The 70,486-nt window shown below is 49.1% G+C and overlaps 2 protein-coding genes across 2 annotated transcripts; both read left to right on the top strand.

The window, feature by feature from the left end:
* Positions 1-4,716: 4,716 nt before the first annotated feature.
* Positions 4,717-28,978, top strand: LOC114698122 (arginyl aminopeptidase). Its single transcript, XM_028876642.2, is given in 12 exon segments — positions 4,717-5,218; positions 8,913-9,053; positions 12,226-12,374; positions 16,762-16,878; positions 17,457-17,692; positions 23,227-23,264; positions 23,266-23,341; positions 24,152-24,264; positions 24,438-24,546; positions 25,936-26,160; positions 27,367-27,509; positions 28,512-28,978. Coding segments are annotated over 12 exon segments (1,959 nt in total). The 5' UTR covers positions 4,717-4,765; the 3' UTR covers positions 28,671-28,978.
* Positions 28,979-33,902: 4,924 nt separating this feature from the next.
* Positions 33,903-38,877, top strand: Elf3 (E74 like ETS transcription factor 3). Its single transcript, XM_028876491.2, has 9 exons — positions 33,903-34,035; positions 34,533-34,703; positions 35,123-35,344; positions 35,508-35,603; positions 35,801-35,920; positions 36,060-36,149; positions 36,298-36,414; positions 37,335-37,530; positions 38,088-38,877. Exons 2-9 carry the CDS (start codon positions 34,541-34,543, stop codon positions 38,200-38,202), a joined length of 1,119 nt encoding a protein of 372 aa, XP_028732324.1. The 5' UTR covers positions 33,903-34,035; positions 34,533-34,540; the 3' UTR covers positions 38,203-38,877.
* The last annotated feature ends 31,609 nt before the right edge of the window (positions 38,878-70,486 follow it).

Below are 70,486 nucleotides of genomic sequence, written 5' to 3' on the forward strand. Positions count from 1 at the left end.
ATACCTGCCCCTGGTTGGCTCTTTTTTTTTTTTTTTTTTTTTTTTTGTTTTTCGAGACAGTGTTTCTCTGTGTAGCTTTGCGCCTTTCCTGAAACTCACTCTGTAGTCCAGGCTGGCCTTGAACTCACAGAGATCCACCTGGCTCTGCCTCCCGAGTCCTGGGATTAAAGATGTGTGCCACCACTGCCCGGCTCCCTGGTTGGCTCTTACACCCTCTCAACGTGACTTTCTGTTTGTTTTGTTTTTTGAGAAAGTGTTTTTTAGCCGTGCGGTGGTGGCGCATGCCCTTAATCCCAGCACTCGGAGGCAGAGGCAGGCGGATCTCTGTGAGTTTGAGGTCAGCCTGGTCTACAGAACGAGATCCAGGAGAGGCACCAAAACTACACAGAGAAACCCTGTCTCGAAAAACAAAAAAAGAAAAAAAAAAAAAAAAAGAAAATCTCAGTCATTTGATTTTACCACTAAAGGCTTGGGAGCTAGATGCTGGAAAGAAAGCTTGCTAGCTGAGAAAGGCAGAGAAAGCACCCAGCTGACCTTCCTCCGCTTCTGTCACCATTGTCCCTGAATCCTCTCCTGTCCCAAACCAGTTGTCTTCTTCAAACTCAGTGTCCCTCCCTTCTACTTCCTCTGTGTCTCTCTATCCATCCTCCAGATTCCCTCTTACTCTCTGTGGTTGTTTTCTTATAATTTTTTTTTTTTTTTTTTTTTTTTTTTTAATTTTCATTAGTTGCACTTCCTGATCACTGTCCACTGTCAACTACAGGTCTGCTTGCAGTATTAAAGGTGCGCACCAGCTTTTTTAAAATTTATGTCATTCTTAATGGTTGTGGTGTGCCAGGGCTGAGCCACACCACAACTAGAAACAGGTTTCCTGGTAAATAATGCAATCTCGGGGTTCACAATGTGGTCAAATATCCTGCAAATATCTCTGTGTAGCCTTAGCTGTCCCGAGACTCACTCTATAGACCAGGCTGATTTCAAACTCAGGGATCTACCTGTCTCTGCATCCTGAGTGCTGGGGTTAAAGACATGCCCCACCATGCCTAACTTAACATAATCTTTTTCTTTTTTATTAATGGGACTTGAATTTAGGACTTGACACATAACTAAATAAGCACTTTACCACTTAGCTGTATTCCCAGCTGTCTCATTCACTGGTCTACTTCTGTGAAGAGACACCAACACACCAGGAGGCAATTCTTTGAAGAAAAAACATTTAACTGGAGACTTGCTTGTGGTTTCAGGGCTTCCGTTATCATCATGGTGGGGCCATGGTGGCACAGATGGCAGTCATGGAGAAGTAGCTGAGAGTTCTACATCCTGATCCACAGGCAGCAGGAAGAGAGACACTGAGCCTGGCTGGCTGGCGGGACAGAGAAAGACTCTACAATACACCTCCTAATCCTTCTAATCCTTTCAAAGAGTTCCACTCCCTGATGACTAAGCATCCGAATATATGAGCCATTTTTTAGCTTTCTTACTTTCTTGACCATAGGATGCTCTAAAACAGTGGTTCTGAACCTTACTAATGCTATGGCCCTTTAATACAGTTCCTCATGTTGTGGTGACCCCAACCATAAAATTATTCACTGTTATGAATCATAATGTAAATCATCTGTGTTTTTCCGATGTTCTTAGATGACCCCTATGAAAAGGTCATTCAGCCCCTAGAGGAGTCCTGACCCACACGTTGAGAAACACTGCTCTAGGATCATTTTGTATATTCCCTGACCCAAACCCTGAAGTCTGTCTCTACTTTGAAAAGCACTAGTGCCTTTTATTGGAGACTAAATAGAGAATCCAAAGTCTAGGTGACAGGTTGTTCTGTACAGTCTGGAGAATCATGATGGCCATGCTGTGTTTCGGGTGAGTGAGCTAATTAGGCATGTTGACAGCAAAATAAAAGAACCAACAGCAAGTAACGGATAGACAGCAGATCACCGTCAGGTCAGGCTTTTACAAATCCAGCGGGTGAGCAGAGTAGTGGTCAGAAAGCAATGATAACATCAAATGAAGACTTACATCCGGCCAGAAGTGGCTGGGGACGTCAGGAATCAGCTGGAAGTCCTGATCTGGCTGCTTTTCCTGGGTAGGTTTCCCTACCCTATCACAGGAATTCTTATCAGATGAGATAAAACAATATGTAAAGGACTAAATGTTTAGTACTCTTGGCCGTTGATGTTTTTCCTTCTCCCCTTTATGTAGTTGGGGATGGGGTGGGGTGGGAGACGGGAAGTCTGGAGGACATTTTAACACATTTGGATTTGAAGTGGAGGGGCCAAGTTTCTTGAGCCAACTTCTCAGTAAGCTTAACCAGCGAGTAACACTTTACCACTATAATACTACACAGGTGCTCTGTTGTTGTGGGGTGTCACTGCTACTCAGACCTTTCACTGCCTTAAGTTAGGAAAAAAGATCCAAGCATGTAAGACCCAGTCACAGCAGTCAAGAGGCAGGTGGACTCTGAGATCGAGGCCTGCTGGTCTACATGGAGAGGTCTAGGTCAGCAGGGCTGCATTAATGAGGCCTTGTCTCAAAGGAGAAGGCAGGGGGCTTGGGAGTATCGTTCAGTGGTAAATCATTTGCCCAGCGTGTGTGTGGGAGCTCTAGGCTCCATCGCAAGTACTGGGGGAAGTTTTATCTTTAGGTAGATAATGGAGATAGACAACTTCCTAACCATTGTTTTCGTTTTCCTGGAGAGACATAAACAAACATCTGTTCAGTATGGCTAGTACACTGTGGCCTGGCCAAAGAAACTTACCCATAGCTCCACAAGACAGAGTATCCTCTCCCTAATATGGAATGTTTCTTTCTTTCTTTTTTCTTTTTTTTGGTTTTTCAAGACAGGGTTTCTCTGTGTAGTTTTGGTGCCTGTCCTGGAACTCGCTCTGTAGACCAAGCTGGCCTCGAACCTGAGTGCTGGGATTACAGGCGTGCGCCACCACCGCCAGGCCAAACACCCACCCCACCCCCACCCCACCACCCCACCCCTCCCCGAGCTGAGGACCAAACCCAGGACCTTGTGCTTGCTCTACTGCTGAGCTAAATCCCCAACCCCCTTCTTTTTGGTTTTTCAAGACAGGGTTTTTCTGTGTAACTTCTCTAACTGTCTTGGAACTCAATTTGTAGAGCAGACTGACCTGGAACTCACAGAGATCCACCTGGCTCTGCCTCCCGAGTGCTGGGATTAAAGGTGTGGGCCACCACTGGACTCCTGTTTTTATAACATTGTGAACCTTGTCACTTTCTGAGCTACTTAAATTGTATGACCTTTTCTCTTCCTCTGTGACAGAAGGTTTCCATCTCTAGGAAATGGCTGTGCATCATTTCTTCATATGTGGCTACTACAGGGCACGGGCACAGAAGAGAAAATATGGAGATGCGGCTAGGTCAATAAACTGAGACACACAAGGAGAATACAAGTGACGTGTAATGAGCCCTACGCTTTCAGTGCAGGGATGAGGGTATAGCTCGATGGCAGCCTAGGATACATAAGATTTGATCTAACATGGATAAACAAATGTTATCAAAGAGTGGTGTAATCTCAGAACTCCTCAGCCTGAGTCAGGATTGTCAGTTTGAAACCACCCTGGGTTGCATAGTAACATAATTTTTTTAAAAAAGTTGCATATTATTTCAATAGCTAGTGAGGACTAACTAGCCCCGCCTTAATGAACTCATTTAAAAATATAAACTTTTATGAGCTCAGTGGTTAAGAGCACTGGCTGCTCTTCCAGAGGACCTGGGTTCAATTCCCAGCACCCACATGGCAGCTCACAACTGTCTGTAACTCTAGTTCCAGGGGCTCTGATGCCAATGCACATAAAATAAGGCCGCTAAGAGCACTTGGCGAGGACCTGGTTTGGTTCCCAGCACCCAAATGGTAGTTTACAAGGCCTATAACTCCAGTTCCAGGGGACCCAACTCTCTCTTCTGGCCTCTGCGGGTACTAGGCACACACATACACACTGGCAAAACACCGATACACATACAAACTTAAAAAAAGAGGGACTGGAGAGATGACTCAGAAGTTCAGAGCACTGACTGCTCTTCCAGGGGTCCTGAGTTCCATTCCCAGCAACCACATGGTGGCTCACAACCATCTGTAATGAGATCTGGCGCCCTCTTCTGGTAGGAAGGCATACATGCAAGCAGAACACTATACGTAATAAATCTTTAAAAAAAGAAAGAAGTACAATGTAAAGTAGGTATAGATAGATATAATAGATATAGATATATCTGTCTATCTGTAAAATAGAACAGTTTTTGTGTGTGTGTGCTGGCACAAAACTGTAAAGATCATCATGCCTCGGGTCACAGATGACTGTTTACGAGCCGACAGGGAAATAGCACTGCAACTCCTGTTTTACAGGCAATTTGTCCAAGATGTCACACATCGTCCTAATAACTGGCCCAGTGGAGAGAGTGAGTGAGATTTCAAACACAGACCCTTCCAATCCAGGTTCCGTCCCCCGCATCCTACTGATTGCTCAGAGGATGGGGGGGATCCGCAAGGGGGTCCTGGGCAAAGGACGACCCACCACGCCACCGTCCTCGGCCAGGCGGCTTAGGAACTCATGTGAAAGAGGGCTTGTGCGCTGCAAAAAGGGAGGGGACAGTCGGTGTGGCTCAGATTTGCTAGGGGCGGTGGCCGCCCGCAGTCCGGGGGGGCGGGGCCCACGGTGGCGCGTCGCCTCGAGGCGGAGCCTGCGGGGGCCCGCGGAGCCGCTTGTCTTCCCGGCGGGTGAGCAACCGCTCCGGAGCCATGGAGAGCTGCGGACCCGGCAGCCGCGGCGGCGGCGGCGCGGTGCGGCGGCCCCTGCACTCGGCACAGGCGGTGGACGTGGCCTCGGCCTCCAGCTTCCGCGCCTTCGAGATCCTGCACCTGCACCTGGACCTGCGGGCCGAGTTCGGGCCTCCGGGCCCGGGCCCGGGCAGCCGCGGCTTGAGCGGCACGGTGGTGCTGGAGCTGCGCTGCTTGCTGCCCGAGGGCGCCTCGGAGCTACGGCTCGACTCACACAGCTGCCTGGAGGTGACGGCGGCGACGCTGCGGCGGGGGCAGCCCGGAGACCAACAGCCGATCGCGGAGCCCGTGCCATTCCACACGCAGCCCTTCTCGCACTATGGCCAGGCCCTGTGCGTGGCCTTCCCGCAGCCCTGCCGCGCCGCCGAGCGCTTCCAGCTGGAGCTCACCTACCGCGTCGGGGAGGGACCCGGGGTGAGTGCGCGCGGTGCGCCGGGGCCACAGGCCTTTCCCAACCCTCCTGGCCAGCCTGTGGCCCTCTTGAGTCTCCCAGAGTCCCAGAGCAGGAAACCTGGCCCTGTTCTGCAGCTTCCGCAGGAGATCCTCAGGCGCCGACTCTCCTCCCCCGGTGGCCGGCTCTGGATCATGGCCCCCGGGTCCCCACCCTGGGCTCCGACCTCTCCAGCCGGTGCTGTGTTCCTCCTGCCGCGCCTTCTGCCTTCCTGGCCTCTGTCTGTGGATTTGCCTCTGTCACACACGTGTTAAACCAACTCATCCGCTATCCTGTGTGTCTTTCCCGGATGAGAAACTTCACACACAAACTTTATGTTTGTTTGTTTTTATATATATATAATTATCCTTGATGGAGTCTGGGCGATGTTGGTTAGTTAGCTAGATGCTGACACCGTCCTTTATTGTCCTGCCGTTCTGGTTGCACAAGTTCAAACTGCCCTGAAGCCTAGAGAATTATTTTTGCTTCCTCCTTTGAAATCCTGTGTTGGACTTCAAAGAATCTGAGCAAGAATGAGAGTGTGTAATTAGAGTAGTCTAGGCTTTATTATAATTTAATCTTCTCTGTTGATCGGTTCTTAAGTCTTTTTTGTTTTTGTTGTTGTTTTTTTTTTTTTTTTTTTTTTTTTTTTTTGTTTTTTGTTTTTTGTTTTTTTCAAGACAGGGTTTCTCTGTGTAGCTTTGACCTTTTCCTGGATCTCGCTCTGTAGACCAGGCTGGCCTCGAACTCACAAAGATCCTCCTGCCTCTGCCTCCCAAGTGCTGGGATTAAAGGCGTGTGCCATCACCACCCAGCGTGGTTCTTAAGTCTTAAAGTTTTCGAGTAAGACAGATATTGGAAGGTAAGGTTAAGAGAATGCAGCGTACATTTGTAGGAGTGACAGCCTCTGACTGGGTTACAAAGTTCACCAAAGCTTTCTGCAGACTATTGGAACTTGCTTATCCAACCAGCAGTTTCCCCTTTCCTCTTAGAACTGACTCAAGGAGAAGTTCCACTTCCTCCTTCTAAGGCTGGAGGAATAAAAGAGCCTCATGCTAGAACTTGTTAGGGAAACCGAAAGTCAAAATCACTTGGTGCAACCTAGCCCCAAAGGCAAAGGAAAGTTTCCTTCGGTGCCTGAAGGGCACATCTTCAGTTCCTCTGCTATATCTTGATTCCTAATTTTCACGGGAGCTAGAAATTACACATGATGGGAAAGTTAAACCCTCCCTAAATCTGCCCATTCTAAAGGTGGCATCCAAGGTTAAACAGACATCACAGCCGAGGCTGCTCTCTACAAAGGATTGTCCTTCAGACTGTGAGGGTCTTCACCTAAGGCGTTAGCAGGCATTCCTGTCCTTTGCAGCCATTCTGATGAGAGTTGTCACCAAGCACTGCAGCATCTTCTCCCAGAATTCACCTGGTCTGTAGTGTGTACACTGTCAGGTTTCTTCATTACATCATTGTTTTCTTCTCATCATTTAAGAACAAACAAAGCAATACACATATATATATACACACACACATTCATGTATGTGTATGTGGTGTTAAGATATCTATATCTACACACACACACACATACATTATCCCTCCACCACCTTTGCTTATAATATGTATAATAAAGATGTGCTAGGCACTTGTGTAAATTCTCAGCAAAACTGGGTGAATTTTCTTCATGTAAGTGCCTGATACCAGCCAGGCATGATGGCACAGGCCAGGAGGCCCAGTACTCAGGAAGCTGAGGCAGGAGGACGGCAAGTTCAAAATAACAATCAAATGCAGATTAAGAGCGTAACTGAACAGATAGTACCCAGCTCTTAGACATGCCCTCCACAGTTTCCGTTCCTGTCAGCTCAGTTCAGTCAGTACTGATAGACAATAGCTGTCAGTACTAACCAGGCAGGCTCCCCGGGCTTTACATCTCAGTTTCTTGTTTTTTGTTACTTCTTTTTCTCAGTTACTTCTTTTTCTGCTTCCTGATCTCGGCCAAAGCAGCACATTGTAGCTAGCTGTGCGTCTTTGTTCTTGTTGTTGTTGGGGGGCAGGGGTAGGGTTTGACCTGTTTTGAGACAGTGTTTCTGTATATTCTGTGTAGCCTTGGCTATCCTGGAACTCGCTCTGTAGACCAGACTGGCCTCAAACTCAGATCCACCTGTCTCTGCCTCCCCAGTGCTGGGATTACAGGCGTGGCCACTGTGCTGGGCTAGCTGTGCATCTTTGGGTTTGTCTTAGTACTGTGACGGTTTCTCAGACTTTCCCTTGTTTTTCTATGACGTTAACGATTTGGAAGGGTGCTGTTCAGATAAGTCATAGAATGCCCTTCTACTGGAATTTTTCAGACGTTTTTTCTGGGACTAGGCAGGAATTGTGCACTGTAGAGGGGAAATTCAGAGGCAAAGTGCCACTTTGATCACATTGTATTGGGTCTGTATTAATGTGCCACCGGACTGACTGTGTTGGCCTCTGTTACCTACATCAGCTTTTTCTACCATGTCTCCTCCTGCCTTCCACACTGCACCGTATTTACAGGAAGACTGGTCAAATTTATTGCACTTGGACAAAAGCAAGCAGAGAAAAACCCAACATCCAATGTGGCTTTCCTCTGCATCTTTAAAAGGTCTCAGATCCTTGTTTTCGAAGCCCTTCCTTCTGCCTGCTCAGGCCTCCCTCCTGCTCAGGCCTCCCTCCTACCAGCCCATTCAGAGCCTACATCCAGGCCTGCCTTTCCCCACTCACCTGCTGGAGAGAGGCTTCTCCCCTTCCAACATCTGACTCTTGCTTGTCCTTAAAGACCTAAGCAGACAATTATACTTCACCTGTGATACCTTCCTGGAATAGTGTAATCCATTCTTCAATCTTAAATGGACACACACACACACACACACACACACACAGAGTTTTACCTATGTTGTATATGATTTCCTTTTACTAAGGGCGAAAGTAAGGTTTGTCTCTTTTCATGGTAAAGCCTTAGCTTTCTTAACTAAGAGATAGCCACAGCAATCATAACCTTGGGTACTCAAAAAGGAGATCTGGAGTAACCAAGAAAACTATAGTTGTGCCTTGGAAACTGTGTCTCCTGATGGTCAGAATGCCAGTTTGTGATTGAATATGCTTACGCTGTCAGTGGGTTGTTCTGCTGGACCAGACACTAAGGTACCAACCAGGATGCCTCACCACACCTGTACTAAGGCCCCTTCTGGGCTTTTCTAAAGGACCACTGGAAGAGATACCTTAAAGGGGAAAGCCAGTCTACCCAGATATGGGAGAGAACAGGAGTCACCTTACTCCACGGATGAACCGACTGCCTCCTAAGTATTCATAAGAAGAATACTGGGCTTGCATGTGCGACATGAAGACTGTAAAAAACAAAAACAAACGGACAACTCTTAGCTGGCTCTGCCCTTCTGTCAGCAGCTCGAAATCCTGGTTAGATTGGAAACAGTGAGGAGGACGGGATTCCTGAGATGCCATGGGTATGGCAGGGAATGCTGTGTCTGCCCTGTGATGTGGGCATGAGACCAAGGCAGATTAAACACACAATAGGAGAGGACATTCTGGCCCGGGACAGACTGGTTGGCAGGAAGGTCTTAAGGATTACCTGAAAATGTCCCGAGTCGGCCCACTCTTTCTCTGTTCGTGAGCTGTCTGTTCTGAAGCGCCCCTCTGTTCTCTTAGGTTTGCTGGCTGGCTCCTGAGCAGACCGCGGGAAAGAAGAAACCCTTTGTCTACACCCAGGGCCAGGCGGTGTTAAACCGCGCCTTTTTCCCTTGCTTCGACACGCCTGCAGTGAAGTGCGCGTACTCGGCTCTGGTTGAGGTAAGGTGGCTTAGTGCGCTTGCCCTGGGGTCATGAATGAGGGGGGCTCAGCAGTCAAGAGCACCTTCTGCTCCTCCAGAGGACTCAGTTTGGTTCTTAGCACCCACATCTGGTGGCTTACAGCTGTCCATGACTGTTTCCAGGGGACCCAGCACCTCTGCCTCCACTGGCACCTTCATTTATATGCATGTATCCACACACACACACACACACACACACACACACACACACACACGTACCCACATACACACATACACACATACACACACACACACACACACACACACTACCCACATACACACACACACATATACACACATACACACACACACATACCCACATACACACACACACACACACACACACGCACGTACCCACATACACACATACACACACACACACACACACATACACACATACACACACGCACACACATACACACGTACCCACATACACACACCACATACACACACACACCCACCACACACACACCCACATACACACATACACACACACACACACACACACACGTACCCACACACACACACACACACACACACACACACACACACACATCTACATATAATTAAAACATAATAAAATAGGGGCTAGAAAAATGGCTCAGTGGTTAGGAGCACTGGGTCCCCTCCAAAGGACCCAGGTTCAATTCCCATGTAAGTAAAATACCCATACACATTAAAAAAAAAAAATCTTAAAAAAAAAACCCCAAACAACATAATAAAATAAATGCTTTGTTTTGCTTTTTAATGTTAAAAAAAAAAAAAAAAAAAGCCAGGCATGGAAGTGCATGCCTGTAATCCTAGCCTTGTGAGGCAAAGGCATAAGAATCATGAGTTCTGTGTATCCTGCATATTGGGCGTTAACAGCTTAGATGCAAGATTGTAAAACGTTGGTAGTGAACTTCTGCCCTCCGGGGTTCTCCCGTTGTGCTGTAAGCCTGTATTTAGGACCTCTTCCCTCCTTCAATAAACGGCATTCAGCATTTAAAAAAAAAAAACAACAAATGTATAGTAAGCTTACAGATAGAGCTCACATCTGTTTAAAAAGGACACCCCTCAAGAGTGCTAGACAGAAAGTGTATATGTATTCATATTTCTAAAGAGCAAGTCCATTGTTTAGATCTGTAATCACTCAAAGATTCATTCCTGTTGTGGGAATTCCATAATACACACAAAAGTTTTTGTAAGTAAGTACTCTGTAGGCGATACATAGTACAAATATCATTTGGGTCTAACTAGCTGCAGAAGTGGGAAGGGGGTGGTGAGTATCCTAAGGGATTTCTGGTCTTAAGTAGTGTGCAGACCTGCAAATTACGATACTAAAGGACGCATGACACTTAATCTATGATTCTTTGAACAATGAATTTTTTCTTTCTATTTTTGTTGATTTCTTTGTATTTATTCATTATGGGAAGGGTATGATATACGTGGCAATCAAGAACTTGCAGGAGTTGATTCTTTTCTTTCCACCGTGTGATTCCCAGAGACTGAAAGGTTTTCAACCTCGCTAGGAACTGTTTTTACAGACTGAGTCATATGGCTGGCCCAGCAATATGTTGTTGTTTGTTTTTTTTTTTTAAATAAAAGTAGCTTTTAAAAAAAATAGAATAAGCCGGGCGGTGGTGGCACATGCCTTTAATCCCAGCACTTGGGAGGCAGAGGCAGGCGGATCACTGTGAGTTCGAGGCCAGCCTGAGCTACAGAGTGAGTTCCAGGACAGGCACCAAAACTACACAGAGAAACCCTGTCTCAAAAAAATGACAACAACAACAACAATAGAATAAATTTTTTTTTTAAGGAAAAGAAGACTTATAAAGTGGTTCTGTTAAAAAGAAATACTTAAGAACTCAATAAAAAGAATCCTAGTGCTCAATTGTCTGGAAGTAAAAGGTTAATGTTGGGATTGAACAATACTAAATTACTCTGGTCTGTTTCTGATATGGCTGAATTCTCTTAGTAGTGGTGTTCAGTTTGTTTTTTAAGGCACTGGAATTTGAGGGAGTGGAGTTTCTTGAGTAGCCCTGGCTGTGTCCTGGAACTCACTCTGTAGACCAGGCTGGCCTCAAACTCAGAGATGCACCTCCCTCTGCCTCCCATGTGCTGGGATTTAAAGGTGTGTGCCACCACCTGGCTAAGGCACTGGAAATTAAAAGAAGCAACATTTATTTTCTAAGATAGTCTTTTGTATTATCTTTTTGTTACTGTGACAGATAACAAATAAACAGCTTATAAATAAACAAACAAAAAAAGAATCATGAGTTCATGCCAGGTGGTGGTGGCGCATTCCTTTGATCCCAGCATTCAGGGGGCAGAGGCAGGTGAATCTCTGAGTTCAAGGCCATCCCGGTATATAGAGTGAGTTCCAGGACAGCCAGGACTAAACAAAGAAACCTGTCTCAAAAAAAAAAAAAAAAAAAAAAAATCATGAGTTCAATGCCAGCCTAGGCTACCCAGTCAGACCCTGTCTCAGAGAAATATAGAGACAGAGAATATAATTTCAGGCCCATCAGGTCCTGTTTTGGTTGATAAATTATTACATTGATCCAGTGTATCTGAAATCCAGAATATGAAAAATTCTTCCCTTGTAAAGCCTTCCATCTGCAGATTTTGTTGTTTGAGACAGCATCTCACCACGTAGCCCTGGCTGGCCTAGAGCTCACTGTGTAGACCAGGCTGGCTCAGACTCTCAGAGAACCCCTGGCTCCTGAGTGCTGGTATTAAAGACAGGTGCTGCCATGCCTGCCCCATGGACAGAAATTCTACACAGTTCAAGCTCCCCCAGTGTAAGGTTTTTGAAGCCTTCCTGTTCTCCGGGATGAACTCAGAGTTGTTACCATCACTGTGCAGGTTTCTGATCCTACTATTCTTCAAGTCCGTCTAAAGGACTTTTTGCCAGGCATGATAGTACATATATCTAATTCAAGCACTCAGACGAACGCAGACGGTAGGGATAGCAGGGGGTGTGGGGGGGGGTGGGTGGGGGGTGTCAGCTACACAGAACCGTCAGGAGTTCCAGGTCAGCCTGGTATGCACAGCAAGTTCCAGGCTAGCCAGGGCTGCGTAGCACAATTTGGCCTCATAAAGAACAAGGCAATAGACAACGAACAGAGGAGACTTTCCAGGTGAGGCTTCCTACGCTTCTCTGTTGCCAGGTCCCAGATGGCTTCACAGCTGTGATGAGCGCGAGCACTTGGGAGAAGAGAGGTCCAAATAAGTTCTTCTTCCAGATGGACCAGCCCATCCCCTCCTATCTGATAGCTTTGGCCATTGGAGATCTGGCTTCCGCTGAGGTTGGACCCAGGTAAGAAACACAGCCAGCGGGAAGTTAGGGTTTGACCCTAGAGGCAGGGGTGACTCTGGCCCAGTGGTCCTGCTGAAGTGGCTCTTGGGACAGTGTGAATCCTGTGTCTGCTGTCTTCGGGTCCTGAGGAGGCTGGAGGATGGTCTTGTTTTTCTCTCCTTCCTCTCCGCCCCTCCGTTTCCCCTCCCTCCATGTGTAAGCCTGTTATCTGCAAGGAGTAGCGGCAGCTGCTGGAGCTGGAGCAGAGGCTCATGGGTGAGCGCAGCTGCTCGGCTGAGTGATGCTGGTGCCCCTGCGGTAGTTCCAGAAGACTGATCTCGACTGGCAGCTTTTAGTATTGAGTCCCTTCTAGCCACGGTATTATATCCCTGTGCCGAAGCCCATTTTTCTCCAGCTTTGATTTCCTTGCCTTTCTGTTTTGTTTTGTTTTTCGACACAGAGTTTCTCTGTGTAGCCCTGGCTGTCCTGGAACTGGCTCCGTAGACCAGGCTAGACTCCAACTCACAGAGATCCGCCTGCCTCTGCCTCCTGAGTGCTGGGATTAAAAGCATGTGCCGCCGCCGCCACCCAGCTTTTATACTGTTTCTTGAGATTAAAAGCTTTGGCCATGAGCTGGGCATAGTAGCACACACACCTGTAATCCTAGCTACTAGTGATGCTGAGACAGAAAGTCTCAAGTTCAAAGCCAGCCTGGGCCATATAGAATAATGCAGCCTGTCTAAAACAAAGAGAATAAGTTTTCTCAATTTTCATATCATCTATCATCTACCACTGCAGCTTAGTCCTGCTGTGAAAGGGGTCAAAGGTTGGATTGCAAAGCACAGGCCCCTTTCTCGGCTCTCCTGTTCCTTAGCTCTGAAGGCAGTGGTGTCTTCTATAAGATTCATTACAAGCCTCGAGGTTTTTTTTTGTTTTGTTTTGTTTTTTGTTTTTTTTTTAAGATTTATTTATTTATTACACATATAGTGTTCTATCTACATGCCAGAAGAGGGAGCCAGATCTCATTACAGGTGGTTGTGAGCCACCATGTGGTTGCTGGGGATTGAACTCAGGACTTCTGGAAGAACAGCCAGTGCTCTTAACCTCTGAGCCACCTCTCCAGTCCAATCCTCAAGTTTTTTTAATAGCAAGGCTCTGCACGGCTAGTGGTATCATGAATTACATTAGTTCCTAGGTGTCAGGTAGGATAATAAGCAGGATTCCGTTGGTACCTGCTGACAGCACACACATTCAGAAAAGTGCTATTCCTCATAGTTGTTGTTTTGATGTGCTGAGGGTCAAACCCAGGACCTTGAGCATGCTAGATAGACCAGCACTCTAACCCCGAGCTAACCCCAGCACTACAATGCCAATCTTGAAAGAGAAGGCGTTACCCTCTTCCTAATAGACAGGGAGGTCATCTTTGCAACCAGGGGAAATAGATAAGAAAAGCTATGTGGCCGGGCGGTGGTGACGCACGCCTTTAATCCCAGCACTCGGGAGGCAGAGCCAGGCGGATATCTGTGAGTTCGAGGCCAGCCTGGGCTACCAAGTGAGTTCCAGGAAAGGCGCAAAGCTACAGAGAAACCCTGTCTTGAAAAACCAAAAAAAGAAAAAAAGAAAGAAAAAAGAAAAGCTATGTGGTTTGAGGATGTGTTTGCCCTAACAAATGTTCTGTTTACCAAAGTATGAAGTAGGCAGAGGCAATAGGATCTCTGTGAGTTTGAGGCCATCCAGTGCTACACAATGAGACTTTGTCTTAAAAACAAACCAGGTATATGAACAAATCATAATGGGAATATGACAGGTTCTAATCATATAACTGACTCAAAAGCATGTCAAACAAGGTAATACGATCCATTTAACTGGTGATGATGATGGTTTGGGAATGTAGCTCAGCTAATAAAATGCTTGCCTTGCATGCATGAAGCCCTGGGTTTGATCCCCAACCCTGCATAAGCCAGGTATGGTGGCACAGTCCTGTAATCCCAGCACTTTCAAAATGGAGGCAGGAGAATCCAAAGTTCAAGGTCCTCCTCAGCCACATAGTGATTTGGAGAACAGCCTGGGCTCCATGAAACCCTGTCTCAGAAAACAAAACAAAAAGAAGTAAGCTAATGTTGGTGACATCTCCTTCCCCTGTCCGGTGGACAGCCACTGTTCACATCCCAGGGATCTCGTGCTCTATATAGATAATATATAATATATATATTATAATATATATATATATATATTATATAGGGTCTTTTGTCACAGGATCCCTCCTATCCCAGGTGGGCCCAGGCACCACAAGAGGATACTGGGTAGAAAGTGGAGGGTGGATCCCAGTGGCCCCTTTGTGGATGCTCCCTCCTAATCTTTACCCAGACTCAGTGAGGTTGATAATATTTGTATCCATGTGTGGATAGTCAAACTGAGGCTATGACTACAGACTTACACAAGGTTGAGGTGCAGGCCTTGGCTTCAGGGGTCCTGAATCCTGGTGTCAGCCCATCCTTGGAGCTGTAACTGGCTCTCTCAGCCCTGGCTCTCTCAGCCCTGACTTTTTGCTCGACTGTGTCTTCTTGATGGTGATGGTGCTTCTCCCTCCTCACCTGTTTTCCTGTCTTTACACTTTGGTTGGTTGATTGAGACAGGATCTTCCTGTGTACCCCAGCCTGTTCTCCAGCTCTCAATCCTTCTGCCTCAGCCTCCCCAATGCTGGGATTAAAGGGCCAGCAAGATAGCTCATTGGGTAATGGTGCTTGGCACCAAGCCTGATAATCTGAGCTCAATCCTTGGGACCTCCACGGTAGAACTTGAGGACTCCCCCACGCACATTGTGCGGAGCACATGTGTGCATGGCACATACATATCATACATTCACATAAATAAACATAATAAAAATGTAAATGCTAGTATTATAAATGTATACCACCTTTCTCACTGTTTCTCATTTTTTATGAAAAATTCAAATTATAAAAACTTGAAGGGACCATATGTTGAACATTGTAAACACACCTGCTTTGTCATACTAATTTTATTTATACATGGGCTTGTTTTTGTTTATCCTGGGTCATTTTTAATTTTTAAAATTACATAATTACATTTACTTTTGTTGTTTTGGTTTTGGTTTTGGTTTGTTTGTTTTTTGAGACTGGGTTTCTCCATGTAGTTTTTTTGGTGCCTGTCCTGGATCTCGCTCTGTAGACCAGGCTGGCCTCGAACTCACAGAGATCCACCTGGCTCTGCAGATCCTGAGTGCTGGGATTAAAGACATGCACTACCACTGCCCTGCTACATCTACATTTATTTGTGTATGTTTATGTGTGCATGTGTGAGCCATCTCTCTGGCCCTGTTCTAAACCTTTTAAAGGTGAGGACATCATAGTGCCCTCTGAGGAAAAAAGCCCATTCTAGCTATGAAGTAAAATCACAAAACCATTTGGCACCTAAAAGAACTGGCAACTTTCCCATTAATATTGATAGGCTTCTCTCAGAAGATTGTTTTTTTTTTTTTAAAGATCTATTTACTTAATGTGCACTGGTGTTTTGTGTGTATATACTCTGTGTGAGGGTGTCGGATACCCTCGAACTGGAGTTACAGACAGTGGTGAGCTGCCATGTGGGTGCTGAGAATTGAACCTGGGTCCTCTGGAAGAGCAGCCAGTGCTCTTAACCACTGAGTCATCTCTCCAGCCCCTCAGAAGACAAATTTTAATTCCAGAGATTCTGTTATCAGGTTTGTGTGTGAGAGAGAGAAGGTGGGGGGGGGTGTCTCATTGTGTAGCCCTGTCTGGCTTCCCTGGAACTCTCCATGTAGACCAGGCTGGCCTGGAACTCACAGAGGTGTACCTCCCTCTGCCTCCCAAGTGCTGGGACTGAAAGGGTGTACCACCCCCCCCCCAACTATTATCAGAATTCTTTCATCTATCCTATAAATAAGAAGAAGGAAAGTAATTGCATCATGTTATAAAGGCCTCTTATATTCCACCCTTTTTAGCTGCTATTGTTTTGTTTTGTTCGGAATAGGTTCTCACTCTATAGCCCTAGCTGTCTTGGAACTCTCAGCAATCCTCCTGCTTCAGCTTCTTCAGTGCTGAAATTATGGACCCGATTCATATATATTCTGTTATTTCGTCTTCACTTTTGCAGCATTGCATTCGGTGTGGAAACCATGGACTTCATGTCCTGTTGCCTAGAGGGGCTGACTGGCACCTCCCCAAGGCGATCTTAGAGTCTCATACCCAGGCATGATGAGCAGCCTTTTGGGGCTAAGCAAAGGGCGATCTTACCTCTCCTGTCTGCATGGCCGGCCACGTGGCCACATTGCATTGGCTCAGATATGGGAGCCAGGACGGTGTCCTACAGGTGGTTCATGTGGCTGCCACGGCGTTCTCTAAGCATTCTTCTGCCTGTCTGTGCTTAGGAGCCGGGTGTGGGCAGAGCCCTGCCTCCTTGAAGATGCCAAGAAGGAGTACAGTGGGGTGATAGAAGAATTTCTGGCGACAGGAGAGAAGCTTTTCGGACCCTATGTTTGGGGAAGGTGTGGTATCGGTGAACAGATGGGTTTTGTGAAATTGAGTAGCTGTTCCCCACATTTCTGGGGCTGCTTCCCTTCCTTCCGTCTCCCAGAGCAAGGCTTTCCAATCCCAGAAACGCAGGGCGGGAGGAAGCCAAGAGGGAGGGATGAGCCAGGCTCCAAGTGGCTGCTTTGTTAGAAAGGACCTGGGAGGGATGGTCTTTGAAGTGGGAGAGAGGTGGGAGAGTGGAGAAGGCCAGGGCCTCTGTGACCATGCCCTTCCCCTGTGCGGGAGGTTACTTTACATCTTCAAGCCCGCAGCTTAAGGATACAGGCCGGGCTTTGTGACCCCTCCAGTGAAGTGAGTGTGAGGGAGCTGAGCGCATGCTCACACTTTTAAAGGCAGCATGCTCATGGAGGCGGACACGGAGGCAGGGAAGCCTCCCGGGAAGGACCCCGAGGCCCAGGCTTCGTTTTCAGCGCTGGGCCTGAAGTTGATTCTGTCGCTTTATCGGCCGCAGCCCTGGATCTCTGGATCGCAGCCGGGGAGGTGAGGTCTGCTCTGGAGTCAGGGCCTCCTGTGACCTCCAGTTTCTTGGCAGGTATGACTTGCTCTTCATGCCACCGTCCTTTCCGTTTGGAGGAATGGAGAATCCTTGTCTGACCTTTGTCACCCCCTGCCTGCTGGCAGGGGACCGCTCCTTGGCGGACGTCATCATCCATGAGATCTCTCACAGTTGGTTTGGGAACCTGGTCACCAATGCCAACTGGGGGGAGTTCTGGCTCAACGAAGGCTTCACCATGTATGCCCAGAGGAGGATCTCCACCATCCTGTTTGGTAAGGCGCCATCCTTCCAAGTACTTGGCCCCATTCTTTTTTTCTTTTAATTTTATGTGCGCTGGTGTTTTGCCTGCATGTATGTCTGTGTGAGGGTGTCAGATCCCCTGGAAGTGTAGTTACAGACAGTGGTGAGCTGCCACGTGGGTGCTGGGAATTGAACCCAGGTCTTCTGGAAGAACAACCAGTGCTCTTAACTGCTGAGCCATCTCTCCAGCCCCATCCGGGCCCCCTTCTTAGTGCCATCTGCTCGTGTGGTTTCACGGTATAGGTGGGCATTGAAGAAGGGAGGAGGGACTTAGGCACAAATCTCAGGGGATAGACCATCAAGGGTTAAACCTACTTGGAAACCTTTTTATTTTTATTTATCTATTTTATGAGTGCTCTATCTGCATGTACACCTTTACACCAGAAGAGGGCATCAGATCCCTCTATAGATGGTTGTGAGCCACCCTGTGGTTGCTGGGAATTGAACTCAGGACCTCTGGAAGGGCAGCCAGTGCTCTTAACCGCTGAGCCATCTCTCCAGCCTGGAAACTGTTTTTAAATTAGAAATTCCTGTTCCACTTTGTGTGCCACTGCAAGCATTGTGGTTTAAACTGACTGACTGGACTAATGGGTGAGTTGGCAATGAAAATATTCTCTACACTGGCGTCACACTGGATGCCAAAGTGTCCCCAGGGGACACAGCTCCTAGGTGAGAGTACCCAGCGTCATTTACCCCAGATGGCTGGTTGATTGATGAGTGAAACATAAAGCCGTGATCATCACTGGTTGCCATGCTACGTGTGCACCCGGGCTCCCTCTCTTTGTCTTAGTGACAGGGTCTCACATATTCCAGGCTGACCTCAAACTCCCTCTGCAGTCATAGACAAGCCTCGAACCCAAGGCTTCCTGGGCCTCTGCTGAGTCATGTGCCCAGCCATACATGTGCTGAAAGAAAAGAGACCAAAGCTTTTCTGCTGTCTCATTAGTGAATTGGTAAGAGGCTGCTGTCTATCATATGCTCCAAGCAGTAGAACATTTATTATTATGTTTAAACAAGATCTGTGTGGCGTGTGTGGACAAGCACAGGAAGGAAAAGAAATTCCATCTGTAATTTCAGTGTTCAGGACGATCAAAATAGATTCTATTTCGTTTTCTCTATTTTCTTTTTTATTCACGTATGTTTTAAGAATTGTATGTAGGGATGTGTGTCTGCCCGTGGGTCCCTGCACTCAAGAACAAGTGCCCTTGGGGATCAGAGGCATCTGGAGTTAGTCGGCTGTGAGCTGCCTGACGTGGGTGCTGGGAACCAAACCTGAGTCCTCTAGAAGACCAGAAAGTACTGCTGAGCCGTCTCTCCGCCCCTTTTCATTTTTGTTTTGTTTTTATTGGTTGTTGTTGTTGTTATTTGAGACAGACCTCACAGGGGGCTGGTCTTGAGTTCACATAGACCACCTATCTGCCTGCCTTTGCCTCCTGAGTTCTGGGATGAAAGGCATCTGTGAACCATGATGCCCAGTACTCTGGGGCTTTTTTTTTTTTTTTTTTTTTTTTTTTAATTTTTTATGTTAGTATCTCTTATAACATAGGCCGGCCTTAAACTCAGTGTTACCTAAATCTAGGATAGTTTGATTTTAGTTATTTAATTATTGTTCGTATGGTGTGTATGTGGGGGCGCATACATGCCATGGTGTGTGTGTGTGTGTGTGTGTGTGTGTGTGTGTGTGTGTGTAGGTTAGAGGACAATTTTGAGGAGTCGCTTTCTCTCCTTCCACCTTTTTGTGGGTCACAGGGATTGAACTTAGGCCATCAGGCTCATGTACTTTATGCACTAGCCATCTTTCTGGCCCCTTGGTTTAAAAAAAGTAATTCCTCTCGATCTGTCTTGCTCTGCCTCTCTCTGCGTTTGTGTGTATGTGTGATCACGCCCCAGGGTAAGTCAGGTGACAACTTGTGGGAGTGGTGTGGCCAGCCAGGACACGGGAAAACTTCCAGCTACAGAGTGGGTTCTCTCTTTCCACCATGGAGGGCCCTGCGCTCAAATTCAGGTTGTCAAGTATAGTGTTAAGCCTCCCCTACCTGCTCAGCCATCTTGCTGACCCTAATTCCAGAATACGTCAATCATCCCCAGACAACTTTGATATCCATGAGCTGTCAATTCTCATTCGCCCCTCCCTCAAGCCCCTAGCAACTACTAGTCCACTTTCTTTTTTTCTCTTCTATTTGTTTGTTTGTTTGTTTGTTTTCACATAATATGAGGAAATTTAATGCACTTCCGCATCATAGTCCATCACTGAAGGAGGTCAGGACAGGAACAGGGCAGGAACCTGGCGGCTGCTGCAGAGGTCATGGAGGGCTGCTGCTTACTGGCTTGCTCAGCCTGTAAGGTGTGAACCATGATGCCCAGCACTTTGGGGCTTTTTTGAGACAGGTCTTGGGCTGAGGACATGGTTCATTAGTTCGGTTGGGGAAGTGCTTGCCTGGCATGCACAAAGCCCTGTGTTCAGCCCCCAGAACTGTGGTGATGGGGGTTGGGATCAGGCAAGATCTTGCTATGTGAGGCTCTTCTGGTCTGGAACTCACTATGTAGAACAGGTCAGATCACAACATTCCTCCTGCCTCTACCCCCTAAATGCTGGCATAAGAGATGTGTGCCATTGTGCCCAGATCACTTCCTATATATAAATATGAAAGATCAAACATCTATGGGTTTTGTTGGTTTGTTATTATTTTGGGACAGTGTCTCACTCTGCATCCTTTGCTGGCCTGGGAACTCACTATATAGACCAGCGATTTACCTGCCTCTGCCTCCTGAGGGCTGGAATTAAAGACATATGCTGTATCATTCCTGAGTCACATCTATGGTTTTAAACCATAATAATATATTTTTTAGGAAGATTTTTTTTTAAGATTTATTATTTATTATGTATGCAGTGTTCTGCCTGCATGTGTCCCTGCAGGCCAGAAGAGGGCACCAGGTCTCATTACAGGTGGTTGTGAGCCACCATGTGGTTGCTGGGAATTGAACTCAGGACCTCTGGAAGAGCAGCCAGGACTCTTAACCATCGAGCCATCTCTCCAGCTCCCATAATAATGTTTTTAAAAAATTTAATTTGCACCAGGTGTAGTGGAGCACGCCTTTAATCTCAGCACTTGGGAGGCAGAGGCAGGCAGATCTCTGAGTCTGAGGCCAGCCCAGTCTACAAAGCAAGTTCTAGGACAGCCCGAGCTGTTATACGGAGAAACCCTGTCTTGGAAGAAAAAAAAAAAATTCTTTTTATTCACAAAAAACAAATAAAAACATTAAAGAAAAAAAAGAATTTAATACATTCATTAAATTTAATTGAGTTTGGGCTAATAATAAATTTGGAGTGATTGCCTAACATGCACAAGGCCTTGGGTTTGATCCTCAGCACTCAGTGTGTGTGTGGGGGGGGGGAACCACGCAGGGGCAGGTAATAGAGTTCAGTAGCTCAGTGGCTGAGCCCTTGCCTAATATGTACAAGTCTCTGAGTTTTGTCCCAGGTAGAAAACTAGGCACTATGGTGCATGCCTGCAATCTCCACACTCAAAAGGTAGGGCAGAAGACTAAGGTTAGTGAGTGAGGCCAGCCTGGGCTACACAAGACCCTGTTTCAAAAAGAAGAGAATAAAGAAGTATTTTGCTGTTGTTGTTGTTTTATTTTTTGTTTTTTGAGACAGGGTTTCTCCGTGTAGTTTCGGTGCCTGTCCTGGATCTCACTCTGTAGTCCAGGCTGGCCTTGAACTCACAGAGATCCACCTAACTCTGCCTCCTGAGTGCTGGGACTAAAGGCATAAAGACTTTTAGTGTGTTTTATCTTTTACTTGCCAAAAAGTTTGAACAGAGTTGTATTCTTATTCAAAGTATACAGAGAAAGATTTTGTTTGTGAATGTCTTTGTCAGCCACTAAGAATCCTGTGGCAAACCAGACATGGTGACTCACATTTTTGCACCCTCAGCACTGGGAATTAAAGCAGGAAGGTCACAAGTTTGAGGCCAGCCTGGGTTGTCTAGCAAGACCCTGTCTTTAAAGTGGGGGGAGGGGGTTGGAGAGATACCTCAGTGGTTAAGAGCACTGACTGTTCTTCCAGAGGTCCTGAGTTCAATTCTCAGGACCCACATGGCGGCTCACAACTGTCTGATGCCCTCTTCTGGTGTGCAGAGGTACATGCAAATGAAGTATCCATATATACTTAAAGGGGAGAGAGAGAGAGAGAGAGAGAGAGAGAGAGAGAGAGAGAGAAGAGAGAACAATCTGGACAGGGTGTCAGACCTCTGACTTCAAGGCCAGCATGGGCTACACTGTGAGTTTGGCTCACCAGAGCTAAAGTACTAGAATCCAATGGTACAACGTTGATTTTCCCATTATGCAGAAGAAACAACTGAGGCTCAGGGAGGCTCAGAGTCAGAACATGTGGTAAGTGGCAGAGTTGAAGTGTGTGTGCACTGGTGTGCACGTGCCCAGTGTTTGTGGGAAAGCCAAAGGACATCTTTCTGGAGTTAGTTCTCTCTGTCGTGAATCTTGGTGACCGATTGCAGGTAATAGGGTTTGGTGACAGGCTCCCTTACCCCTTGAACCACGCCCCTGGCTCCCGAGTTACTGTCCTTTTTTGTTTGTTTGTTTCTGGTTTTTTTTTTTTTCTTCTTCTTTTTTTTTTTTTTTTTTTTTTTTTTTTTTTTTTTTTTTTTTTTTTTTGAGCAGGGCTTTCTTCTTGTGCTTAGCTTCTTGTGTGCCTTGCTGTCTGGAACTCACTCTGTAGACCAGGCTGGCCTCGAACTCACAGAGATCCACCTGGCTCTACCTTTCAAGTGCTGGGATTAAAGGTGTGTGCCACCACCACCCTGCTTCTTTTCTTTTTTTGGACAGGGTCTCACTATGTAACCCTGGATGGCCTGGAACTTACTACTATGTAGACCAGGCTGGCCTCAAACTCACAGAGAGCTACCTGCCTCTGTCTCCCTGGAGCTGAATGAGAAAAGGCCTGTGCCACCATACCCAGCCTAGACGCTTAAGGTTTTTGAAGGTGACAGTTTCTTTTTTGCGACAGGATCATCAGAGGAAAAATATTTTTAAGTTTCACAGAAACCAAATTGTTACCTGAAAATAAAAATACATTCCTGCCGGGCGGGGCACGCCTTTAATCCCAACACTTGGAAGGTAGAGCCAGGTGGATCTCTGTGAGTTCAAGACCAGCCTGGTCTACAGAGCGAGCTCCAGAACAGGCACCAAAACTACTCAGAGAAACCCTCTCTCGGAAAAACCAAAAACAAACAAACAAACAAACAAAAAAATTCCTGTATGCAAAGAAAAGCTCCCCTAGTTTTTGTGGGAAAGACCCACAGATCAGGTTAACTAAACCTCTGTAGCTCAGAAAGCCCAAGAGCTAGAGGCCGAGTCCCCTTGTTCCGTGACACCCTGGGAGGTAATGCCTTTGAGCCTCAGACCCCGAGGAGACAGACAGCACAGCGCCTCCGTCAGGAGAACGTGGGCCCGGTGAACATGGGGTCTGTGGTTTGTCTTTGGCCAGGAGCTGCTTACACCTGCTTGGAGGCTGCAACAGGACGAGTCTCTCCTTCGGCAGCACATGGACGTCTCCGGAGAGGAAAACCCGCTCAACAAGCTGCGGGTGAAGATTGAACCAGGTCCAGAAGGCTCCTCTGTCTCCCCCCTCCAGTAAATTACGCTCGGAGCCCCAAGTTAGTCCGAGCCACATGCTGGAATGCTTTCTTGGAGAAGTGGGCCACTGGGGTGCTCTGGCCATCCCCGATCCGCAGGCTGGCTGGGCCCAACATTTCGGCCACTGAGTCCTGCATGACGAGCCCGTTGCTCTCCCGTTCCTTTTTATGGTTGTCTCCTAAGTGAGGCTTCTGAAGAGCGTTAGCCTCATTTTACAGATGACAGGCCCAGAAGCAGGCAAGTCCAGTGACTTGCCCAGGTCATGCACCTGTCAGCTCAGAACTTCCTGCTTTCTAACATTTTTTCTTCAGTTTCATGTATGACTAACCTAAAATCCTTTTGTGCATCTGAAGCTTGTGTTCTTTGGTGCCGCCTGACTGTAAAACAAACTTCTTGTACCCCGGTAATTAGCTCTAGTCTAGGACAGTTGTTAAAACTACGCCCGAGAGGTTGGCTGTGTAGATGGTGACCAACGGGACTTGAAAAGCCTGGGCCTGTTCAGCCCTAAGAGTTAGTTGAAGGCCCTGTCCAAGGAAATGCGCCAGCCCCTTTGAACCACGGGTCTCCCTGGCCTTTTCTTAGATCCATAGTTACTGGCCCTCTGCTTTTACCTTTGAAGTGCTGTGGGAGACCCCCGGCGACCGGGAAACCTTGGCTGTACCTGGGAGAGGTGTAGTCTGAGCAATTCCAACAGTTAGCCTGTAATCGGAGGCCGGAGGTGCTTATACAAGAGGTGCTTACGAACACTCAGCCCTGTCTGCTCTCTCCTCTGCCAGGTGTTGACCCCGATGACACCTACAATGAGACCCCCTACGAGAAAGGGTACTGCTTTGTCTCGTACCTGGCCCACCTGGTGGGCGATCAGGATCGGTTTGACAAGTTTCTCAAGGTACAGTCCACTCTCCACGAGGGGAGAGAGACCAGGAGCAGATAAAGCGCTGGGCCAGAGTGCAGGGGTGGAGGCAGGGGGCACCAGAGGTAAGGGTCAGGGAGGGCCTGAGAGATGGGGGGGGTCTGCTCCCCAGGGTGGCCACAGAGGCTAAACCACCTCCCTCCTCACAGGCCTATGTAGATGAGTTTAAATTCCAAAGTATCATGGCTGAAGATTTTCTGGAATTCTACCTCGAGTATTTCCCTGAGCTGAAGGAGAAGGGAGTAGATTCCATTCCAGGTAAGCAGGGGAACTGGACTGCTGGCTTCCAAGACGCAGCAGAGAATGAGCAAGGTGAGGTGGGAAGAAACCATCAAGTCATGGGTTCCTGTTCAAGCAGCATTTGGAGAGCCAGCCCGGGACCCCCGGCTCCGGTCCACAGAATGACTCGCGGTGGGGCTGGCGTAGAGTTCCAGGGTCGTGCACAGGCCCTGGGCTCAACCCCCAGAAAGAGGGGGTTGGCAATGTAGCTCAATTGGTAGGGCACTTGCTTGTCATGTGTGAGGACTTGGGTTTGACCCCCAGCATTGAAACACAAAAGCAAATGTTTTTAAGCTGAACTTCAGCACTTCAGGGCCTGAGGCAGCCGACGGCCATAACTTTAAGGCCAGTTTGGGTTACATGGTGAGTTAAGTCAAAACACAGAAAGTCAAAAAATTTTGGGCATGGGTGTGACCCCATCATTTGGGAGGTAGGGACAAGAGGACCAGGATTGAGAAGCCACCCTTGGCTACAGTGAGTCCACAGCCAGTATGGGCTACGTGAGACCTTGTCTCAGGAAGAAAGAGAAACAGAGACAGGCTGACTTCTTGGTTCTTGCCAGAGGGTTGTTGTGACCTCTGCTGCCCAAATCAGAAGCAGGAGAGCACCAGGGGCCGTCACCTCTGCCCTGAGCTCACGGTGAGGGCTCCTTAGGCCCTGTGAGCAAAGGGGAATCCTGGCAGCCTCTGATATCAGCCAGGAAGGCACTGACTGCTTCCTCCATGAACAGAGAGGATGGCCTCGCTGTGACCCAGACAGGCCGTGAGACACACCCCTTGTCGGGATGTGAACTCTGAATCACTCTGGTTGGTTTGGTAAAGTCGGTTTCTGTCTCGGTAGCACTGGGTTGTTGGTTGGAGGCCCAAATTTCAAGGTCATGAGACTCTGACGAACAATAGTTAATAATTACTGAGTGCTTACTATGCGCCAGGCCGTGCACTAAGCTTTTAATGTGTATTTGCTCATTTAATCTACGACTGTCAACTAAGGTAGGGCCGAGCAAGCACCCCCCATTTTACAAACAACTGAGGCGCCAGATAGTTATAGCAGCGCTGGGATGGGAAGCCAGGCAGCTCAGGCTTGGGGCCCTGGTGCGAATGCACTGCGCCACTGTGATGGGGAGGAAAGCGTGACCTGGACTACAATTAGGAGCTCGTCTATCACCTGGTGACAGAACGTTACTTTTCAAGCAGGCATGGTCTAGTCTTACTGTGGCAGCCTCCAGATGCTGTCCATCCGGCTGGGGCAAGGGACACCAAGTATGGGGTGATTTAGGATGGGGGATGGGCTTGCAAGCCCAGGGAACTGCTTGGGCGTGTTGACTGGTGGGAGAGTTGTGACAGTGTCTTCTGTTTTTTTACCCACGAGGGTTTGAGTTTGATCGATGGCTGAACACCCCTGGCTGGCCCCCCTACCTCCCTGACCTCTCCCCTGGGGACTCACTCATGAAGCCAGCTGAAGAGCTGGCTGAGCTGTGGGTGACCCCAGAGCTGGACATGCAAGCCATTGGAGCTGTATCCATCTCTACCTGGAAGACCTACCAGCTTGTCTACTTCCTAGACAAGATCCTGCAAAAGTCCCCTCTCCCACCCGGTAAGGACAGTGGCTTACCCCCTTACCACGCTGAAGCCAGGCTTCTTGGGGGCAGAGCTTCATGTCAGAGGCCAGAGCGAGAGTCAGAAGGGATAGTGTCTCGAAGTGGCTCCAGTGTAGAAGGGAGGCTGATACCTCACAAGAATACCTCATCGAACAGCACAGGTTACGCATACCAGTGCCACCGGGAACAGATTAACAAAGCCTGGCATTCATCAGGCTCCAGGTCCTGCAGGACACTGCATAAACTGTTTCTACTGGACCATTTAATCTCAGGATTACTCTGTGATTGGGATGCTGCGATCTTAAACCCAGGTGATAGAGATGACATCAGAAAGGCACCAATAACCTGCACAACAGTAAATGATTGGCCTAGGATTGGAGCCTAGTCATCCAAACTCTTTTTCACTTAAAAATTAAAGATGTATTTTTACTTAAGAGTATATGTGTCTATCTGTCCCATGTCTTGTGGGTACCTGCAGAGGCCAGAAAAGGTGTTAGATCCCCTCGAGCTGTGGTTACAGGTGGTTGTGAGCCATCTGGTGTGAAGGTTGGTAACTTGTTAATAGCAAGCACTCTTAACCTCTGAGCCCTCTCTCCAGCCCCTCATCTCACCCACTGGATGCTTTGTTGTTGTTTGGTCAGAAATAATAGTCATCAAATCCCCGGGATTATCGCCTTTAGTACATAGGGGTTTTCATCCTCAGAAAAATTAACTGGCCGGGCGTTGGTGGCGCACACCTTTAATCCCAGCACTCGGGAGGCAGAGCCAGGTGGATCTCTGTGAGTTCGAGGCCAGCCTGGGCTACCAAGTGAGTTCCAGGAAAAGGCGCAAAGCTACACAGAGAAACCCTGTCTCGAAAAAAAAAAAAAAAAAAATTTACTGAACATACTCAGATTTCAAAGTTGGATCCAAATTTATTAGCACAATGGTAGGAGAGAACGTGAGGGAAAGAGCAGGAAGTTCAGAGTGAAATTAAGGGGTGTCTTAGAGGAGAGCCTTAGAAATCGAGGTGCATGTGGTACTAGAGTATCCCCGAGCCAGATACAGTGGCAGGATGGATGGTAAAGGTCGCTGGTAAGGGAGCCTCACTGTCCCCGCCAGTGCTTCTAGAGAGCAGGAGGACAGACACTCAGTGGCGCTGACAATGAGCCTTCTGGGCTCCTCAGTTGGCCGTTAAGAACCCATTGCTTTCTCTCTTCTAGGGAATGTGAAGACGCTTGGAGAGACATACCCAAAGATCTCCAATGCCCGGAATGCTGAGTTACGGCTCCGATGGGGCCAGATCATCCTTAAGAATGACCACCAAGAAGAGTTCTGGAAAGTGAAGGAGTTCTTGCAGAGCCAGGTGGGTAATTACATCTCTGGTCCCCTCGTGGACAGTCCGTGGACCTCCGTCATCATACCTGAGGTCTTCCTGCAGGCCTGCGAGAGGCCTGTGGGTCTGCCTTCAGAGGAAGTGGGGCCTGGCCTCTGAAGGACCTCCTGATCACGCCGGTGTTGGTGTGATTCCCCGAGGCTGTGTCCTGGGGGAAGAGAAGTTTCCAGGCTTGAGGAGCCTTTTTGGAGATGAGCTGGTGAAGCCGAAGGGGATGAAGGCAGTTAGAGCTAACCCGAAACTGGGAAAAGGGAACTGGGTAATGTGAGGGCTGGTCATGCAAAAGGACAAATTAGGTGAGTGAGGCGCTAGGTCCCTGCTCTCTGGAGGAGTTCTGGGACTTGGTGACAGTTCAGACACCAGTGGATCCCCGTGAGAGCGCCCTTTAGGGCACAAGGCTCTTGAGATAAACTGAACATCCTCCGACTCCAGAGCAGTGAGGGACCGATTGGATCCAAAGCAATGCCCAGGTGACTTCCTCTGTCGTGCAGTCTGTGTGAAGGGCGAACCAGAAGTCTGTGGGAGGTTCTCTGAGCCCTCTGACCGCTTGCCAAGCCTCTGGGGCTCGGGAGCTTGCCACGCAGCTGCCCTACAGTTATGTGAATTTGACTCGCGGGGATCTGGCTTCATTGTAGATGGGCCTTACATGACCCTGGTTTTTGGCCGTCATTACCTCGATGACTAACTGCCTCCAGCTTTCCAAAAGTTTTCAGTCCCATTGTGTCCACCCAGCTCATTTGTTTGGTACTTGTAAATGGTCCCTTGTTGCCATGATTTGGGGTTCATACTGATCATTCTCCATCCCCTAGAAGATGCCAGAATCCGTCCTTCCAAAATCTGACAGAGAGGCACTTCATTCCCGCTCTGACCCCCACATCCCCATTGTCCTCAGACCAGGCCTGCTGTCGGGGGAGGAGGGCTGGGCAGACCACTAAGCAAGCTGCTGAGGAGAGGTGTCTGTGCTTCTTACAGGGGAAGCAGAAGTACACGCTCCCACTGTACCACGCCATGATGGGCGGCAGCGAGACGGCCCGGACCCTCGCCAAGGACACCTTTGAGGCCACCGCTTCCCAGCTCCACAGCAACGTGGTCAACTACATCAAGCAGATCCTGGCGCCCAAGGGCAGTTAGAGGCTCACGTGGGTGGTCTCTGCCTCGCGGGCCTCACAGGCTTTCTGAAGAGTTGTTCCTAACCAAACTTGAGTTCTCAAGTCAGTGTCCTGCAGTTTCTGTTCTCTTGGATCACCTGGCTGTTCTCTGGGCTTAGGTGTCTGTGACACTTGGGTCTCCGCCCCGTGGGGAACTTCTTTCTGGTCCCGGGAGTCCTGAGGCTAGAAGGCTCTCCATGCTCCCTGTAGCCCGGGCTGCAGAGAGTAAAATTTCATTCTTTGTCTTTTCAAATAAATGTTTTTAAGCAAGAAGTAGATAAGTGGCAGTTATAGACTGGATCATTTGTTTTTATTTCTGTTGTATGGTGTGTGTGTGTGTGTGTGTATATGTGTGTGTGTGTGTGTGTGTGTGTGTTTGAGATAATCACTATGTAGCCCTTTCTGGCCTGGATTTCACTGTATACACCGGGCTCAAACTTGCAGAGATCCTCCTGCCTACAGAGTACTGGGATTATAGGCAGGAGGCAAAGTCACTGTTAAACTTCTGCTGGGGTCCCCTCTGTGTCGTGTGTGCTCGGTTGCCCACACGCACAAGGGTGTCCTCCATCAAGTCCCTGGGGCGTTGCAGGCCTCCTCTACCCGAGCTTCAGTCACTATTTTACTGGTTGCGATGGGTGGGGTCTGCTGATTTCCTGGCTTGAACATGGAGACTGATGCAGTTAGCGTCAGAGCTCGAGAGTAGCGTGATGGCTGACGAGAGGGTCTGAGCGAATGCTAAGATGAATTGAAGTTGTCTTCCCTAAGTACAGGGACCCGTGACCCAGTCTCCATCCACAGCTCCGCCTTTGGCTTTGCCCTCCCTACACAAAGGTGGAGAAAATAGCTGAGGCTCCATCTTTCGCAAAGCCCGGTGGCGGTAAATGGGACCATGTGCTGGGCGGTGGTGGTGCACGCCCTTAATCCCAGCCCTTGGGAGGCAGAAGCAGGAGGATCTATGTGAGTTCGAGGCCAGCCTGGGCTACACAGAGAGACCCTGTCTCAAAAACAAAAACAACCAAAAAAACCAGGACAGTGTTCCTGACTCACAGTGTGACCAGCCTCCCCAACAGAGGCAACTGTGAGCTCCAGGACAGGGATTTGAGGACCCAGGAGATCGAATGAGGGGGTACTGGCAATCCCTAGTAAGCTGCTGCTGATCTCTCTCAGGACTGTCCCGTTGCCTCCCCGACGCCCCACCTTCACATCTGTGCTGTTGATCCTGAGACCTACCAGTATCTTTTTTGTTTGTTTTGTCTGTTTTCGAGACAGGGTTTCTCTATGTAGCCCTGACTGTCCTGAAACTCACTTGTAGACCAGGCTGGCCTCGAACTCACTGAGATCCGCCTGCCTGTGCCTCCCAAGTGCTGGGGCTAAGTATGTGGGCCACCACTGCCCAGCGTCCACTCACATTTCACAGCATGGGCATCAGGAGCTGTGTGTCCTGTCTCACTCGCCGTCTGGGCTCTGTGGAGTCCTCTTGGGTCTGCTTGTGCTCTTACGGGACTGGGAGACAATGTTCTTGTTACCCTCCCATCCTGGAGATGAAGCTAGGCTACTGGGGATCTCTGGGGAAAGGCGTCAGGCTCTCCTGCCCTGTTCAGCATATAGGCAGGCTATTGTGAAACCCCTTGCCTCCCCTGCCCTGCGGCTGCTCTCACTCTAGTCTTGGAACCTTCCGAAGCACTGACCTCAAATTCAATTCTTTCTCACTTCTCCGTTTGGCTGGTGAAGGAACGAACACCCAGAGGGATGGGCCAGCTCTAAGATTTCCCTAGCTCTGTTTCTCTGGGAAGAAGCTCCGTGAAGGCAAGGGTGCTGCTAGCTGATGGCCTCATTCTCGGCATCTTCCTCCTCATTTTGCTCTGGAGACCCAACCAGGTGTTCTTAGGGGAAAGGAGCCCATGAGCAGCCCCAAGGCTAAGAGCTGGTTCTCCCACATTCCAGGGCGAGTGACTGGGTAGAGGGTGTGTCTGCCTCAGGCTGCTTGGGGGAGGTCCCCTGAAGGGCCAGTGAAAATCCTACCCGGAGCCCCTGGCTTTCCAGCGGCCCTGACCTAGTGGAAAGGAGCCTGTAGTTTTGAAGATGGGGAGTGGATCCTGTGGGGCTGAGGGTGGGTTGTGGTCCTCCAACAGTGGATACCTAGAAGCAAAAGGAATCACCTTTTGTTTTCGTCTGAAGACCATCTGGGGTTGTGTGTCCATAAATGAGGTAGAGAGGGGACAAGACACAGATCCTATATCGTGTGTGTGTGTGTGTGTGTGTGTGTGTGTGTGTGTGTGCGCGTGCGTGGTGCGTGCGTGCGTGCGTGTGTGTGTGTGTGTGTGTGTGTGTGTGTGTGTTTCCAGACAGGGTCTTCTGTGTAGCATTGGCTCTCCTGGAACTCACTCTGTAGACCAGGCTGGCCTCGAACTCAGAGATCTGCCTGCCTCTGCCTCCCATGTGCTGGGATTAAAGGTGTGAGCTGCTGCTGCTGCCGCAACCACCGCCACCACCGCCACCACCGCCACCACCGCCACCACCGCCACCACCACCATCCAGCCAGATCCTGTACCTTAGATGCAGAAAAAAATGTGATGATTTAATGTGGAGAACTTGCTGAATTCATCCAGTGTCCTAGGCTGGCTCCTCGGGCGACAAAAGCCAAGTGACAGCTGGGGCTGGAAGAGGTCTAAGGGACTACAGAGTGGCACCCCCTCGTTCTCTGCTAGTTTGTGTTTGCTTTGGAGACAGAGTCTACTGTAGCCTAAGATAGCCTCACACTCTATGTGTAGCTGAGGCTGACCCTCAGCCCAGGAACTTCAGAGGCCACCATGCATGTCTTCATGTGGTGCTGGAGATTAAACCCAGGGCTTTGTGCACCATGCTAGCCAAGCACTGTACCAGCCATGCAGGTGGAGGTCAGAATAACTTTGTGGAATTGTTTCTTCCCTGTCTTCCCGTGGATTCTAGAGACTGAATTTAGGCGGCCAGGTTTGTGCTGCAAATACTTTCATCCAGTGAACCATCTTGCCAGCTCTTTGTTTTGGAGACAGTGTTTCTTTAGTCTTACTAAGTTGCCCAGGCTACCCTCAAACTCAGTGTGCCTGCCTCAGCATCCTGAGTAGCTAGGATTCTAGCTAGGCACATGCGTCTGACTGGGGCGCCTCCTTCTTACTGACGTGCAGAAACCACTGCCTTTGACCACCCGAATGCGGATGCCGAAGTATGAACCTCCTACCGCCTCCTTGCCGACCTGGTGCGCCTACTTAGGGATTGTTAGAGGGATCTGCAAAGCTGGTCCCTTGTATTTGGGTGAAGGAAACCAAGAGCCATCGATAACACGGGACTCACTGAGTGGGATGTTTGTGGCCAGAGGCGCCGCATGTAGGGAAAAGGCCCTAGCAACATCTCGTCATTTTCCTAATTTTGTAGCCTGAACAAGCCACTTATGAAGACAACTACACATCATTTTTTCCTTTTCCTTTTATTTTCTCTTTCTTTTCTTTTTCTTTTTCTTTTTTAATGTAGACCAGGCTTGACCTCGAACTCACGAGATTCACCTACCCTGGGAGGGCTGGGATTAAAGGCATGCACCACCATCACACATGTCCAACACTGCTTTTCAGCATTTTAAAAATTATATTTACAGCCAGGTGTAGTGGCACATGCCTTTTAGTCCCAGCACTGAGGAGGCAGAGGCAGGTGGATCTCTGTGAGTTGGGAGCTAGCCTGGTCTACATAGTTCCAGGATAGCCAGGACTATGTAGCGAGACCCTGTCTCCAAATGTATATATATATATATAGTGTGTGTGTGTGTGTGTCAATGTGTGTGTGTACACTTGCACATGTGCCCATGAAGGTCAGAGGGCCACACTGCAGGAATCAGTTCTCTCCCTTTATCATGGATGGGACACAGGTCATCAGGCTTGGCAGCAAGTACCCTTACCCACTGAGCCGTCCGTCTCTCCAGCCCTACATTGCTTGTTGAATGTCTTTATATGAGGGTTGTTGTATTTAAAATGTTCTGTGCCGGTTAGGGCGGCTTACACCTTTCATTCCAGCCTATCTCTTGAGTTTGAGGCCAGCCTCCTATATATACATAGTGAGACACTGTCTCAAAAAGCAAACTGTTCTGGATACAGAGCCCATTTGTAGAGTGCTTGCCTAGGATGCTCCGGACTCAACTTCCAACACCTCTTTTCTGTTTGTTTTTGAGACAGGGTTTCTCTATGTCGCCCTGGCTGTTCTGGAACTTGCTCTGTAGCCCAGGCTGACCTCAAACTCTGACAGCCTCTGCCTCCGGAATGCTGAGATTAGAGGCTTGTACCACCGCTTTCCGGGTTTTTGTTTTTTAAGTACCTGGTAAACAGTCGATTAGCATACAAGTTTCCTTTTTTTTTTTGTCTGTAATGACCCATGTTGGGCTTTTGACCACTAGAGGGCAGCAGGCAGATACTGATGGACTGGGTCGAGAAAAGGGTAATCACGAGAGACTAGACGAAGGAGGTCAAACCTTTCCCATGTGATCTCCAGCACCTCCCGCCGACCCTAGGCAGCTAGAGCGCCACAGGCAATAGGTTAGACCTTTGAAGTAGCCCTCGATCTTTCCCGCTGAGGAACAACCATTGGTGCTTGGGTGGGCTCCCGATAGGCCAAGTGCCACCAAACGCCCTGTGGCTGGCTAGACTGGCAGATTCAAACCACCCCTGGACCGTGACTATGGCCCAGTGTAACGCCTAGAGGCTTCCAGCTCCCCAGTTTCTGGATGTTGTGGAGAAAAATCCCTTACCCTCTGTAACTTCTATAGGCCTTTTTGTCCCCAGACCTAGACAGACGCAGTCTGACCCAGACACCGGTTCAGATTCCTCACCTTGCTCTCCTCTCCCTAATCCAGCCCTGGCCTGGCCCCCCCAGGAAGAATTTCCCGGGCCAGAGAGCCGCCTAAAGCACATGTGCCCACCCCAGCAATGTTCCCGCCACCTGCCCAGTCCAGTACCCAGGGCCCAACCCCAGAGGGTGCGGATTGACACTCTGACAATCATTAAACAAGCCAGGCCTGATTTCCCAGCACCGCCTGCTAGGATCTGGGCCAAGTGGCATGGAATATGCAAATCACCTGGGACCGGGAGCCTGGTCTGAAGGAAATCCCCTGCATCCAATGAGCCACCAGCTCAGGTTACAACTGGGGACGCACACTAAGACCTGGCGGGGAGGAGCTCGCGCACTGCTCTATTTAGGTGCGGGTGGGGGAGCGCTCTAGCCACACTCATCACTGATACCTGGCTGGAGCCTTCAGCTACCTAGATTTCTTCCCTTCCTGCGGCCCAGAAGCCTGCTTATCCGCCTGCCACATCGAACCCTGACACTCGGTAGGGTCACCTTCCCTAGCTCCGGCCCCGGGAACCGCCAGTGGATTTACAATTCTGAACTTACTTTAGCTTGGAGCTCCCTAGCCGGGAGTGTTAGGGCTGCGGGGAGGTGTTCCGGGACTGGTCGGAGACCAGATCAGTGTCTTGGAGGGACAGGGTGGCTTGTTTGGTTCAAGGGCCCAGGTGATTTGTGGAGGGAGCCCGAGCAGAGTTTGTCTCGTGGGTTCCACCCTGCTTGAGATTATTTTTTATTTTTTTGGAGCGGAATTTCCCAGTTTGGCGCCGGCTGGCCCTGGCGCTTCTAGGCTCAAGAGATCATCCGGCCTCAGCTTCCCAAATAGCTGGTTCTTCAGGGGGGCTTTTTGAAGGGAGACTATGTCTACAGCAACACCGACCTCCTTCCTGCCTCTTGGCTGTGGCTGCTCAGGCTTGGCCAGAACAGAGTATTGGAAATGCTCCTTGACCTGCACCCTCACCAACCTGTGTCCTCTTCCCAGGGGGCCTCATGGCTGCCACCTGCGAGATCAGCAACGTCTTTAGTAACTACTTCAACGCCATGTACAGTTCAGAAGACCCCACCCTGGCTCCCGCTCCTCCATCGACTACCTTTGGCACTGATGACTTAGTGTTCACCCTCAACAACCCCCAGATGTCGCTGGACGGTCCAGGTGAGTGCCGTGCCGTGGGTGTCTGAGAGACAGAACGCTTGTCTGAGAGGTTCTTTGATAAATGGAGAGGGAGGGAGGTCTCCAAGGGAACCCCCCAGGACTAGGGGCCGCGGAGAATTTATTCATTTACTTATTTGAGCGCTGCTGGGCAAAGAGATCCAACCAAGCAAAAGCCTATGCATGCCAGACTGTGCTCCCAGCCCCTGAGAAGCCTGTAGAGGCTGAGGTGGTGGGGAACAGGGTAAGGGACTGTGATAGACCGAGGAACACTCTGAAACCAGGGGTATCATGATTGTTGACTATTACCCCCCTACACACACACACACACCCCAGGGGTGGGGTAGGACCTCAGACAGGATCCCAAAGGGACATCAGAACCGGGTCCCGTGTTGACCCTCTGGCTGTACTCCGCCTTTCAGAGAAGGCGAGCTGGTCGGGGGAGCAGCCCCAGTTCTGGTCGAAGACGCAGGTTTTGGACTGGATCAGCTACCAGGTGGAGAAGAACAAATACGACGCCAGTTCCATCGACTTCTCGCGATGCGACATGGACGGGGCTACCCTCTGCAACTGTGCCCTTGAGGAGCTACGGCTGGTCTTCGGGCCTCTGGGAGACCAGCTCCACGCCCAGCTTCGGGACCTCAGTAAGTCCAGGCCAGGGGAGCCACGGGAACCCCGAGAGTGACCAGGGAGGATGGGCCTTGGGAAGGACTTGGAGCTCTTGGCTAGAGGGCACAGCCAGGGAGCCCCGCCGCCGCCACCGCCGCTGGCCGGAGGTGCTGAGTGACCCCTCCCTGCCTCCGCCAGCCTCCAGCTCTTCTGATGAACTCAGCTGGATCATCGAGCTGCTGGAGAAAGATGGCATGGCCTTCCAGGAGGGCGTAGGAGACTCGGGCCCCTTTGGTGAGAACCCATTTTTTTTCTTTTCCCCCTTTCTCCAGCTTCTCTTTCCTGTCCGCGACCTTTCCAAAGTGCGAGATAGACACTCTCCCAACTAGAAAGAAAAACACTCCGTAGCCAGTTCTCCGGGCCCCTGGGTGGTCTCACCTGTCCCTTGCTGGTCCCCTGGGCCTCTCTAAGCTCCAACTTCTTTTTCCCAGATCAAGGAAGCCCTTTTGCCCAGGAGCTGTTGGAGGATGGCCGCCAGGCCAGCCCCTACTATGGCGGTAGCTATGGCCCTGGAGCGCCCTCCCCTGGCAGCTCTGATGTCTCTACTGCAGGTAAGAGTCCTGTTCTTGCCTTAGTCTCCCTTCTCCAAACCCCCAGAGTGCATCAGGTACCCCAGAACCAGCACCCGAATCTGCAGACTGTACCGGGTTAGGCTGGCCCCAGTACTCAAGCTGACTTCTCCACCCCCAGGGACCGCTACACCTCAGAGCTCTCACTCCTGTGACTCCGGTGGAAGCGACTTGGACCTGGATCTCACTGACAGCAAGGTCTTCCCTAGAGGTGAGTTGAGGGCGGTCTTGGGGGTCCTGTCCCACGGCGCCCAAGCCCTCCCTTCCGTCCTCCTCTGCTGTGCTGTGGTTTCCACAGCAAAACTTCCCAGGGACGCCCTGCCCTCACCTTCTGCTGACCTTCCGATCCCTTCCCATAGACGGCTTTCCTGACTGTAAGAAGGGGGAACCCAAGCATGGGAAGAGGAAACGGGGGCGTCCCCGAAAGCTGAGCAAGGAGTACTGGGACTGCCTAGAGGGCAAGAAGAGCAAGCATGGTGAGTTCTCAGGGCTGGCGGGCCTGTGGGCGGAGGCCACCATTCCTTCTGCCCCTTCAGGCCTCTCGGGGCCTCTGGAGCTTCCTTGGTCCCTTTCTTACCTCTGTGAACCGTTGGGGGGGCCTCCATGGCACTAGCAATCACCCTATTAGGAGGCCTGCTTGGACTCAGAGAAGAGGGGAAACTGAGGTTGGGGGCGGTGCTCAAAGAGAGAGCCCGGGCTTCCTGCACACACACCTTCTCTAACTTTTTGTCCTTGGCCCCTGTCTTGCCTGATGGAACTTACTGGTGGTGGGGAGGCAGCTGGTGGGTGCTCAGAGTCCAGTGGGCTGGGCTGGGCTGGCTGCCACTCCAGGCACAGCCTGCTGAAGGGGCCTCGCCTCAGGCTTTGTGTGTTCCAGCTGCACTGAACCACCTGGAGGTCACCCCAAAGGTCTTGCTTGCCTCCTCTTTCATACATCCAGGCCTGCACGTATGCACTCTTGGCCTGCTTTCATTCTTGTCCTGAGGGGATCCGGTTGGTTTTTTGTTTTTTTTTGGTTTTTTTCCCCCAGGAAGCTGTTCCTTGGTCCTTGGGGCTCTAGTCAACTCTCTGTCCCCATGCGTGCCAAGTCCTCACCAATGTTGGTCCCGTTGATCCATGAGCCCCTCAGAAAGTAGTGTCTCTCTGTCCATCTCAACCAGATGTTTGAATCTTATCTGGGAGAGCATCGTGTGCTCTGTGCAGTCTGCCTAGTGCACTGCATTTTGGGGCAGAGAAGGAAGTAGTCACTATAGCAATCACTATGCAGACATTGCCCAGTGCTTCTCAAAGGGCTGTCATAGCTTTGGCTCTTAGCATGGTTGAGATGGGTGAGGCCAGAGGGCCTGGAGGAGGGGGGCACCCCAGACTAATAACTGAGGAACTCTTTCCCTTGTAGCCCCCAGGGGCACTCATCTGTGGGAGTTCATTCGGGACATTCTCATCCACCCTGAGCTCAACGAAGGCCTCATGAAGTGGGAGAACCGGCACGAGGGTGTGTTCAAGTTCCTCCGCTCAGAGGCCGTGGCCCAGCTGTGGGGCCAGAAGAAAAAGAACAGCAACATGACCTATGAGAAGCTGAGCCGGGCCATGAGGTGAGCTGGGGCCTGGCATCTGGTGGGGAGAGACGCCAGGACCTCTAGTTGGACCCCACTGTTGTGGGGTTACACGTAGGTTACACGTGACAGGTGTGAGGCCCACAGGGCAAGGTTGGCCTTGTTGGCTTTTTTGGTCAGTTGAAGCATGAAGAAAGCGTTAGTCGGACATCGGAGCCCCTTCACTTCAGCTAACATTCCCGTGTTCTCTGCAGATTTATTCTAAGAAAGACACACTTAGAGTGTGATAGAAAGAGCAGTGTATTTGCACCTCGGCTCCCTTGCCCTGCCTGCCAGAGGGTGGGCTGGTTCAGCATCACCAACGTCCCCCCCCATCCCTGTGTTCATGGGCCTTCATGAAAAGCCCCAGGACATAGCTGGAAGGCACAGAGACGTTAATGCAGAAGCAGGTGCTGGGCCGTAATTACAGAGCGGTGTGGCCACAGCAGGTGGGACGAAGGAAGGAAGGCTCAGGGCGGCAAGCCCGGGGAGACCTCACGGTGGTACATGGCGGCAGTCCCCTGCCTGCCCTCTCTGACCACTTGCCTCCCCCTCAGGTACTACTACAAACGGGAGATCTTGGAACGGGTGGATGGCCGGCGCCTCGTCTACAAGTTCGGCAAGAACTCCAGTGGCTGGAAAGAGGAAGAGGTGACAGAGAGTCGGAATTAAGGGGGGTCAGGACTGGACCCAGGACCTGACTCGGACACGAACTCAGAACTGAAACTTGCCTGGAGGGACAGGCAGGCCGGAAGGCCCCTCAATGTGGATGTGCTCCCCGTGTTGCTGTGGAGAGGAGGAGCCCGCCGGGGGTATTGGATCCTGAAGTGCAGCCTGTGGTCTCTCCTCGCCCTCCTTTTGGAATGACAAGCCCCAGGGTTTGAAGCGACTTTGTTCGCTGACTCTACAGCTGTGAAGGCCACCTCCCTCCAGTCCCGGCGCTGACTGCAGAAGAGAACCACCTGCGGATGCCCGGACTCGGCCCAGGAGGCTGGGGAGACTGTGGGAGGGAGAACGGAAGGGACGGGGCTGTGTTCTCCAGCACTTCTTCCTGGACCGACTTCCACCTCTCAGCACTCGGGCTCCACAGGCGGGGGTTGGAGTGTCCCTAATTTATGTGCTATAAATATTTCAGGTGTACATAGAGAGCTATTTTTTCTAAAGCATTCCCCTCCCTGCTCTTCTCCCACGGAATGCTGGTGGCCAGATCGATTGTTCTAGGGCTCCTATAACTGGACCAGCGAGAAGTGGGGTGACGCCAGACCCCTCAAGATGGGGTTCCTGGATCCCTTTTCCTGTGAATGGAGGCTTAGGCCTCCAATAAAGTGCCTTCTAGGCTTTTTCTAACCTTGGTCTGAACTGTGTATTGAAATTTGGGGCTGTGGATTGGCTACGGCATGGAGATGGGAGGGAGAAGAAGTCAACATGCAGAAAGATGGACTTGGAGGCTGGGCATGGACTTCTGTAGCTGGAGGGTTGGTTGGAGGCTGAGAGCAAAGAAAATGGGTGAGACTTCTCACTGCTGAGACAGCACCCAAGGCTTCGCACTAGCAAGGACGTGGGTTTAGAAACCCTGCTGTCACCACCACGTGCTCGGTGACCTTGGCCAAATCTGCCTTCTTCAGGGCTGCTTCCTCTTGTACAACCAGAGTTTGGATCTGATGTCCTCCAAGAAGTCTAGAATTGCAAGTCCAGCCTTGTGAGCAGATGCCTTTGCGTTCTAGCCAAATTGGCGGCCTGTTAAAGATCTGTAATCTGAATCCTAGCTTTTGTGACTGACATGAAATCACAGATAGGATCTTGTAACGTGGAAAAGCAAAACAAAATGGAGACGCGTGCTTGATGAGAAAGAATGGGGGCTGATCATTGCTGACAGCCAAGCCCTTAGCCAGACTCTGGGCTAAGGCCACCGCCCCCCCTACTTAGTCTCATTTCATTCTCTCTCAGAAAGAGATTATCCCAGAGTAGCCGAAGAGAGTTCGATTCCATAGGTGTTTCTAGGCTCCACCCTTTATCTTGGGCTTGGGAGCATCTCTAATTTGGTTTTTGGTTGTTTTGTTCTTTAGAGACAAGGAGACAGGATTTCATGATACAGACCAGACTGGCCTCCAGCTGAGAGATCTGTCTGCAGTCTGGCCCCCTAACCCCAACCCTCCACCCCAGTGCCAGGATGAAAGGCATGCACTGTACCACCTAGATCTAAAACAGGCCTTTATTCCCAGTACGGAGGAGGCAGAGGCAGGTGGATCTCTGAATTCGAGGCCAGTCTGGTCTACAGAGGGAGTCCCAGGACAGCTGGGACTACAGAGATGCCCTGTCTCAAAAAAAAGAAAAAAAAAAGAAAAGAAAAAACGATGTGAGGCCCTATTTGTTCAGAGCCTCTGCCATCCATGCTGCTCATCTCTGGTGCTTGCGCCTGAACTGTCCTCAGAGTCCTGGCATGCTGTTGTCTGTCTGTCCAGGGCATTAATAACCCTCCTACTAAACTACCGCCACACAGACAACGTGAAACGCTGCAGGATGGGCATGGCAGTTCACTTGACTGTAAGGCCAGACCTTGGGGAACAACGCAGGAGAATTGCTGTGAGGTTGTTTTTGTTTGGTTGGTTTGGTTTTTTGTTTTTGTTTTTGTTTTTTTTGTTTTGTTTTGTTTTTATTTTGTTTTGTTTTTTGAGACAGAGTTTCTCTGTCTAACAGTCCTGGCTGTCCTGGAACTTCTTAAAACAGGCTGGCCTCGAACTCATAGAGATCCAACTGCCTGAGTGCTGGGGTCAAAGGTGTGCGCCACCACTGCCCTGCCACTGGATGTCAGCCTGGTGACCCCAAAGTTCCAGGCCAGCCAGGGTTATGCAGAGAGATTCTTAATACTCATGTGCCCCACCCCCAACACACGCCCACACATAAAAACCCACCAAGCCATATTCGCTAAGAGAGCTAATTAATGCCTAGTTGCCTTGGAAATACCAGACTATTCTACTCCCCGAGGAGGGCAGATAAAGAAGGAATCTTGAAAAGAGGAGCATCTGCTGGCTTGTGTTATGTCTGGGAATGGGGCTTGCTCTAGGGAAGCAGTGGGGGAGGTGGGATGAAGACTCTAGTGGAGTGGTGAAAGCCTCTAGAACCTTCTGGAGCCATTTTGGGACACGTCCTTCCATTTTGGCAAGAGCAGAGAGGTAGGCTTCACGCTGTGGCCGCCACCGAGCTGGGGAAGCTTGGGCTCCACTTGGCCAAACAATGACCTCATTTGTATGTGCGGCAGGCACACTGCTGGTCTCCTATCTGTGGAGTCCTTCCTCCCTTAAAGAGACAACACAATCTCTTGTTGACGAAGCTCTCCTAATGAAAAGCAGAGGGGCTGGGGGCCGGAGGGGAGGCTGTCCTTGCCATGCTTCCCTAGGGCATCAGTCTTCTCAGCTCCAAAGAGGAGACCTCACCTGTTAGGTCTGTGTGGGCCAAGAGGGTGGAGAAGCTTGCCAACCTCTACCCCTGCTGAGGCAGCTGCTCCGAAGGCCAGACCTGTCCTTTGTCCTGCTCTCCTCAGTTTGGAAGGTGCTGCCCTCATCTCAGTATCACGAGGGGTCCACCCCACAGCCCCCCAAGAAGACCAGGTGTCCCATTTCACTGATGGGAGCAAAGGCTGGCTCACTGTCACTGGTCAGGTGAGAGTGTCGGGACCAGAAACCCGGCATTCCGGCCTGGGCCCGGGGCAGAGTCCTCAGGGACAGACAGCCTTTTATGATATAGTTTCACTCTATAACCAACCCTGTCCAGAATTCCATGTTGTAGCCAGGCCTGCCTTGAGTAAGCATTGATCCTCCTGCCTCAGCTTCCCAAGTGGTGGGGTTCTTCCAGGGTTTTGTTTTCCTTTGAGATAGGCTCTCACTCTGTAGACCCACAGACTAACAACCCAGAGTTCATTACGAAGCTCAGGCTGGCCGCAAACTGTTTGATCCTCTTGCTCCAGCCTCTGAAGGTTGCCATGCCCAGCCTCTGGGAAGTACCTCTTACCCGAATCTCTTCCCTCAGGATTTCTCTCTTCCCTCTACCCAACAGGACATGTGGTGTCCTGCAAACCCCGAGGCTGGCATTTCTCAGCTCTCTGTGGAAGCCAGAACACTTATCCCAAGTCTCACCAGTCCAGGGGCCATCCTGTCCTCTGCCACCTGCCCTGGGCCTCTAGGTGTGTCTTGGGTGGGGCTGTTTATATTCTGCCCTGAGCTGGTCACCTCTTATCAACTTTCTGTGGGATCATGTGTGTTACTGGGTGGGTCACGGAGAGGTCAACACTCCAGGGCTTGGGTGTGCCCAGTGGGCCCAGGCCTGGGGCGGGGGGGCTGGGCAGGCTGCCATACCTACTCTGAATGGTTCCCAGAATCCCACAGCCCCACCCTCCCATTCCGGCTTTGCAGCTACTCCTGGAGGGAGGTGAAGTGAGAGGATTTGGGGTGTTGTTGTTGTTGTGACATTAATTAATGATAGGATGGCGATTTCACTGAGTCTTCACCATTGGGAAAAGACGAATTTGTTGACTGGTGTGCTGGGCCTTTTGGAGTTAGTCAACACCTTGTGCATCTCAGTTCTCTCAAAGTAGGAACTTTTCTAATCGGTTTTTGTTTTTGTTTTTATCCCGTCTGTCTTCGGTCCCAGCTCCGCCAAAGAAGCTTACAATGTCAGCTCCTAGCGCAGAGAGGTGCTTCCTAAGTAACCGCCAAGCTGCCTTTCGAGGGCCTCTGCCCTGGTAGTTCCCTGTATACAGGTGCACAAACACACGGGATTCATGCCACAAAGACAACACACTCACCGCGCACACACACATACACACATACACACACACACATCACATAACTCCTTACACAAGCACACACTCACCACACACACACATCACATAATTCCATCCACCACTTACACCAGCATACAGTCACTGTGCACACACACACACACACACACACACATCACATAATCCCATCTACCACTTACACCAGCACACACTCACCGCAACACACATCACATAATTACGTATACCACTTACACACAGTCGCACACTCAAAACAATCCTTCATCACACGCACTTTTGTACACTGCAGGCACTACATAGTCACACTCACCAAGACCATATATTGAGGAACACACACACACACATACACACACACTCACACCTCACTTACACAGCCACATGCACTCACAATCAGACTCAGACCCCTGCTGGGAGATCAGCCTCCCAGACTGTCTACTTCAGCGGTTTGTCTACACAGCTCCTCCCTTCCCTGGATCCAGGGCTCCCTTCTTTGGAGCATTTTCTGCTCTCCCTCTAAGTGGATTACCCTTTCCTCCATTGACAATGGAATTTTTTTGTTTTTGTTTTTGTTTTAGTTTTTGTTTGTTTGTTTTTTTGTTTTTCGAGACACGGTTTCTCTGTGTAGCTTTGAGCCTTTCCTGGAACTCGTTGTGTAGACCAGGCTGGCCTCGAACTCACAGAGATCCTCTTGCCTCTGCTTCCCAAGTGCTGGGATCAAAACTGTGCGCCACCACTGCCTGGCCCCAAAATGAAATTTTTGAATTTCCAGAGCCCAGAGCAAAGTGAAAACGTAGGCCTTCTTTTAGAAACTCTCTAAAGGTGGGCAAAGTGCCTCCAGCCTGTATTCCCAACTCATGGGAGGGCAAGGCAGATGGACTGCTGTTGAGTTCCAGGCTCAAAACATACAACACGTTATTTTTAAAAATTCTAAAAGGCAACATTGAGAGCGTGACCTCAGACATGCTACCATCCTGCACAGGTCTCCCTGCCCCACGGCCTGTTGACTGCTGTACCACCCATCATGCCTTCTGCTGCAGGTAAGTTTTCAACAGTCAGCGAACATTGAGCAAGTTGTGAACTGTTTTTAATTGGGGGAGGGGGAGATCAGAACTACAGGAACCAAATGAATCCACGCCTTCCCTTTCAAAGCTCAGAAGATCCAGCAAGCTGAGCCTCTACAGCCGCTGGCCTCAGTCTGACCAAGTAGAGTGAATCATGGTGGGCCAGGCAGAAGCTGGAGGACCAGAGGATAGAAAGATCACTTGAGTGATCTTCAGGCCTAGGTGGGGCAATAGAGCAGAGAGGCCTTCACACACACACACATACACATCACACACACACACACACACACACAATCATGCTGGTCCCCCAAGTTGTCAGCATCCCTTGTACACAGTACTTCCATTGCCTGGGAGCATGTCTGCTTTCCACTTAGTCCTGCATTCTGGGATTGTTTTTGATGCCCCTCTACCTGACAAAGTGATGGGCTTGTTGAGGCAGTCAGTAAATACACGGAAGATGGTGCTGAGGGCCAGAGGGAGTTCGGTTCAGCTCTTTCTATTCTGCGTGTTTGAGATGGAGACCAAGAACACAGAAGGGTCAATCAAGGCTACTATAGAAGGACCCAAGGTCCCATGGGAAGGATATGAAGGGAGCTCCCCAAGGCGGCCGCTCCTGGGGAATGCTGCTTCACCCTACAGCCTCGCTGCTGCTGCTGCTGCTGCTGCTGCTGCTGCTGCTGCTACGTGCAGAGCTAGGCTGGGGCAGCAGCAGCAGCAGCAGGTAGGGCAGCTCAGAGCTGCCCGTTACTGGAACCAGCGCATGAACTATGGAGCTGATCCAAGAAGCCACGCCCAGTGTCCCGCGTGACTCAGTCTCACCTGCCCATCTCCACACCTGCCGGCCTCTGTGACCCACTCTACAGGGCTGACGGGAAAGTCTGAACATGCAAGGCATGCTGGGATTTAGAGTCCTTGCATCTCAAGCCAGGTTCCAAGAGCCCCTGCAAGGAAGGGCCAATGGGGAGTGGCGGTGGAGTGGAAAACTACCATTACCATGGAGACTGCAGACCACCATCTAATGTCTCCCCTTTACTAGGGGAAACATGGCAGTGGATAAAGACTCCAGAAAATCAACCTCCTCTCACAGGGTGCCTCCCCACAGCAACGCCTCACAATCTCATGTAGCTGAGGCCGGCCTTGAACTCAGTATATTGCCCTGAATGACCTGAACACCTCCTGATACTTCTGCCTCCACTTTCCAAGTTCTAGGATTACAGGTGTGAGTTACCACACCCAGTCATATTACTTTTCATATATCAAATTGGCAAAGAATAAAAAGAATGTTGAAGTGGGTGTGGTGGATCACATCTGTAATTACAGCACTCAGGAGGTAGCAATAAATTCAAGGCCAGCCTGGTCTACATGGCAAGCCATCCAGAGCTACCTAGTGAGACCCAGTCTCAAAAAATAAAAAACAAACAAATGAAAAAAAGATAAAATGCTGCCGGGTATGGTGACACATACTTGTAATCCCAGCACTCTGCAGGTGGAAGCTCAGGGTCGTCTTTAGATAACTAGCAAGTTTCAGGCCAGCGTGGGCTTAGAAACTTAGAAAAAAAAATTAGGTATGAAAGCACACACCAGTAATAATACTACACTTGGAATAGAGGCAAGAGAATCACTTCAAATTGTAAACTGGCTGCCAGGTCTACATAGAGTTCTAGACCGGCCAGGGTTATACTGCTAGACCTTGGGGATGGGAAGGGACAGGGAGGGGAGAGGAAGAAGAGGAGGAGGAGAGAAGGGGGAAGAGAAGGAGGGAGAGAAAGAATAGATATCTATAGGTTTTGTAAGACCTCCTGAGGTTATTATTTATATTTCTCAGCACTTTGTGGGTTTTGTTGTTTGATTGGTTGGGTTTTTTTGGGGGGGAGGAAGAAGAAGAAGAAGAAGAAGAAGAAGAAGAAGAAGAAGAAGAAGAGAACAGGTTTTCTCTGTGTAGCAGTCCTGTTTGTCCTGAAACTCATTCTAGAGACCAGACTGGCCTCCACTTCACAAAGATCCTCCTGCCTCTGCCTCTCAAGTGCTGACATTAAAGGCGCCGCCACCGCCACTGCCGCCGCCGCCCGGTAACATTTGGTATTTTATTTTATGCACATGTGTTATATGCACGTATACTTGTTCCTATGGGGTGTGTGTGTGTGTGTGTGTGTGTGTGTGTGTGTGTGTGTGTGTTCAGGTGCATGCCCGTGTCTGTGTCTATATGTAGATACAGACTTTGGATGTCTTCCTCTATGGAGCTTCACTTTACTTATTTATTTTTGCTTTTTGAGACAAAGTCTCTTTATTTACTATTGGCTGTCTTAGAATTCACTGCGTAGACCAGACTGGCCTCAAACTCATAGAGATCCTCTTGCCTCTGCTTCCGGTGTGATATGATTAGAAGCTGGCACTACCACACCGTGCAACCCACCTCATCTTTTGAAACAGTGTTTCTCACTGAAGTAGGAGCTTGGTGATTTGCCTAGACTAGGCAAAGTGGCAATTTCTCATGTCATGGGCTCAGTTTTCTGCCTCTCCCCCAGCACTGGAGTCCTAGAAGGCAGGCCTTTTCGATCAACCAGGGAGCTATTGACATTCCTAACTAGAAGAGTCTGTCTATAAAGGAAGGGGGTGTGTGGTGTCCTGGGCATGTAGTACGAACAGCAACCTCCCAGGCCTCTACGGTCAGAGGTCCTCTACGTAGCAACCCCCAGCCCAGATACATCAAACAGAATGTCTCCAGCCATTGTCAAATAGCTTCCTGTGGGCAAGAGACTGCTCCCAGAACCACTGGTCTCAACAGGATCCCCGAAGAATACGGGGACTTGCTGGCCCTCTCAGAGGCCGAAGATTCTGTTTTTCATTGTCTCACGGAAAGACAACTGCCCTTCTCCCAGCAGCTCAGTCACTGCCTCTCCCTATGACACCCAACTCCTCCTTCCCGCCCTTCCCTCTTCTCCCCCATTCTCTTCCTCTTCTCCAGGGAGAGGGTCCAGGTGGGGCTTCCAGCCTGCCTCAGCATCCACTTCTCCTCAGGACTGACTCATCCAGGAAGGCTCCCTACAGCCTCCTGTCTTCCTCCTGAGCCCCAGAGAGGCCTGTGGGGAAGAGGCTGGGAGTTCCAGAGACTGTCTTCCAGCACAAAAGCCCCGGCTCAAGCCTTTAGCGCTTTGTCAAAGATACTAGCAAAATTCCTCCTGCCCAAGGCTGTGTTCTCCCCTTGCTCGGCTTGGAGAGCCTGTTCGGCCTGTCTCTCCTTGCAGGCGCCTGTCTCGCCTTAAGTTCTAGGTTACCCTGCTGCACTCTGACCCCAGCTCCGACCCCGCTGACCGGTTCAAGAAGAGCTGTAATTTTACAGTCTATCTTCTTTGTTAGGAGCAGTGCTCTTTTCAGCTTTCTGCGTTCTGAGGAGAAACACAGCCTGGGTTCACTCTTGTTTTGAGACAAGGTTGCTACGGTTGTCCTGACTGGCCTAGTACTCACAAGGTAACCCAAGCTGGCCTTGAACTCAGACCAGCCCTCCGGCCTCTGCCTCCCAAAGGGTGGTCTTGACTATAGGTGTACACTACCATGTTCTGTTTTTTTCTGTGGTGCCAGGCATTGACTCCAGGGCTCCCCACCTATGCCTCTGAAGCAAGCACTCTACCCTCAGAATTCTCCATACTTCTCCAGGAGATGTGTTTCCTATCACTGCTCTGATGAAATTGTAAGGAAATAAAAATTAGCAGGATTATCATGGTTTACAGTCTTGTAGAACCATGGGTGGTGGTGCACGCCTTTGATCCCAGCACTCAGAGGCGAAGGCATGTGGATCTTGATAAGTATTTTGAAAACAAATCAAATTAAAAGTCCAGATTTAATGAGCAAAGCATCCCCAGGTGATCTCATGGGGAAGAGGAGAGTCCACGAGGCTGCTCCCAAGGAGGGGGGGCCTTAAATACCCTGTAGACTTGGTCTTTGAGCAGCTCCAGGGGAGGTGGGCTTTCTTTGGGCGGGGTTTGGAATGAGGCCCTGAGCTGGAGATTTCCAACAGATCTCTGTGAGTTCAAGACCAGCCTGGTCCATATAGTGAATTCCAGGACAGCCACAGTTACATAGTGAGACCCTGTCTTGAAACAAACAAACAAAACCAATTTTGTAGCTGGGCAGTGGTGGCGCATGCCTTTTAATCCCAACACTTGGGAGGCAGAGGCTGGTGGATCTCAGTGAGTTCGAGCCCAGCCTGGTCTACAAAGTGAGTTCTAGGACAGCCAAGACTATTACACAGAGAAACCCTGTCTCGAAAAACCAAAAAATAAATAAAGAAATAAAGACAAAAAACAAAACAAAAAAACCAAACAACCTTGTAATGCTAGCACACGGTGGCAAAGGCAGAAGGATTGCTGGGAGTTCATAGCCACCCTGGGTAAGACAGTTTCAGGCCAGCCTCGGCTACAGAGTGAGACTGTCTCAATATGAAAGTAGTTGAACTCCATATGGTAGTGAATACTTGTTATCCAGAACTCTAGAGGCAGAGGCAGGAATATCACAAGTTAAAGTCTGAGGCTAGCCTGAACTATGTGAATAAAATCCCCATTCAAAAAACAAAGCAAGCTGGTCATGGTAGAGGAGGGCAGATCAGGAGCCCAAGATCACCCTTCACTACATAGTGAGTTCAAGGCCAGCCTGACCTGTCTAAGGCCTTATATAAAACAAAACAAAAAAACAAAAAATAAAGTCAAAGTTGCATACCACTTTCAGCCAGCCTGGAAATAGAGCTGTATCACTTTGTCGCTCAGTATCATAAGCCACCTTGTTAGCTTATTTCATATGTAAAAATCGAGCCTTGCTTTTTTCTAAAGCTACTAGGTCTCCTGTAGAGAAAAGATAGACAGGTTTGCATTGCTAACAGGCTTCATATTAAAAGATAGACAGGTTTCAGATGGAACTTTCCACTAAAGAAACATGATTTGAAATGATTGTTCTCATAACTACTTATGTCTCCTGTGAATGATTAGAAAAAAAGAAAAGGGGATAAAGTTAAGTTTTGAGGGTCTAAGAATGTTTAAAGATATATGAAGATCTAAGGATATGAAAATTTATAGGTTTTAAAGATCTCTGGACATGTTCATACTCTTTAACTTCTATAGAGATGAGTCTACTCCAGCTGTTCTATAGACACCTGTTATCTGCTTTTTCTACAATATGGATTTCAATACAGATTGATAATGCCAATATATCCAAAACTTTTATATCTTTTTATAAACTAAAAATTCATACAAGCTTCAGAAAATTGAGAGAGTCATGAAACTTAGATCCACTTCTCACAGGTCAAAAGGACTCCAGATAAATAAATACAGCCTAAGTTTCCCCACCTGTCTGTTCCTGAGGGTGATATTTCTCTCTCTCCTGGTCTTGGAATCCCTCTCCTTCCAGTTACTAGGACTATGGGCCTGAAAGTTCCAAATATAACATATTTTCCTTTAAATTCACACATCCAAGCATCAGCTGCTGACTACAACCTGCTCCAAATGACTGTGAGCCCTGGACTTGCTGAAAGCTGATATGGACCAATCCAGCTGATGTAACTGCTCTCACAGTCTATAGGCTGACCTTAAACTCACAGAGATCACAGAGATCCACATGGTGAAAGGAGAGAATGAGGGGCTGGAGAGATGGCTCGGTGGTTAAGAGCACCGGCTGCTCCTTCCAGAAGACCTGGGTTCAATTTCCAGCACCCACATGGCTGCTCACAACTGTCTTTAACAGTTCCAGGGGATCTGACGCCCTGGAAAAGACATGTGTGTAGATACAGCACTAGTGCACATAAAATTAAAGTAAGTAAATCATTAAAAAAAAAGAAAGCCCATCAGTGGTGGCGCACGTCTTTGATCCCAGCACTCAGGAGGCAGAGACAGGTGGATCTGTGTGATTTTGAGGCTAGCCTGCTCTACAGAGTGAGTTCCAGGACAGCCAGAGCTGTTGTTACACAGGGAAACCCTGTCTCGAAAAGCCAAAAACAAAAACATCAGCAACACCAAAAAACATACAAAAAACCAAACCTGAAAACTGCTGGGCAGTGGTGGCCCATGCCTTTAATCCCAGATCTCAGAAGGCAGAGGCAGACCAATCTCTGTGAGTTCAAGGCCAGCGTGGTCTACAGAGTGAGTTCCATGACAGCCAGGACTACACAGGGAAACCCTGTCTCAAAAGACCAAACAAACAAAAACCCTGAAAACTAAAATAATTCAAACACTGATTCATTGAAAAATCTGTTTGTACCAGGAATTGATAATACAAAGGAAGCCAAGATCTCTCCCCTCACAAAGCCACACTAGTAAACAGATCCTGGGGTTGCTAGTATGCTGTAAGTGTCTACTTGGGTATATTGATACCTGCCCATGATCCCAGCTACTCAGGAGGACTGAAAGTTTGAATCCAGCCTGGGCTGTATACCAAATTCGTGTCTCAGAAAGTCTTAAAAATAAATAAATAAATAATAAATAAAACCAAAACCCAGTTGTTGTAACAAGCAACAGAAACCCTAAGAAGTGATATTGATACTACAGAAGAGGGCCAGATTCTGGAGCCACGTGTGGGCAGGTGCTGGGAAAACAGGCAGACGCTTGCCAGGGCACAGAGGTGCAGGGCGCCCAGGCAGAAAGAACGGCAGATACCAAGAGGGAGATGCATGAATGGTCCGCAGATCAGGAGATGTTTCCTCGGGTCCTAAGGGGTCTGTGGATCAGAGGAGAGATGGAAGGTTCTCTCTCCCCTCTGGGTCACTGAGCCATACTCGCCTTCTCTCCCGTTCAGATTCTCTCACCTTATCCTGCCTCGTTCCATCCACTTGCTAACAACACAGACTGGGTCTTTGGCTGTGCGGGCTCACGCTCGTCATCCCGGCGCTGGGCGGCAGAGCTGGGAAGAGTAGGAATTAAGGCTCGTCTAGATAATTTAGGGCGATTCTGGTTTTTTTTTTTTTTTTTTTTTTTTTTTGTTTGTTTGTTTTTAAGTTGGGTGTGGTGTCAAAAACCTTTAATCCCAGCACTGTACCGACCGAGCTAAAGCCGGAGCCAGCCTCCCGGCTCCCCCTTCTCTCCCTCCTCTTCCTCTCCCTTCCTTGATGGATGTCATTTATTTTGTTCTGAGACAAGGTCCCACAGTGAATTTCTGGCTGGTCTGTAACTCACTGTGTAGACCTGGCTGGCCTTAAATTCCCAGAGATTCCCCGGCTTCTGCTGGGATCAAAAGCGTGAGTCATCATACCCACCATGTTTGGTTTTTGTTTTGGGACAAGGTATCATATAGCCTAGGCTGGCCTCCAAAGCTTTATGTAGCCCAAGGTGACCTTGAACTGTCTTCTTGCTTCCTTCCTACAGCTGGGATTACAAGTAGGCATGCCACTGTGGCGGACTGTTTCCAATCGTCATGGACAGTGACAGACTCACTAGGTAGACCAGACTGGCCTGGAACTCCCCATCTTCTTCAGGGCTCGGTGACAGGTACATGGTACTGCATCAGGCTACAACGTTCCCTTGGCCCCCTTTCTTGCTCACCTGCTGCCCATCCCCTCCACACCACCCCCACCCTCTTCCCTTTACGTCAGTCTTGCTGTGTTTATGGTTTCAGCGCACACAACCAATCTGTGCAAGCAGCGCTCTATGGAAAGTGTCCTTGTCGTGGTAGTAATGACCTTTGCACTGTTCAGTCCAACAGTGTTCAAGCCAGCAGCAGATACGCACCGTGCTCACTTCTCCCTGGCTTGCTTTCAGGGACCACTGTTCCTTAGACTTCTTGTTCAGTGTATCCAAGACCCCCATCACTAAAAGTCAGCAGAACTCAGTCCTTGGCTGCCTGTCTGACGGCTGTCCTTACCAAGGCCTGCCTTAGCCCGGTGGCATTAAGTAGCATGGTAGTCTTCGGGGGTCTCCATGACTTTCAACTTTGGTGTGAAAAGTCCTCCCCAGACCCCGGTACTTTCCTCTGAACCGTTGCTAAGCATCGTTTTTCTCCTTGAAATCTTCTCATCTACTTGACTAAAATTGGAAGCCGGGCGTGGTGGTCCAGGCCTATTGTCCTAGTTACTCAGAGGCTGAGGCAGGAGGATCACAAGTTTAGGATCACAAGTTTAGGCCTACCAGAACAACTTAGGGACTGATGACAAAGCAGGATTATTCGTAAACGCTCTTGTTCATACTTGTCTTAAAGTCTACATTCATTTTGAAAAAGGACAAATTTTTCAATTGCTTATTGATTTTTCACTTTATGTTATAGTTGTTGTTGAGATAGGATCTCACTATGTAGCGAGCCCTGGATGTCTAGGAACTCTCTGTGTACTAGACATCGAACTCAACAGATAAATACCTGATTCTGCCTCTTGAGTGTCTAGGTTAAGGGCTTATACTAACATGCCTGGCTAATTTTTCAATTTTTAAAAATATATTTTTGGTTTTAAAAATGAGCATATAATGTGTTAATTAGATGCCATTATGAAATATTTGAAGAGAGAGAGAGTGTGTGTGTGTGTGATTTTTTTTTTTTTTTTTTTTTTTTTTTTGACATAGAGTCTCTCTATGTAGAGTAAGCTCACCTCAAACTCAGAAATCCCCCTGCCTCTGCCTCTCTGGTACTGGGATTAAAAGACTGCACCACAGGCATGAAGTTTGTTTCCTGGTTCTCCTTCCCCCCATCTCCACTCCAACTCCCATCACCCCGTCCTCTCTTGTGTCTCCTCCCACGCCTTTGCTCTGTCCTGTTCTTTTTGTCTGCTATGTTCTTCTCAAGACAGAGTTTCTCTGTGTCATCCTGGCTGTCCTGGTACTACTCACTTCATAGACCAGGCTGGCCTCAGAGATCCACCTGCCTCTGCCTTCTGGGGTCAAGGCGTGTCCACCACCTCCCGGCTCTTCTTTCATATTCTATGTGTCCTTTTTTTCCCTCCCCACTTTTTATCCTTTCTTATCATCTAATAAACCTTCTTTTGGTCTCCCTTCCAGGTTTTTAGTCTTTGCCCACACTTTGCCACACCGGTTTACAAACACACATGCATACGTACAGGCTAGGACCTGCACATGAGAAGAACATTTACATTTTTTATTTGTTTTAGGTTCTTGATTCTCGTGAAGTCCAGGCTGGCTTTGAACTTGCTATATAGTTGAAGATGGCCTTGAATTCCTCATCTTCCCACCTCTGTCTCCAAAGTGCTGGGATCACAAACTTTCACAACTATGCCTAGCTTTAAAAAAAAATGGTTAAATTAATAAATGTGCCCACTTCATGCTTCATAAAGAACACAGTAGCCATTAATAACCACCTTGAATCCTTAAGTGGTGACCCTCAGCAAAGCTGGGGACCTTAAATTCTAACCAGTGGGTGAAGGGTCATCTTTGCTGGGATAGACTTGACTTCTTTGATGGCTGACAAGAGTGTATAGGTACATTGTGAATTGGCTCTCTGAGACTTGCCCGGGCCTTGGTTTTGTTTGGAACTCGGTGTCAAAAAATAGAGGGAGAAAGAGAGTATGGGGGGGGTAGAGCAGAGGAAGGTGAAGGACGTGGGTAGTCGGGGACCTTAGGCAATATGACTCTGTGGTTCAAAGTACCGGGCAGCTGACTGTGCTGACACCCACAGTGACCACAGAGATCACCCCCAGGAAGAGCTACCTTTCTCCGCTTCAGGGTTCCCATCTCTAAATGTAGCCAGTGAAGGGCTGGGGATGTAGCTTAGTGGTAGAGCACTTGCCTAGCACATCCAAGGTCCTGGGTTCCAGCCCGAGCACCAGCCTCTGAAGATTTTTCCATGGTAGTGCACACTTTAACCCCAGCACTTAGGAGGCAGAGGCAAATACATCGCCTGCTCCAGCATGGTCAGGGCTACACAGAGAAACCCTGTCTTGAAAAACAAACAAACAAACAAACAAAAAGAGATTATCCACCGGGTGGTGGTGGTGGTGGTGCACGCCTTTAAATCCAGCACTCAGGTGGCAGAGCCAGGCAGATCTCTGTGAGTTCGAGGCCAGCCTGGTCTACAGAGCAAGATCCAAGACAGGCACCAAAACTACACAGAGAAACCCTGTCTCGAAAAAACAAAAACAAAACAACAACAAAGAGATTATATAAAATCCTAGCTAGTATGTGGTGAGCACCTAAAGGCAGAGAGATGTCCTGTGTGTGTGTGTGTTTCCTAGCATGTATAACAGCCTTCATCCCACTAATATAGGAGAAAAAAAAAACAAAAAACAAAACCAAACAGCCAGGTGGTGGTGGCCCACGCCTTTAATCCCAGCACTCAGGAGACAGAGGCAGTCAGATCTCTGTGAGTTCGAGGCCAGCCTGGGCTACAGAGTGAGATCCAGGACAAGCACCAAAACTACAGAGAGAAACCCTGTCTCAAAAAACCAAAAACAAACAAACAAAACAACAAAAACAGAGAGGGACTAAGGAATTTATTTTATGTGTATCTTATTTAGCAGTGTGAACACTGACCAGCCTGGAGAGCAGGGCCAGCACTACGGTACTGCAGACTCGGAACCTGGTCCATCCCTTCTCCACAGCATTCTCATCATCTGCAGAGTTTCTTCTCCGCCCCTGCGCCTGCCATCACACATCCAAACCAGGTCCACAGGCTCCTGGGCTCTCTCCTCCAGCCTGCTGACCCAGGGAATACACTTTAACTGGATAGAGCTCCCAGATCCAGGGTCCTCACCCCTTCCCACTGGGGTCAGTGACCTCAGCCCTACAGTGCAGGCCGGGCAGGTTTCCGTGCAGGTTCCCTGGGGACCTGAATTATCTCACCCTGGGGGCAGAGCCAATGGTTAACCAGCCTCCTGGCAATGGGCCTCCGAGGTCTGCCCTGGAGTATACACCACAAGGCAGGGAATGGAGCAGATGTTGGCTAGGCTAGAATGGGTGGCAGCCCACTCTTGGCTCCCACCTCCTTACCTCCATTATCACTCACAAATATGGAAACAAACAAAAAACATTTGTCCATGGTATGAATCATGCCTAGAACCCCCAAATTTGAGAGGTGAAGGAAGAAGGATCAGAGATTAAGGTCATCCTTGGCTACATAGCAAATTTGAGGCCAGCCTGGGCTACATGAGACTATCTCAGAAACAAAGAAAGCAAACCAGACAACAAAAAATGTAGTATGAACAAATACACATGTGCCGTGCCGGCTCCCTGGTGGTAGGCAGTGGAGTCTTCGTGGTTTATTTGTTTTTGAATGCAAGTTTGGGTGGCTGCTAGTACTGTCTAAAGTATATACTTCTACCACTGCCAGATACTGTAGTACATGTCTAGTATACCACAGGGGCAATCAGAAGGATCAAAAGTCTTGGCTACATACCGAATTTAAGGCTAGCCTGAGCTACATGAACCCTTGTCTCAAAAAAAAATAAAAAAATAAAAACCAAAAAACAAAACAAAAACCCCACAGAAAATCCACTACTAACAACAAAACAGGAAGCAGTCAACTGTGGCGGTGCACCCCTTAATCTCAGAGTTCGGGAGTCAGAGGCAGGTGGATTTCTGTGAGTTTGAAGCCCAGTTGGCTAAGAGACTCCTGTCAAACAAAAACAAAGACAGCCCCTAATACATCCTTCAAATATTTGTATTTGAACAATGTATTAGGGTATTTGTATTTGTATCTAAATATAAGGAACACACATACACAAAAACAAAAAAATAAACTTAAAAAAACTGAAATAAACACAAAATATCTCTTTATTGTTGTTTGAGGCAGGGTCTTACTGTGTAACCCCAGCTGGCCTGGAACTCCACATGTAGGTCAGGCTGGCCTCAAACTCACACAGATGGCCTGCCTCTACCTCCCAAGTGCTACTCCACCTAGCAAGAGTGTGGTGATATTGTATTCCCAAAACATTGTGCATCCCAATTAACTTATCTGGGGTCAGAGAACAGAACAGCCCCTAGATATAGAAGCCAGGCATTGATGGTGCGGTGCACGCCTTTCATCCCAGTACTTGGGAGGCAGAAGCAGGCTGATCTCTGTGAGTTCAAGGCCACACTGGAAACAGCCAGGCGTGGTAACAAGAGCCTTTAATCCCAGGAAGTGATGGCAGAAAGCAGAAAGGTATATAAGGGGTGAGGACCAGGAACTAGAGCCTGGTTAAGCTTTTAGGCTTTTGAGCAGCACAGTTCAGCTGAGATCCATTTGGATAAGAACTCAGAGGCTTCCAGTCTGAGGAAACGAGATCAGCTGAGGAACTGGTGAGGTGAGGTAGCTGTAGCCTGTTCTGTCTCTCTGATCTTTCAGTGTTCACCCTAATACCTGGCCCTGGGTTTGTTTTTATTGATAAGACCTTCTAACGATTTATGCTACACAAGAGTAGGTATTTTCATCTCCAGGAAGATGTATATTTAAAATCATTTTATGCCACTTAAGGCTCATGAAGGTGGCTAATGCTTATAATTCTAGTGCTCAGGAAGGAGCCTGGGGGAGAAGGGTTACCATGAGTTTGAGGTCATCTTAGCCTACACAGTGAGTTCTAGCCCAGCTAGAGCTATATAGCAAAAACCACTCCACACTCCTCCCCTACACCACCCCCCAAAACAAAACACAGAAACAAGCAACCAAGAAGCAGAAAGATGGCTCAGCAGTTAAGAGTATTTGCTGTTGCAGAGGATCCGAGTTTGGTTCCTGCTTCCATGCCCATGGCTCCCAACCGTGCGTAACCTCCAGCTCCAGTGGCTCCAGGACATTTGATGTCCTCTTTCGGTCTCTAAGGGCACCTGCACATAGGTGGCATATAATCACACACAGATACATACAAAAATAAAATATTGAAAACAAAAACCTGGGCTGGAGAGATGGCTCAGTGGCTAAGAGCATGGCTGTTTTTCTTTTTTCTTTCTTTCTTTCTTTTTTTTTTTTAAAAAAAAGATTTATTTATTACGTACACAGAAGAGGGTGCCAGATCTCATTACAGATGGTTGTGAGCCACCACATGGTTGCTGGGAATTGAACTCAGGACCTCTGGAAGAGCAGTCGGTGCTCTTAACCTCTGAGCCATCTCTCCAGCCCCACATGGCTGTTTTTCTAGAGGACCAGAGTTTGGTTTCTAGCACCCACATCAAATGGCTCACAACTAACTGCCTGAAAACTGCAGCGCCCGGAGACCCAGTACTCCTCTTCTGGCCTCTGAGGGCACCCATTCATGTGCATGCACATAAATAAATAAATCTGTTTAAAAAATAGAACTAACCAACAAGCCAGCAGGGTTGGAAGTCGTGCCCCATGCCTGTAACCCCAGCATTCTGGAGGCCTGACTAGAGAGTTGGAGGGTTGAGGAGTGAGACCCAGCCAAAAAAGAAAAACATTGGTTTTGCCTGGCTGTGGCAGTGCACGCCTTTAATCCCAGCACTCGGAAGGCAGAGGCAGGTAGATCTCTGTGAGTTCGAGCCCAGCCTGGGCTACAGAGTGCGTCTCAGGGCAGCCAGGGCTACGCAGAGAAAATAAAAACAAATCAGAAAACCATGGTTTTTCTGATTTGTTTTTCCCAGGCTCACTAGCCCACTCCCCCATCTCAGGACTGCCCTTCTTTTTCTTTTGAGACAGAGTCTCACTTTGTAGCTCTGAATGTCCTGGAACTCACTCTGTAGACCAGGCTGACCTGGAACTCAGAGATCTGCCTGCCTCTCCCTCCTGGGTGCTGGAACTAAAGGTGTGTGCTATCATGCCTGACTGCTCTTCTTTCTTAATGAGGTGCCTCTATTTTTTATTAAAATTGAATAAATAAGAGGGGGTAGGGAGATAGCTTTGTTTGTAGAGTGCTTTCCTATTCTGCAAGAAGCCCTGGATTTGAACCCCAGCATGGCACAAAACTGGGTTCAGCAGTGCAAGGCTGTAATTTCAGGACTTAAGGAGGCAGAGGCAAGAGGGTCAAAAGTCCAAAGTTATCATCCTTGGCTATTGACAGTTTGAGGCCACTCTGTCTCAAAACAAATACCATCCACCCCCTATAAAAACCCAAACCAAAGCAAAGAAAGAGATGCATATGCTCCTGGGAAAGTGATTGCCCCTCCTGACATTTCAGGATCTTGGGATAAGAGACCACTGTGCTGTAGCCAATCAGCTCGACCTTCAGTTCAGAGTCCAGGTTCTTTCCCAGACCCCAGGCCCCAGGGAAGTACTGGCCTCCCACTCTGCAAACACCTTTATTTTAGCCCCAGAAGCCCTGGTCTCTGGAGATTTCCCAATACGTCTTCTATCTGCTCGGATCCTGCCCTGTGTATTATCTCACCTGTTGACTCAGAGCCTTGAGATATGGGCCATGTAGTCATTGGTCGCCACTGGGTCTCAGAGACAGATCTCTGCCGGTAGCAGTACGAAGTCCCCTGGACTCTTTTCCCGGGTATTGCCCAAACAGCTAGGAGAAAATGGCACCAGAAGGCTTGCCGTGGAGCCAGCCCCCTTTCTGCAGCCATAGCCCACAGGCGGCGGCAGCCCGCAGCAGCCCAGAGGGCATTTGCTGTGTGGACAGCAGGCGAGAGAGCACCCAGGGCGCAGGAATACAGACTCTGAAATAGCTCAGTGACACCTGGCTCACTCCTCAGACGGGAAGCTTTCACCCTGGCCCCTTCCCCTCCTTCCCTGCCTTCCTCTCCGCGGCTCCCAACCCGTGTCCTGCATTTAGGAAGATCTGGTGCTGGGGTTGTCCTTGGACACCAGAGGAAGGAGGAAGGCTCTGCTCTTACAGCTGTGCATTTTTAAATTAATTATTAATTACATTATTTAGAAAAAAAAAAACACCCAGTCTTACTCTGTAGCTCTGACTGGCCTGCAACTCACTCTGTCATCCAGGAGGCCTCGGGCTCTCAGAGATCTGCCTCCTGACTGTTGGGGTTAGAGGTGTGCATCTCCAGGTCAGGCCACAGCTGTGGAATTTTCCACCACCGGTCACCCCAGACCATTGCAACCTCTTAGACTGTTGTTGCGGTGTTTTCTCTTTAAAGAGGCTCCCTTTCACACTGTAAGTGACTCAAAAGGATAAGCAGGATATGAATCCCCTAGAGAGGAAAACGCGTAGAAACAGACCCTAGGGACGGTAGTTGCTCAGGGCTGGGCAGTGGGGTATAGCATTACTGCCTCCCAGATGTTTCAGGACAGGATCATGGGAAGCTCTGGCGGTGGGGTGTGGAGATGGTGCAAGAGTCTGACTGTAGATGATAGCACAGAACTGTGCCCCCTCCCCCAGCTAAAATGTCAATGTTTGCATCAACCTTACCACGATTTTAAAAGTTAGGGGTTGGGAAGAAATGGTTTAATGCTGGGCAAGCCTGAGGGCCTGAGTTGGAATCCTCAGCACCCATGTGAAAAGCTGGGCGTGGCTACACGGGAACCTGGAACCCCAGTACTGTGGGGAGCAGAGAGATCTCGGCTGACGGCTGGGGCTTGCTGGCCACCAGCCTAGCTCCAGGCTCAGCAAGAGATGCTGTCTCAAAGGAAGCAGATAGAGGAGGCTAGATCTGAACATCTCGCCTCTGGCCTCAGTGCGTGTGCTTGCACACATAGATATGCATCACAGACACATGCATGCATGCACGCACGCACGCACGCACACAGGCGAAAGCTGAGCATTGTGGGTACAGGCCTTGAATTCCGGCAGAGAAAGAAACAGGAAGAGGCCAAGGCAGGAAGATTTTGAGTTCGGGCCAGTTTGTGTCTGCATAGACGACTTTACCTCAAACGAACGAAAACCTAGGTAATAAAAATAACATTTTTAAACCCAGCACTCTGTAGGCAGGCAGATCTTTGTGAGTCTGAGGCTATGTAGCGAGTCTGCATAGCAGGTCCCATAGTCAGCCAGGGCTACGTAATAAACCCTCATATCGCAAAAACAAAAGAAATCATTTTGTTGTGATACCTTGAAAAGTCAATTAGAAGCAGTTTGAGATTCTCCGCTGGGTGTGGTAGTCCCAGGTCTTAAAAAGACAGAGCAGGACAAGTCTGAGCTAACCCATTTGAGGGTTAGCCTGCACAGCACAGCAAGAGGCCGTCTCAATAGTTTTTTTTTTTTTTTTTTAATTATTTAATTTGCTGGGCGGTGGTGGCACACGCCTTTAATCCCAGCACTCAGGAGGCAGAGGCAGATCTCTGAGTTCCAGGACAGCCAGGGCTATGTAGAGAAATCCTGTCTCAAAAATCAAAACAACAACAACAAAAATTGTTTAATTTTTTTTTTTTTTTTTTTTTTTTTTTTGGTTTTTCGAGACAGGGTTTCTCTGTGTAGCTTTGCGCCTTTCCTGGAGCTCACTTGGTAGCCCAGGATGGCCTCGAACTCACAGAGATCCACCTGGCTCTGCCTCCCGAGTGCTGGGATTAAAGGCGTGCGCCACCACTGCCCGGCCAAAAATTGTTTAATTTAAAAGACAACCTTGCCAGTCATTGTGGCTTTTTTTTTCAAGATTTTTATTTATTTATTATGTACATTGGAGTTTTGCCTGCATGTATGTCTGTGTGAGGATGCTGGATCCCCTGGAACTGGAGTTACAGACAATTGTGAGCTGCCATGTGGGTGCTGGGAATTAAACCCGGGTCCTTTGGAAGAGCAGCCAGTGCTCTTAAGCTCTGAGCCATCTCTCCAGCCCATGGCTTGTGTTTTTGATCCCAGCACTCAAGAGGCAGGGTCAGGCAGATCTCTGTGAGTTCGAGGCCAGCCTGGTTTACCTAGGGAGTTCTAGAACAGTCAGGGCTGTATAGTAATACCCTGTCTCTAAATAAATAAATAAATGAATGAATGAATGAATGAATAAATAAATAAATAAGCTATTCTCTGAATATAATTAAAAATAAATCCCTATTTCTATGTCCCATCAAGAATTTGGTAGGCTACTTAAAATTTTCTTTTGAAATTTTTTTTCGTGTGTATTTATTTTCTTAAACAGGATTCCACTATGTAGTCCAGGCTGGCCTCCAGTCCACGGTCATCTTGCTGTTGCTTTCTGAGTCCTGGTGTCACAGGTGATACTACCACATCTGCCTTTTGGTTTCCTACTCATATTAAACGCTTGCAGCCGAGTGTCAGGGCACACGCTTGTAATCTCAGCACGTGGACGATGGAAGCAGGAGTTCAAGACCAGCTACAGACACAGGAAGTTCAAGATTAGCCTGGGCTGAGACCCTGTCTCAAAAATAATGAAAGCAAGCAAACCAACAACAGCAGTTGGTAGAGACCAGCTGCTGGCTTTGGAGCTGAGGATGACTGCAACTTCTGATCCTCCGGCCTCCACCTTGGAGTGCTGAGACTATAGGGATGTCTACAATACTGGACTCTATATGGTGCTAGAGAGCCAACCCGGGGCTTTGGGCATGCTAGACAAGCAGAGCCAACCCGGGGCTTTGGGCATGCTAGACAAGCAGAGCCAACCCGGGGCTTTGGGCATGCTAGACAAGCGCTTTACCAACGGAGCTATGCCCCAGCCTCTATGATTTTTTTTTTTAGAAATGTTTGACCATGTATCACCTAACTTATCTTGTGAATGACCTTGAACCAACCTTACCCAAACCTGGGTGACCCTAAAGACTGTAGAGGTTAGTAGACCTCAGATCCCACCTGGAATTACCTTTGGGAGCTGCTCGACCTTGAGCAAATGGCAGAACTTCTTTGTTTCCTGGGCTGGAAACTGAGGTTGTTAAAACCCCACTTTGTAACACTCTGTAAAGTCAATGAGTATCAGTTCAGTGCGCTTGAGGCACACAGGACCCCACGTGACATCTGTCCCTAAGTGCTGCCACTGCTGCTGTTAGTGGACATCCCTGGTCCAGAAAGTCTTCACTGACATCCTCCCTTGAACCTTCTGATCCTCCTGCTTCTGCTTCCAAGTGCTGGAGCTACAGGCCTGTGTTACCACGTCTAGTTTATGCACTTCTGGGAATCAACCCCACGTGCATGCTAGGCAAGCACTCTACCAGCCGAACACACGTCCAGTGCCACCAAGTCAGCTCTTCACGTGACAGTTTGGAAGCAGGCAGAGCAAGTATTATCCCTACTTTACAAGAAGAGGAGAGAAAAAAGCCCGCACCTCAGTGAAGTGAGCCGAAGTCAGAAAGGCACGTGATGCAAGATTCATTTCCAGCTGGGCGTCGTGGCGCACACTGTGGATGCAAACGCTGGGGAGGCAGAGGCAGGCGGATCCTGTGAGTTCGAAGCCAGCCTGGTCTACAGAGCAAGCTTCAAGAAAAAATATTTACTTCCACGAGGACCCAGAGTAGCTGAACTCCCCGAGACAGAAAATTGAAAGTTCTTTTTCTTTTTTTCAAGGGACTGAGCATGGAGGGCAGAATGGAAAGCATTGTTCAATAAACACAATTTCAGTTTGAGGTGATAAAAAGTTCTGGAAATAGATGGTGATAGTGGATGCACAGGGTGTTCACTGTGCTCAAGGCCACTGGACTGTACGCTTGGACTGGGCAACCATGATAATTTTGGGTACATTTTGCCACAGTTTCAAACTAATAGCAAACATTCAGTAGTGATACGGTGTCTAGCCGGCACCAGTCACTTGTACTCCCATCACAAGTGGGTGCTGCTTCCGCTGCTTCTCATCACTAGCATGAGCACCAAAGTAACAGGCAGAGACAGGGAACTGCTTACTAGCAGGCAGGGGTCCAAGGGTTCGAGTCCAAGAGTTTGGAAAGACATCTGCTTGTATGTTGATGTTAACTCGAGTCCGTCTCCCTTGTACGTGGGAAGCCGAGGCAGACAGATTGCTGTGACCTGAAGTCAGCCTAGGTAATATAAAGAGTTCCAGGTCACCAGCCTGGTCTATAGAGGAAAACCCTGTCTCAAAAGACAAAAAAAAAAAAAAAAAAAAAAAAAAAGGTGATTGTGGTGATACATGCCAGTAGAATTTGCTGAAGGAAGCCGAGGCCAGAGGACCACAAATTTGAGGCTAGCCTGGGTTACACATAGAGCCAAGCTGTGGTGGTTCCTGCCTTTAAGTCTTAGCACTCAAGAGGCAGGAGCAGGCTGGTCTCTGTGAGTTCAAGGCCAGCCTGGTCTACAAAGTGAGTTCCAGGACAGCCAGGGTTACACAGAGAAACCCTGCTTTGAAAAACAGCGGGCAAGGGGAGTCCACAGGATCTACAGACAACTAACTTGACCTCATGCTTTCAGGGCCAGGCCTCAGATGGTCTATGCCTGCCCGGAATGTCCCTCCCCTGGTCTCCCCAGGCTTTCTCCGGTCTTCGGGCTTTTACTGAAATACCCTGGGCAAGAGCACACGCTCTGGAGCCTCCTTGCTCTCTCCTCAAACATTGCTCAGAGTTTAATCCGTGGTCACTTGCATACGTATCCTGGCTGGCATCTGGTGCCCCCTCCCCCCCAGAATGGAGGCTGAGGTGGGTTGGCAGGGCATTTGGCTTCCTTCTCTGTTGTAATCCAGTCCCACCATGAAGGGTGCCTGGAATCTGGTAGATAGCCAAGAAATATTTGTTGACCCAGTGGAGGGTTTTGAACTTCTGGAGCTTAAGTCATGGAAGCCTTCTGCACAGGTACACCCCGAGAGACTGGCCGTGGTGTATTTTCCCTTTACCCTGTTCCTCCTGACTGAGGCCCTGTCTGTCATAGGACAAGGGCCTGCTGCCCTCTACCACTTCAGACACCTTGAAGTGGGAAAACGAAACCTAAGTGCCCTGCCCTTCTGAGCAGCCACCCCGCAGACTCCAGCCAAGGAGGGTGCCGACAGCTCTCCTGTTGAGCCTTGGCCCTGGACTGAGCAGGCTAGGTGTTGGCTATGACCATAAGACCTGGACCATGGCTGGGAGAGAGGGAGGTCAAGTGGGTCAAGGGAAGCCCTGCCAACGGGGGTGGAGGAGGAGTCTTGGAGCGCAAATAGGGAAGGTTCTTTGCACCGCACCAGCCCCCCTGTGGCGTGATGCCTGATGCGAACAGACTCTGAGCCCGGCGAGGTGCAAACAAAAGGCTTGTCGCCTTTGTCCGCCTGCGGGCCCCTTGTGCTCTGTTTACACCCTCCCTTCCCGTAAATGAGTTGGGCACCCGGCCCTGGTGGCCCAGAGCCAGACACACCTGTAGGACAGGTTGGGCTGAGCTCTCGTGGGTGGAGAGTGGGTGGCGGTACTGGCAGGTGGTTCAGGCCCTTGGGGTGCGAGCGGGTCCCTTCCCATGGCAGCCAGGCCTTGCTGCTGCCCTAAGCCAGGGATTCTTGGCTCCTTCTAACATGACAGGATGCTTCCTGGGAGCTCCCTTCTCTAGAGAAAGCCAGGAAGTTCTCTACCAGTGAGTAAGAGGTTGGGTGGACCAAAGGCTCTTTGTCCTTGGTGGGCATTTCCTAGAAGAGAGCTAAGGTCTGGAGAAAGACAGAGTGGCAGTCAGATCCCATGCTTGGTTGCCTGGCGCCTTGAAGTGAGACCGACCCTAGGCAGAGCTGGCTGCCCTGGAGGAGGTCCTAGCCTGCTTGGTAACTGAGGTATCCTCGGGGGCTCTTCCCTGCTTCGATGAGCTGAGTGACTGAGAGCGAACCCTGTCCTGTCTCTCTGGAAGGGACCAGGGGAGAAGGCAGTCTCCAGGAAAGGGCTGCAAAGGCCAGGGCAGAGTCTCTGTCCTAGAGAAGAAGTGTTGGTGTCTGCATCTAGGGCATCTGCAGTCCCCAGGTTTACTTTGGGGGTGGGGGGGGGCACAGTCCCGAACCGGGAAGGGTAGGAAGCACAGGACAAGCGTGACTCAGTCTGGGAAAGAGAGGCTTCCACCCTGTCAGAGGATTAAGTGACCAGCTTACGTCAGACTTTTCCACCTGCCTCTTCTGTTTCCAGTACAGTGATGACGGGTCACTCTGTCACCAAGTATGTCCTGACCGCCTACTGTGTGCCCGGCCCTTGGGTAAAGGCTCAGATCATGGCTGTCCGTGTTCACTGGTGACTACTTGTGCTTGGCATTCATCTCCGTGGGGGCTGTCTGGGCCAACTTTATCCCCGCCCCCATCACACCCTGATTCCTTTCCTCCTGTCTGTTCATCCACACCTCCCATGGCCTTGCAGAACACACCTGCTGCTGTCTATTTTTTTCCCCTTTAAGAAGAGCGCCAACCCTCACCTCTGAGCTGAGGAGGGGGGTCCCTTCCCGACTCAACTCCTGGGGACAGGTAGTCAACATGCAGGCTCAGCTCTGAAAGTCCCTGAGGGCCTCCTTTAGGGGGGTTCTTCTGGACGAGTGGGAGACCCGAGGTTCCCTCAGCTGGGAAGTGCTGGCTTTGCCCATCCTCCCACAGCCTAAGAGTTGCTACTTCAATTCTGAGTGTCGGGGGACACAGGACTTCACCCGTTCCTTGCCATAGACCCCCATGGGTCATGATATGTTGGGTTTCCTAAGCAGGTATCTTGTCAGGACTTTTCCAAGATGGAATGCTAGGTGCTGGGCAGCTGGGTCAGTGGTTTCCCCTCAACTCTAGGGAAGGACTTCCACCCCCAGGTTGTGTCAGGGCCACATACCCCAGACATACAGCCTACGGTCCATTGACAATCCTTGTTCCTTGAGTCTCTCTGAGCTTTACTTTTTTTATTATTTACTTTACTATTTATGTGTATGAGTGTTTGCATGTATGTATGTGCATCACATGCATGCTTGGTGCTCCTGGAGGTCAGAAGGGGACGCTGGATCCCTGGGAGCTACAGACCATTGTGAGCTGCCATGTGGGTGCTGGGACTCAAACCTAAGTCCTCTGCAAGTACTCTTACCTGCTGAGCTGACCCTCTAGGCCCTCTCTCAGTTCTATGTGGTACTGCGCAAGGCTCTCCATCCAGGGCCCGCTGTCCAGAGCCCCTCCCCCAAGCTAGTGTCAGCAGCACTGGGCTACCCCTCCCACATATGTTAAGTCTCTCTTCTCAGCTCTGCTGAATACCCAGGCTAGCGCAGCTGGACTTCCTTCCCCTCCTCCACCTGAATCTGTCCCTAGCATCTAGTAGCCTGGCAGTGACTGAGTAAACTTCAGGATTTCCAGAAGGCACCTCAGACACTCACTGGCTGACAGGGGACTAGGCCAAGGGGGTGGTATCAGGGAGGAGGCCTGCAAGGAGCTCATTAATATAAGGGGACCCATTGCAAGGCTTCTCCTCTGCCCTACACGTTACTGGAGACCATACACCAAACTCAAAAGACAGACAGACTCTCAGACACTTTAATTGATGTTTTAAATTTTATGTATGTGAGTGCAACACAGAACAGAAGTGAAAACCCAACCAGGTAGAGCAATTCATGCCGCCTCCAATGCCAGACCTCAGGAGGTGGAGCAGAAGAAACATCATCAGTTTGAAACCAGCCTGGATTATACAGTAGGATGGAAAACAGCCAGGGTTACAAAGCCAAAGTCTATCAAAGGGAGGGGGGGGGGGGTGGGGGGAGGAGGGCGAGGGAGGAGGGGGAGGCAGCTGCAAAGAAGCATTGATCTCAGAGGCTCATATACAGGAGTTAACAACAGGCAATGGTGGTGTTGGGAACTCAACACAGTGGTGGAATGCCTGGCTAGTCATCATCCAGCCCTGGGTTAGGTCCCCTGCACCAGAGGGACAAGAAAGGGGGTGGACATGGCGTGTCCTAGGGGTTGGGGATGCAGCTCAGTTGATAGAGTGCCCAGCACACACAAAGCCTCGGGTTCAGTCCCCAGCACCGCCTAACGGTATAAATACAGCACTCGGAAGATGGACACAGAACAATCAGAAGCTCAGGGTCAATCCCAGCTACATAGCAAGTCCAAGGCAAGCCTGGGCTACAGTCCCTGTTTCAAAAGAGAAAAGAACATGTGTGTGTGTGTGTGTGTGTGTGTGTGTGTGTGTGTGTGTGTGTGTGTGTGTGTGTGGTGTGTGGTGGGGGGAGACAATAAAAGTGACTAGACAAAGAAAAGTGCTCTGTGCTGTTTAAGGTGGTCAATTCTAAGAAAGGGAATCTGTAGAGGAAGCAATGGAAGAGTCTTTGTTGGGTAGGGCACAGCAGGCTGCTTTTATTCAGTGACTGGTCTAGAACTCCCTATGCAGACCAGGCTGGTCTCAGGCTAGCAACAATCCTCCTGCCTCAGCCTCCTGAGCACTGGGATTATAGGATGAATTTCCCCCAACCCAGCTGGTGAGATTTTTTTTTTTTAAATTATTATATGGAGGACTGAGGAGATGGCCAGGGATTAAGAGCACTTGCTGCTCTTCCAGAGACCTTGGTTCGATTCCCAACACCCACACAGCAATTCACAACCATCTGTAACTCTAGTCCCAGGGAATCCAATGTCCTTTTCTGGCTTCTGCAGGTCAGACATACAAAGACATACAGGTAGGCAAAACACTCATATGTAAAATATATATTTTTTTTTAATTAAAGAAGCAGGGGCTTTAACGTAAAGTGTGGGGGGGGGCATAAGCAAGCCCTTTACTACCAATTTCCATCTCTCAGCTGCTAAGGGTTTGTGTAACAAGGTTCCCCCTGTGTAGAGTCATCTCCAGAAGAAAGGGCGTCCTGTCACTCCTTCCGGCTGGTACAGAACGGGACGCTCCCTACAGGAGAGCAGTGCCATTGATGGATCTAGTTATTAGGTGTTTTTAAGGGTTTTTGTTTGTTTTAGTTTTACTAATTAATTCCCCCCTCCTCCACCTCCAAGACAGGGCTTCTCTGTGTAGCCCTGGCTATTCTAGAACTTGCTCTGTAGACCAGGCTGGTCTCGAACTCAGGGTCCTGCCTGCTACTGCCTCCCTAGTGCTGGGATTAAAGGTTGTGTGCCACCATGTCTCCACCACTGGAGGCAGAGGCAGGTGGACCCCTGAGTAGTTCCAGGCCAGCCTGGTCTACAGAGTGAGTTCCAGGACAACCTCCAAAGCTACACAGAGAAGCCCTGTTGGGGGGGGGGGGGGGAGGTGTGCACCACCACTGCTTGGCTCATTCATTACTTTTATTTTGAGATAGGATTGAATGGAGCCTGTGCTGACTTTGAACTTCATATACAGCCAAGGGTGACCTTGCTCTCCTGACCCTCCTCCCTCAGCCCCCCAAGTGCTGGGATTGCAGCTGTGAACTGTCACACCTGAGTATTCTTGCCCTTTCTGGAAAGGACATTCCAGCCCACCTTGTTGTCCCTTGGCTCTTAGGCACCAGGACTTCACCTGTCTCCAGCCATGATTTCTCCACCTCTGTTTCCCTGCAGGTTTCTCTTCCTCTTTCAGAACATTTCATCCCAGAATCAGCAGAAGGGAGAGGAGGGGAAAGGGAAAGCCACTACGTCTTGTTATGGACCTGTTTTACATATGTTATCTCACCTAATTCCTGCAAAAGTCCTTTGGTGTAGGTACCATTATGATCCCTTTCTTCCAGTGAGGAAGCCCCGAGAGCCACAGGGTGAGGCCAGTTACCCAAGGCTGGGCTGTGAGTAGCCAGTGATGGAACCTGGATCTCAGCATAGGATTTTCAGAGCCTCTCAGACCTTTTGCCATGAAGGACCTCTTTGTTTTGTTAACTAATTAGCTTAAGGATGGGCCCTTGTTTTGAAGCTTCAAAGCTCAGGAGCTTGTTTTACTTTTATTTCCTGATCTAATAAGGCCACTGAATGTGGTTGCTTTTGTCTGTAATCCCAGGATTTAGTAGAAGAAGCAGGAGGATCATGAATTAAGAGTCAGCCTGGGCTACAGAGTAAAATCTAAGTCAGCCTGGACTATACAATAAGATCCTGCTTCAAACAGTAACCAACCTGTGGTGGTCTGAATGAGAATGGCCCCCATAAACTCATGTGTTTGAATACTTGGTCCCCAGTTGGTGGAACAGTTTGGGAAGGATTAGGAGGTGCGGCCTTTTTGGAGGGAGAGGGGACTTCGAGGTGTGGGAGGGTTTTTCTGTCCTACCAACTGCTGTGAAATAATCCTTTTGTAAACTTTGAAGATTTGTCACTGTGATTGGTTTAATAAAAAAAAAAAAAGTAGTAGCTGGCCGGGCGGTGGTGGCGCACGCCTTTAATCCCAGCACTCGGGAGGCAGAGGCAGGCGGATCTCTGTGAGTTCAAAGCCAGCCTGGGCTACCAAGTGAGTTCCAGGAAAGGCGCAAAGCTACACAGAGAAACCCTGTCTCGAAAAACCAAAAAAAAAAAAAAAAAAAAAAAGTAGTAGCTAGTTAGTAATAAGCCTGAGCTATTGGCCGAACATTTACAATTAATATAAATCTCTGTGTGGTCATTTGGTAGCGGCTCCTAGGATGGGAAAATTCTGCCTACAACCAACCAACTCCCAAATAACCACATAGAAACTTCTTATTAATTATAAAACTCAGCCAATAGCTTAGGTTTGTTCCTAACTAGCTCTTATAACTTAAATGAACCCATTTCTGCTCATCTACACATTACTACGTGACTTATGGCTTTTAGCTCTTTTCTTGTATGTCTCTTTGCTCTAGTCTACGGGCAATTCCTTCATCTCCACCCTTGCCCTTCTTCTTCCCACCAACCTCTCTGCCCTGAAAATCCTGCCTAGCTACTAGCTGTTGAGCTTTTTATGAAACCAATCCGAGTGACAAATCTTCACAGTGTACAAAAAGATTATTCCACAATATCGAGGTTTCAAAAGACTCACACCATTCCTTATGCCTCTCCCTCTCATACAGCCTCCAGTTTTTAGATCAAGATGGGGGCTCTCAGCTGGTCCTGCTGCCATGACTGCTCACTGACATGGACTCAAATCTTCTGAAACTATAACCTCAAATTAAGCAGTTTCTTCTTTAATAAGTTGTCTTTGTCATGGTTTTTATCTCAGTAATAGAAAAGCAGCCAAGATATAACCAAACAAAATGTAAAACATAATAAAAACGAAAAGAAAGAGATGGGTGGTGGTGGTGGTGGGTGGTGGTGTCGCACGGGGCGGCGGGGGTCCGGGCAGGCAGCGGCAAGAGGGTCGGCAGCAAAGCAATGCAAAAAACTGCAAAAAAAAAAAAAGCGGCCGGGCGGGGGGCGCATGCCTTTAATCCCAGCACCAGGGAGGCAAAGGCGGGTGGATCTCTGTGAGTTCAAGGCCAGCCTGGTCTACAGAGTGAGTCCCAGGACAGCCAAAGCAATGCAGAAAAACCCTGTCTTAAAAAAAAAAAAAAAAAGCCTCCTCAAAAAAACAAGAAAAAGAGAATCCTCAAAATAATAATAATAATAATAATAATAATAATAATAATTATAACAGCAACTGAGGAAGATATCCAAAGTTGAACACACACACACACACACACACACACACACACACACACACACACACATATACACACACGACCAAAAGAGGAGGAGGAAAGACAAATTGACAAATTACAAGCCTGTTCTTATTTATTGATACTGGAATCAACAAATACATAATTTTTTTATCATTGCTATAAAATATTTTCAATCTGGATCACTAGTGGTCTATCAAACACTCCACATGCTGACTGCGTCTCTGGTGGCCCTTCCTCAGAGCGGCCATTCTCTGAGACCCTGTCTCAAGAAAAAAGAAGGCTGGGCACTGTGACACCCTGTCATTCCAGCGCTCGAGAGACCGAAGCAGGAAAATCACAACTCTGAGGACAGCTTGAACTACCTTGTGATACCCTGACTCTAACATTAAAAAACATTTAAACAACAATAGTGCATATTAAAAAAATGCTATAAATCCTGAAATTACCCAAATGTGGAAGGACACCAGCTGCATCTCAGTGATTCCCAAGGCTCCTCAGAGAGGCACACTCCATTAAGAATCAGTCTCTAGCTGATCTACCAGATCATTTCATCCAACCCTCCTCTTCCCCCTGGCATTTCTTAAATACATATCAAGAGCATGTGTGGTCTGAGCAAATGCAGCAGTGCCGGGCTGGGATATGCAGAGGCACTTAGGTCCCCTCCTCTGTCCCTATGGTCCTTAGTGGATGATTTACCCTACAGAAAAATCATTAGGGAGCCTGTGGAGGTGGCAGGGTCACCCATACGGGTCACACCAATGGCCTCTAAGAAGAGGTGGCTTCTCACAGGGGACTAGGTAAGTCACTTGGCACCCACGCAGCGCCAGGGGAGTTGGAGAACTGTGGAGATTCAGGACTGAAAGAAAGGAAGCCAATAAAGGCAGAGGGCATCCACAGTGATGTCATTCAGGTAACATTTCCCATGAGTCTTTGGCATGTTAAAACCGC

Source organism: Peromyscus leucopus, chromosome 15, assembly GCF_004664715.2.
Source record: "Peromyscus leucopus breed LL Stock chromosome 15, UCI_PerLeu_2.1, whole genome shotgun sequence".
Taxonomy (NCBI): Eukaryota; Metazoa; Chordata; class Mammalia; order Rodentia; family Cricetidae; genus Peromyscus; species Peromyscus leucopus.

What these genes read in the sequence shown, in the direction of transcription:
- Elf3 (XM_028876491.2), top strand. Translation starts at nt 34,541, where the DNA reads ATGGCTGCCACCTGCGAGATCAGCAACGTCTTTAGTAACTACTTCAAC. An exon ending in CTCTGATGTCTCTACTGCAG is followed by an intron (nt 35,921 to 36,059) that starts GTAAGAGTCCTG and finishes CTCCACCCCCAG; the next exon opens with GGACCGCTACACCTCAGAGC. An exon ending in AAGCTGAGCCGGGCCATGAG is followed by an intron (nt 37,531 to 38,087) that starts GTGAGCTGGGGC and finishes CCTCCCCCTCAG; the next exon opens with GTACTACTACAAACGGGAGA.